Source organism: Papio anubis, chromosome 12, assembly GCF_008728515.1.
Source record: "Papio anubis isolate 15944 chromosome 12, Panubis1.0, whole genome shotgun sequence".
NCBI lineage: Eukaryota > Metazoa > Chordata > Mammalia > Primates > Cercopithecidae > Papio > Papio anubis.
This window is the reverse complement of record NC_044987.1, coordinates 7101757-7173845: the sequence shown is the minus strand read 5'-3', so window position 1 is coordinate 7173845 and position 72089 is coordinate 7101757.

Sequence of the window (72089 nt, the reverse complement as noted above, 5' to 3'; positions counted from 1 at the left end):
TCTCTGGGAGGCTCTTCACCTTGTGTGTGGGTGGGGCTCTTCCCCACTTGCACGTCTACAACTTTATCTCCTAATCCACCATCACCTCCCCAGAAATAAGGACCTTTCATTTTTCTCTCCATGATGTCCGGCTTTGTTTGACATAATGTTGAAATAATTTTCTCACTTACTTCTAATCCTTTCAAATAAGCCAGCTAATGTAAGACTCCAAGAATTGGCAACTGGGATAATTTGCTATGTCATGTTTCAATACATTAATAATCTAATTTTATACCTAGTTAAATTGAAAGCAGGCTGAATTCAGTGTCATCTTAATTACAGTCATTCTCACTCTTAAATATCCATGTTTTGTCCTAATTATCAAGTATTTTAATATGAATAAACAGATAATGCCATGGACTCTCATCTTCTTTTACAGTTAAGGTTGCAACGGCTCTTCCTGAATGGCCCTAGTAGGTCAACCTCTGTCTGAGGAATTCTCTTCACAGTGATGTATTTTCTAAGACTTTTATTGTCTTGGTAACTTGCTGAGACCTTGGCTCTTAACCTTAGTGCCCTAGTTACAATGAGGATCACCTGAAATTGTAAAGTGAGTTGAGATATTTGAGTAAGAGGTGCCTAAGTGCCTTGGGAGGGGCCCTATAAAACTGAATTCAGCCCAGAATCTAGATAAGGGGCTGGTAAATCACTTAGGATGATAAAAGAGCTGTCTGGGGACTTCCCAGCCCTGTCTTCCTGAATTAATTAATTACACTCTTGTGTCATTTCCTGGCACCTGAGATCTTTAAGGACTTAGAGTTGAAATCTAGTAATACCGCAGAGGCTAGTTTGAATTTTTCTCTTTTGCCCTGATACCTTCTGAATTGGTAATTGTGAATAGTAATAGCTTCTTTTAATTGAATGCCTACTATTTGCAGAGATTTTGCATGTCGTATCCCTAATTCTCATAAAAATTCTTTAAAGTGAGTCTTAGTCCCTTTATGGAAAAAGAAACCAAAAACCATAAAAATAATGCAAAGTTCCCGTAATTTCGTGACTGATAAGCCACAAAGTTACAATTCAAACCTAGAAGCCTTGCCTTTTCCTCAGTTCTCAACTCAGCCCAAATCTCCATCTAGCAGCATCCCCTGCAGAAATCAAAACTGACTGTGCTCATGGAGAGGGCTCCCAGCTTCCCTGTCAGCCCTTGTGAGGGCTCCTGGTGGCAGGTGCAACAAAGAGATGGAGGCTGTAGGTAATTTGCAAAAGCAGCCCCTGTTGTAGGTGATGATGCTCATCTCCATGCAAACCACCCCAGCTCAGAAGAGCATCTTCCTCAGGCAGCTGAACCGATGGGGAGCCACTCACCCCTCTGGCTTCTGAATGCAAGGGGCAACCATACAGTATTTTAGAACAGAGTAGGCCAACTTTGTCTGCAAAGGCCCAGGTAGGAAATATTTTTGGCTTTATGGACTATACTATCTCTCTCGCAGCTATTCAATTCTGCCGATGTGGAGAAAGCAGACAACAATGTATCTGTGACTCTGTTGCAAAAAAACCTTCATTTATAGACGCCGACGTTTGAACTTCATGTAATTTTCATTGTCATAACATATTGTTCTTTTGATTTTTCCCCCCAATGATTTTCAATGTAAAACCCATTCTTAGCTCTCAGCCATTCTTAGCAGGTAGTGGGCCAGATTTGGCCTGCAGGCTGTAGTTTGCTCACCCCTGCTTTAGAAAGTCAATTCATTTTTAACTTGCAATTTCAAATAACAACTGAACATTTTTTAGTGGCTCTTGAATACGAGGGACTATGCTGTACAGTTGAATTTTCTGGGTTAGGATCTTTAATTATAAAATAATTTCCACATAAAAAGTATATACCTGACATATGCAAAAGATGTAACATAATGTTAAAAATGAACAAATGTGTAACTGACACCAGCTTACAAAGAATAAACTGTAGATATCATTGTAGCCACTGGACCTTCCTCCATGCTGTGCTCTCCTTTATCCCCAACAAGAGGTAAACTTTGTGTCTCTAAGGATTTAATGTATTTTCTTTGGTGGCATCAATAATACAGTACAGAAAAATAAAGCATATTCCTAGTTTAACACTTAATTATAAAACTAATACTTATTTTTATTTCTTTTGTTTGCACCTCTCTTTCATTGTATTCCTCTGTGAACACAATCTCATTTTCCTGGATTTAGTCATAGCTGTTTCCTGCTTCTCTTTTAAAATCTTATTCCATCTGTTTATGTATCCCTTACAAAATTATGTGTATACGTTTTTATGTAGAAAATTATATATGTATTTGGCTTGCATTTTGCAAACCATATGATTGGAATCATATTATATGTATTATTTTGAGCCAGGCTTCTCTCACGGACTCCATGGAACCCTAAGATGTTTTAGTTTTTGGCAGTTTGGTGGTATCTCACTGTGGTTTAATAGTACTTTATTGTGGTTTATTTGCATTTCTTTGATCACTAATGAGATTAAACACTTTTTCCAAATGCTTATTAATCATTTGGATTTCTGCTTTTGTGAAGTGCCCATTCACAGCTTTTATTTCACTTCGTATTTTCTGTATTTTCCCCTATTCTGTATACATGCCCTTTGCCAGTTGTATACATTACAGAGTCTTCTACTTTGTCTATTTTTTTGTTGTTGTTCACTTTCTTTGTGGTATCTTTTGATGAGCAGAAGGTATTCTTTCCTATCTTAGGATAATGGAGACTTTCTCCTGTATTATCATTTAAGATCTTTATAATTTTAATGTTTATATTAACTGCTTTAATGTACCTGGAAATTTCTTTTATATATGATGTGAGATAGTGCTTCACTTTCTTCTTCCGTTCCTCCCTTCTTTCCTTCCTTTCTTCCTTTGATGAGGCTACCCAGTTGTTTTAGAAACATTTTTTAAAAAGTGTATCCTTTCCTACTGATCTTAAATACCAACTCTATCAGAAAGTAGGTCATTTTCTGGGCTTTCTGTTCTGTTCCATTCATTTATTTGTCTACTTTTCCACCAATACCATGCTATCTTTTTTTTTTTTTTTTTTTTTTTTTGAGATGGAGTCTTGCTCTGTCACCCAGGCTGGAATGCAGTGGCACCATTTTGGTTCACTTCAGCCTCCACCTCCAGGGTTCAAGTGATTCTCCTGCCTCAGCCTCCCAAGTAGCTGGAATTACAGGCACCTGCCACCATGCCCTGCTCTTTTTTGTACTTTTAGTAGAGATGGGGTTTCACCGTGTTGGCCGGGCTGGCCTCGAACTCTTGACCTCAGGTGATTTGCATGCCTCAGCCTCCCAAAGTGCTGGGATTACAGATGTAAGCCACCATGCCTGGGCGAATTTTTTCTTACAAGTTTTCATATTTCTTTCTCTGTATAGATTTATTAGTAATACTTTATATATTTTGTCATTTCTTTATACAATATACTAAAATTTCATCTTCAAACTAACTCTTATGTAGGAATATAATAAATTTCTTCATACTAATTTTGTTTGTAGCAATTTTATTTTGCTTTTTTATTATACTTTTTTATCTGCAGGTACTCGTGCATTTTCTATCTGCACATTCATTTCATTTACAAATAATGAGAGGTTTGTTCTTTCTGATCTATCCTTATACCAGTTTTGGGGAGTGTCATATTTAATTGTTGGTAACACCACCAGTAAAATGTCAAATGGCAGTAGTGATCATATTAAATTAAAAGATCATATTAAGTTTTTCTCTGACATCAAAAGGAAAACTTTTTGTAGTAGGCAGATTTCTAAGATGGTCACAGTGATCCCTGCCATCTGGAATTTACACTCTTGTGTAATCTCCTGTCCTTTAATGCAGGTTGACCTGCTAACCAGCTTCTCACCAATAGAATATGGCAAATTTAAAATAATGTAACTTTCATGATTAGGCTAGAAGAGATTGTGACTCTTTTCTTGCTCTTAATTGAGATACAATGTACATACTATACAATTCACCAATTTACAGTGTATGATTCAATGACTTTTAACATATTGACAGAGTTGTGCAACCGTCACCACAATCTAATTATGGAACATTTTTATCCCCTCTAAAGAAAACCTCTACCCACTAGCAGTAACTACATATGTGCCCCTTCCACCCCAGTCCGAGGCAACCACCAGTCTACCTTCTGTCTTTATAAATTTGCCTATGAAATTATACAACATGTAGTGGTTCATGACTGGTTTAATTCAATTAGCAGAATGTTTTCAAGGTTCATCCAGTTGTAGCATGTAGCTGTACTTGATTTATTTGTATTGCTGAACAATATTCACTGGGATGAAATACCACATTTTGTTTACATATTCATGAATTGATGGACATATGGGTTATTTCCACGTTTAGTAAATTCTATGAACATTTTTGTAAGCATATTTGTGTGTATATTTTTATTTTTCTCAGGTATATACTTATGAGTAAAATACCTGGGTCATATGGTATCTATATGTTTAACATTTTGAAAAATTGCCAAATACATCCAACAGCAATAGATGAGGATTCAAATTTTTCCATATCCTTACAAACACTTGTTTTTGCCTGCCTTTTTAAGTAGCCATATCAATGGTTGTAAAGTGGTATCTCATTGAGGTTTTGATTTGCATTTCCCTAATTACCAATAATTTTAGAATTGTTTTATATGCTTTTTGGCCATTGGCTTATACGTTTTGTAGAAATGTCTATGCAAATCATTTGTCCATTTTAAAGTCGGATAATCTGTTTTTTTTTAATAATCCTTGAGTTGTAAGAATCTTTTACATATATGAACACAAGTCCCTCATCAGAAATATAACTTATAAATATTTTCTCTAGTTCTGTGGGTTGTCTTTTCACATTATTGATAATATCATTTGCAGAACAAGTGTTTTTAATTTTTATGCAGTCCAGTCCAATTTATCTATTTTTTCTTTCATTTGCCGTGCTTTTGGTGTCTTATTAAGACTATCACCTAACCCAAGGAAATGAATGCTTTCTTCTAATAGTTTTAGGTCTTAAGTCCTTCTATTCATTTGAAATTAATTTCTGTATATATTGTGAGTTAAGGATACATGTCCATTGTTTTCTGTGGATTTACAGTTTTCTCAGTACCATTGGTTGGAGATACTATTCATTCCACCATTGTGGAAAATTAATTGTACATGTAGCAGTCTATTTCTGGATTCTCAATTCTATTTCACTGATCTATATGTCTATCTTTTTGCTAGTCGCCACAATGTCGGATTACTATAGCTTTGTAGTAAACTCTGAAATTAGGAAGTATGAGTCTTTGAACTTTGTTATTTTCCAAAATTGTTTTGGATATTCTGGATTCCTTGCATTCTCATACAAATGATAGGATCAGTTTGTCAATTTCTGCAAAGAAGGCTGTTAGACTTTAATAGGCATTACATTAAAACCACAATTCAATTTGGGAATTATGGTCATCTGTTTTTTATTTTACTTTAAGTTCTGGGATACACGTGCACAACATACAAGTTTGTTACATAGGTATACATGTGCCATGGTGGTTTGCTGCACCCATCAATCCATCGTCTACATTAGGTATTTCTCCTAATGTTATCCCTCTTCTGGCCCCACACCCCCCTACAGCCTTTTGGTTTTTTTTAATAGAAGTGTTTACAGCTATAAGTTTCCTGGTGAACACTATTTTAGCAGCATTTTATATACTTTTGGTATGTTGTAAATATGTTTTTCTTTATCTCAAAGTATTTTCTAATTACATTTGCAAAATTTTCTTTAACTCATTGCTTATTTAGGAGTGTGGTGTTTACCTTCTATATATTTGTCAATTTCCCAGATATCTCACTGCTACTGATTTCTAATTTAATCCATTTCATTTCACTGTGATCAGAAAATATACTATAAATTTAATTCTTTTAAATTTATTGAGGCTTCTATTTTTGGTCTAGCGTGTAGTCTAAACTGGATAATGTTCTCTGTATGCTTAAAAAGAATGCGTGTTCTGCTGCTTTGATGTGGAGAGTTGTGTAGACTTCTATTCAGTCTGGTTTGTTTATAGTGTTGTTCATTTTTTTCCATTTCATTGTTTATCTTATGCCTCATTGCTCTATCCATTCTTGAAATTGAGGTTTTAACGTCCCCAACTATTATTGTTAAATTTTGTTAATAAATGCATTTATGTTAATAATGTTAATATTATTAATGAATTAACTCTTATTACCATAAAAGGCCCTCCTTTATGTCTAAAAGTTTTTGGCTTACAGTTTATTTTGCTCCCCCCATCTGCTAGCTACTGTATTTGTTTTTTTAATAATTTATTTTTCTCATTATTGTGCTTTTCATTTGTTTGTATTTTTGATTCTGAATTGTGTCTCTTGTATACAGTTGGATTTTTTTAAGGAATGTATTGATTGATCAATTGATACATAATAATTATGCATGTTTGTGGGGTGTATGTGATATTTTGATACATGCATAATTATCAAAGCAGGTTATGTAGGGTATCCATCACCTTACATTTATTTTTGTGTGTGTGCTAGGAGCATTTCAAATCTCGTCTAGCTATTGTGAAATACACATTATTGTTAACTATAGTCACCCTACCGTGCTATCCAATATTAGAACTTATTCCTTCTAATTGTATGTTTGTGCCCATTCACCAACCTTTCTTTATTCTGCCTCTCACCCTTCACACATTCTGGTAACTATCATTCTATTTTCAACTTCCATTAGAAAAACTATTTAGCTCCCACATATGAGTAAGAACATGCAATATTTTTCTTTTTGTGCCTGTCTTATTTCATGTAACATAATGACTTCCAGTCCCCTCCATGTTGCTGTATTGACATGATTTCATTCTTCCTTATGGTTGAATAGAATTTCATTGTGTATATATACCACATTTTCTTTATCCATTTGTTCACTGGTGGACACTTAGGTTAATTCTATACCTTGGCTATTGTGAATATTACTGCAATAAACATAGGGTGCAGATATTCCTTCAAATCTCAATTTTCTTTTCTTTAAATAAATACTCAAGAGTGGGATTGTACATCAAACGTTAGCTCAATTTATAGTTTTTAAAGAAATCTGCAAACCGTTTTCCCATAATGGCTGTACTAATTTACATTCCCAACAAAAGTGTGTAAGAGCTTCCTGTTCTCCACATTCTCATCAGCATTTGTTATTTCTTGTCTTATTGATAATAGCCATCCTAATTGAGGAGAAATGTTATCTCATTTTGGTCTTGATTTTCATTTCCCCAATTATTAGCATATCAAATATGGAGCATTTTCATTTCCCTGATGATAAGCTTAAATATTGAGCATTTTTAAATATATCTTTTAGGCATTTGTATCTCTTCTTTTGAAAAATGTCTGCTTAGATTATTTGCTCACTTTTCAGTGGGATTATTAATTTTTTTCTATTGAGTTGTTTGAATTTCTTGCATATTCTGGATATTTGTTTTTTGTTGGATGGATAGCTCACAAATATTTTATCCCCTCCTATCGGTTATATCTTCAAACTACTGATTTTTTTTTTTTTTTTGGCTATGCTGAAATGTTTTAATATAGTCGAATTTGTCTATTTTTTGTTTCTGTTGCCTGTGTTTTTGAAGTCTAGCCATAAAATCTTTGTGTAGAACAATGTCTTAAGGTGTTTTCCCTGTTTTCTTTTAGTAGTTTTAAAATTTCAGGTCTTAACCTTAAATCTGTAATCCATCATGGATAGATTTTTGTATATTTTGAGAGATAGGAGTCTAGTTTCATTTTTCTGCATGTAAATATCCAGTTTTCCCAGCACCATTTTTTGAAGAGGGTGTCCTTTCCTCAATTTAGGTTCTTGGCAACATTGTTGAAAATCAGTTGGATGTAAATCATAGCTGTGCTTATGGGTTCTCTATTGTGTTCCAATGGTCTATATACGTATGTTTTTATATCAATACTGTGCTGTTTTTATTTCTATAACTTTGTAATATATTTTGAAGTTAGGTAATGTGATGCCTTTACCTTTGTTCTTTTTCCTTTGTATTTCCTTGGCTATTCAAGGTCTTTTGTGGTTTCATACAAATTTTAGGATTATTTTTTCTATTTCTGTGATGACTGTCATTGGTATTTTGATTGGAATTGCATTGAATTTGTAGACTGTTTTGGGTAGTATGGTCATTTTAACAACTTTATTTCTGTTTTTGTTTTTAGTCCAATATGACAATGTCAGAATTTTGATTGAATTATTTAATTCATTTACATTTAATTTTGCTGTTGATATGGTTTGATTTACCTCTGGCTTTTATATTTTGTTTTTTAATAAGTTATATGCCTTTTTGTTCCTTTGATCCTCCATTATTGCCATCTTTTGTATTAATTGGCTATTTTCTAGTGTAACATTTTAATTCCTTTAATGAGTTTTAGATTATTTTTGAGTCATTTTCTTAACAATTTACTTCAAACTTTCAGAATTAATCTTAATTTATCATAATCAATTTAATATTTATAAATATGCCCTACAAATTCTACTTCTATATAGCTCCATTCTTTCTCCTTTGTTCTATTTTATCTATATATACATATACATATATTTGTTCTAATATTTTTATACATATTAGGTGTAGAAATGTTACAAACACAATCCTTTCTTTAATTATTATTGTATACAATCTTATGTATCTTTTTAAAAGGCTGAGCAAATAGAAGAGATCAAGTAAAATTTATATAATTTATTACATTAGTCTTTTTTTATTCTTTTTGATCCTCTTCATTTCCTCCTGTAGACTTATTCCAGTACAACTTTGTTCCCACCCACCTCCTTTATGCTGATATTATTGAACATAGTACCTTCCTATATACCATAGTCCCAACAATAGAGAGCAATGCAATATATTGTTTTTTAAATCAGTCAGCCATAGAAAGAGAAATGAATGAGGATTTATATTGTCTTTAGTAATTATCTACATAAGTATTTGCTGTAACTATTTGTTTTATTATGTGCATTTGAATTACTCTCTGGCATCAATTTACTTTCAGTTTGAAGAATGTTTTTCATCATTTTTGTAAGGCAGGTCTAGTACCAATGAGTTCTCTTAGTTTTAGTTTACCTAAGGGGAGTCTTTATCTCACCATAACTTTAAAAAGATAATTTTGCTAAACATAAAATTCTTGGTGGACAAGTGTTTTACTTTCAGTATTTTGACTATGTCAACCCAGTGCCTTGTGGCCTTAGTTATTTCTGGTGAGAAATTAGCTATTAATCTTGTTGGAGTTCTCATTGTACATAATGTGTCATGTTTTTCTCTTATACCATTTAAGACATTCTCTATAACTTTGGTTTTTATCATTTGACTATAATGTGTGGATGTGGATGTGAATTTCTTTGCAGTTATCCTGATTGAAGTTATTTGAGATTTTTGAATGTGTAAGTTAGTTTTTAAAAATCAAATCTGGGTAGTTTTATCTGTTGTATTTTTCAAATATGTTTTCTGTCACTTTTTGTCTTTTACTACTGAAACTCCTGTTATATGTCTGTTGATGTATATTTAACCCACATTTCAATAGGGCTCCTTTATTTTTTAAATATAGAGTTTATTTGTTAGATAAGTTCGAGGTTCATGATAATATTCAAGAGAAAGTGCAGATGATTTCATATATCTCTTTCCCCTACCACACACATAGCCTTTTTCATCATCAGCATCATGTACCAAAGTGGTACATTTGTTATAATTCATAAACCTACATCAACATATTACTATCACCTAAAGTTCATAGTTTACATTAGGGTTCATTCCTATTTTACATTTTATGGGATTTGACAAGAGTATGTAGCATGTGGCTACAATTATAGTATTATCCCGAATAATATCACTGCGCTAAAAATTCTCTGGCTCCACTCATTCATCCCTTTCTCCCAACTAATGCCTGGCAACAACTGATATTTTTACTATCTCCACGGTTTTGCCATTTTTACTATCTCCAGTTGGAGACATACAATGTGTAGTCTTTTCAGATTGGCTTATTTCACTTAGTAATATGAAGTTAACATTTCTCCAGTTTTTTCACAGCCTGACAGCTCATTTATTTTTAGCACCAGGTAATAATCCACAGTCTGAATGTACCAAAGTTTATCCATTCACCTACTCAAGGCCACCTTGGTTGCTTCCAAGTTTTGACAATTATGAATAAAACTGCTATGGATATCTCAGTGCAAGTTTCTTTGTGGTCATAAGTTTTCAACTCATTTGTGCAGATGCCAGGGATCATGATTGCTGGGTCTTATGGTAAGAGCATGTTTGGTTTTGTTCCTGTACCATTTTGCATTCCCACTAGCAATGAATGAGAATTCCTGTTGCTCCACATTCTCGTCAGCGTTTGTTGTCAGTGTTTTGGATTTGAGGCATTCCACCATTAGCAGAATGGCAGAAGAATCCTTATGTTTAATGATATCTTATTGTTTTAATTTGAAATTTTTAAAATGACATATTATGTTAAACATCTTTTTATATGCTTATTTTCCATAAATATATCTTCTTTGGTAAAGTGTTTGTTGAGCTCTCTTGCCCATTTTTTCAATTGGGGTGTTTATTTCCTTATTGTAGAGTTTTAAGGATTTATATAGATATAACCTCTTAAATATATTTTAGATAACAAATTTATATTTTAGATAACAAATATTTTAGATAATGTATATTTTAGATAACAAATATTTTAGATAACAATTATTTCTATGAGCTATGTCTTTTGCAAATGTTTTCTCCCAGTCTGTGACTTGCCTTCTTACTCACTTGGCAGTGTCCTTTACAGAGAAGAACTGTAGGTTTTATAAAATCCAATTTATTAATTATTTCTTTCATGGATTATGTCTAAAATATCATTGCTATCCCCTAGGTCATCTTGATCTCGCCTATGCTCTTTTCTAAGAATTACATAGTTTTGCATTTAACTCATATATCTATAATCCATTTTGAGTTATTTTTTGGGAAGGTTATAAGGTTTGTGTCTAGATTTATTTATTTATTTATTTATTTATTTAGCAGGTGGATGTCCAGTTGTTCCAAATAATTTGTTGAGAAGACTATTATTTTTCTATTAATTGCTTTTGTTTCTTTTTCAAAGATCAGTTGACTGTATTTGTATGGGTATACTTTTGAATTCTCTATTCTGTTCCACTGATCTATAATCTATGTTTTTTTTTTTTTTTACCAGTATCACACTTTCTTGATTACTATAACTTTATAGTAAGTCTTGAAGTCAAGTAGTAATAGTCTTCCAAATTTGTCCTTTTTGTTACCATTGTGTTGACTTTTCTGTGATTTTGCCTCTCCATATAAACTATAAAAGCACTTTGTCAATATAACAAAATAACACTGGAGTTTTTATATGAATTGTATTAAATCTATAGATCAATTTGGGAAAAACCAGTAGCTTCACATTGTGAGTCTTCCTATCAATGATCATAAAACATCTCTCCAATTATTTAATTACTTGATTTCTTTTTCAAGGCTCTGTTAAATTTTTTGTTATTTTTATTTTTGTTTTTAAATTGTATAATATCTACGGCTTTATTTTTGAGTTTACTGACGATTTTTTCTGTCAGCTCAAATCTATTCACCTCTCTAGTGAGTTGTTTCATTTTGAATATAGCCTTTTTCAACTGCAGAATTTCCATTTGGTTCTTTTTAATAATTTCATCTTTACAGATATTTTACATTTGATGATTCATTGTTGGCATATTTCTTTAATTCTGTATGTACAGAGTCTTTTAGTTCTTTTTTTTTCTTTGAGACAGGGTGTTGCTGTTACTCAAGCTGGAGTGCAATGGCACAATCACAGCTCACTGCAGCCTTGAACTCCTGGGCTCAAGTAATCCTCCCACCTCAGCTTCCTGAGCAGCTAGGACTACAGGCATGTGCCACCATACTCAGCTCACTTTTGCATGTTTTATAGAGGCAGGATCTCATTATGTTGCCCAGGCTGGTTTCAAATTCCTGGCCTCAAGCAATTCTCCTGCCTCAGTCTCCCAAAGTGCTGGGATTACAGGCCTGAGCCACGGTGCTCAACTGATTTCTTTAGTTCTTTGAATATATTTATAATAACCAATTTAAAGTCTTTATCTCCCAATGTTTATCATTCATGTCCCTTCAAAGGCATTTTCTTTGCCTACCAGTTTTCTCTCTGTATGCATTATACTTTTCTGTTTCTTTGCATATCTCAGTTTTTGGTGAAAACTGGATATTTTAAATAATATATCGTGGCAAATATGTATGCTGATTCTCACACCTCTCCTTCTGGTATATTACTGTTGTTTTGGTTTGGCCATTTTTTAGTTTGTTTAGTGATTTGGTTAGTTATTTCTTTTAATTCTGTTTCCCCTTTTCCTGTAGTGTGCAGTCTCTGGTTCCTATAGTCAGATTTCCCTCCTTTGTTTTATCTTACTCTGGATACCAAGCGGATGCCTCTGGTTCAATTATTGTTCAAAGGCTGTGTTTAAGCTTCCTTAGCATATTATATTTCTACCCTTTGTCATTGACTATGTGGGAGACTTGGAGATTGCTTTCACAGTTCAGGGTGTTTACATTTTTTGCCACATGTTCAACCAGCAACTCATAGTTTTAAGTTCTTTCTCTACTCACTTCTGAAGTGGCACAACGTAATACAGTCACATAATCTTCCCTACTATCAAGAGTCAGTGTTATCTTATGTTTATGCCTGGCTTCCTAGGTATCTCCTCCGAGTCAGAGTAGCTTACGGTCCAGTGAGTGTTTGGTCAGAAGCTGTGTTTAGGCTTCTTATGCCAGTTAAGCATCCACTCCATGTAAGTTTGCCCCATCTCCTTCTCTGATTGCTTCTGAGTGAATTCAGTCTTCCTGAATCTCAGAGTTGACTAAAATCCCAAGGGCTCTTCTTGATTATCTTTTTCCATGGTCCTCCTTATTAAACTCCTGGATGCTTTGCCATTTTGTTCAAATGATACCAGCCTCTTCTTAAATGCCCTCCACAAGTTCTCCATTGTTGCTACAATGCTCTTTGGCTTGGAATCCTCCATACTCTGTTCCAAATACTGTCAGTCCTGAGCTGAGTTCTTCATCCTTCCGGGCTCCCTTCCTGGTGGGCAGACCCTCAGCAGCACTGCATCACAGTTGGGGTGAGTATTTGTCTTCCCCAGAGTGACACCCATACTCTGTGAGTGGGCATTGGATGGGGATGACAACAGTGCCTATCTTTTCATCTTGATCCTCCTGGCATGGAATTTCCCCTACGAATTAGCTGGGTTTACGGTGATTCAAACCTGCGTATTCCTGGCCTGCAGCACGTATCTGAAAGCATCCTCTCTGAGTAGGATCTGTTTGGGAGAAAGGAAATTGGCCTTCTCTAAATGTCCACTCAGAATAGAGCTTCATTGACATGAGGCTGGAGCGGGGCAAACACTGGGAGCCTCTTCCATCTGAGGTTGAACCATATCTTCAGACTGGGAGCTGGGGAAAGAGGGAGCCTCCATGTTCTTGGCCACACTTTCCTGAAGCAGGGACTCAGGATAGAGCTTCCACAACACAGAGCTGAGTAGGGAGTGGGGCAATGTGTCATGGCTCAGTAACACTGACTATCACTGTCTTACTGAGATTTAGTAGATTTTCTCAATTGAAAGTTCTTCATTTGCTGCTTGCTGATCTTAAGACAGTTCCAGAAATGTTTGGAATGATTGTTTCTGTTTTTTTGTTTTTTAATAATTTTCAGTTTAGGGTTTTTTTTTGGTTGTTTTATGCTGGGGAGATGGTTTGCTGAGTTTCTTATTCTGCTATTCTGGAAGTCCTGCCTCTTTGCTAATAGTTTTTAATTTAAACTTAATCAAATATTTTATCTGCATCTATTAAGATAATCATAACTTGGCTTATTTTTCTAATGTATTATTGGAACTGGCAAGCTGTAGTGCATAGGCTAAATCTGGCCTGGTGCTTGTTTTATAAAATAATATTTGTTGGAACACAGACACAGCCATTCATCTATTGATTGTCTGTGGCACTTTCATGTTACTACGGCAGAGGTGACTAGATGCAGCAGAGACCATGTGGCCCTCAAAGCCACCAACTTTTACTATATGGCTCTTTAAAAAAAAGTTTGTTGACCAGGTGCAGTGGCTCACGACTGTAATCCCAGCACTTTGGGAGGCCGAGGAGGGTGAATCACGAGGACAGGAGTTTGAGACCAGCCTGACCAACATGGTGAAACCCCGTCTCTACTAAAAATACAAAAATTAGCTGGTGTGGTGGTGCATGCCTGTACTCCCAGCTACTCAGGAGGCTGAGGCAGGGTAATCGCTTGAACCTAGGAGGCAGAGGCTGCCGTGAGTCGAGATCGCACCACTGCACTCCAGCCTGGGTGACAGAGCGAGACTCTCTCAAAAAAAAAAAAAGGAAAAAAAAAGTTTGTTGACCATTTATTTATTCACATAACAAACTACATTTTCTGAACATACGATAAGCTTGTTTTCCCAAAATAAATTAAAGTTTGCTATAGTTTACGGACATATATATTCTGTGAGTGCATATGTATATGTGTGTGTACCTACACACACAGAAAGAAGGGGAAGGAAGGGAGGGAAGGAGAGTGAGTGTAGGCATGCATGTGTGCAAGCAGAATTTGGGTTGGTATATATTTCATGTGAATTTTTACATCTGTACACATGAGTAAGTTAACCCACCATTTTTTAAACTGCCCCTATGGAGTTTTCATATAAGGATAATGAAATCCTCCTATTAGAAAGCATTCTGTCTCTTTCTCTTCTTTGAGATATTTTACATTTTATAAAGTGTATTTCTTTTCTTTGAGTTATTTTACATTTATATAAAGTTAGTATTTTTCTTGTTTAACTGTGGCCTGCATTTTATTGATAAAGCTATTTGGGTCTGGAAGTTTATTTGCAGTGAAAGTTTCAGTAGAGATAAAATTTCTGTAATGTTTATAGAGCGATTTAGATTTTTCTGTCCCTTATTGAGTCACGTTTGATAAATTATCTTTTTTTCTAGGAATTTCTAGATCTCTTTCTCAGTCTTAAAATATTCTAAACACTTTTATAACACCTTAAAATACTCTGACTACAATTTGTATGGAATGTCCTTTTTATTTCTGGTGTCGTGACTGTTCTGTATTTACTTGAACATTTTTTTCCAGAAGCTTGTCGATGTCATTATTTTTTTAAATAAACAATGTATGGCCTTCATTTTTCTGTTTCTGTTTATTTTATGTCTTATTATCTTCTGCTCCTAGCTTTATTATTTTCTTCCTTCTGTGACTTCTTAGGGGATTATTTTGTGTTTATGTTTCTGACTTCTTGAGGTGAATCAGTTGATTACAAGATATTGATCAGAGTTATACAGTAACCCAGTTACCCAATTATTGCAAGTTTTATATATAAAATATTATATTAGCAGAGAGGCAGGACTTCCAGAATAGTATAGTAAGGAATTCTGCAAGCCATCTCCCCAGCAAAAAAAAGAAAAAATATGTATATATATATTTATGTTTGTATATATAATTATTTTGTTTTCTAAATAAAATATTATTTTGAAAAAGCAAGCATTGGGCCAGATTAATACATCTTAAAAATAAACCAAATCATGATTATCTTAATAGATGCAGATAAAACATTTGATAAAATTTAAGATGAAAACTTAATATAAGAGCAGAGGACTGTCCCTCAAAATGTCCCTTAATTATAATGGCCACATCAAGCATACAAAACCTTCATCAATTGCTCCTACCATTGCTAACAAAGAGACAGTGAAACTGGGTCAGCTATTGGCTAGACTTCAGGCAACACAGTCACTCTGGGATTGACTGTTCCCGCAGTTACCTTGACTGGTATAATTCTCCCACATGGGAGGTGATATATAATATATTTATATATATATATTTTTATATATATATATAACCTTGATGAGCCATATATAACCTAATATATATTAATATAATCTTGATGAGATATATTATAATCAAATATATATAAAACAGATTATATGTATATATAAATACAACCTTCATGTACTATACATACATACATAATACATATGTATGTATGTTTTCTGTTTTTTATTTTTAAAATATATGTATATGGTATATCAAGATGATGATCAGTGCTGTACGGTGACTATATAGAGCTAATCATCTTGTTTTCAATGGATATTTACCTTGTAACTATGCCTTCCATTTACTTAGCAAATGTCACATATTTTATATTATTTTATTTATAAATATTTTTGAATTTATATTTACTTTTTATCATTGTATAAGATTGTAATTTATAACTACACACAGAAATAATAAGGGTATAGCTCAATGCACTTTCACATCAGTGACCATTCTTAGCATCCAGGATCTATCTAAGGACATATATGACAACCACCCTTAACTTCTTTGTTATTTCCTTCCCATAGTCATTACTCCTCCCATCCAAAACAAAGAAACAAGCGAAAAACTCTACATTCTTGATTTCTAACATTAGTTTTCTTTATTTTTAATTTTTAAATATTTTAATTTTTATGTTTCAGTGCTCTATATAAATTTCTATGTGTTCATCTACCTATTCAACTATTTCTCTATTTCAAAAATAAATTATGTAGAGTTACTTGAAAGTCTTTTCTGCTAACCTTAAAATGCGGCTACCTTGTGAACCAACTTCTATTTTATCTTTTTTTCTCTCATTATCAATTATATGGTCCTGTCGATCCATATGCCTGGTAATTTCATTTTAAGTGTTGAATACTGTGTTTTAAAAATGTAGAGATTCCAAAAGATATTATTTTTATGAAAAATAGTTTACCATTTTCTCTGCTAGGCATATAGAGAAGGAAGGTGAGTATCTTAATCTAATAAGGGAATAATCTCGGAAAATGCTGGTTTGCAGCGCTAGTAATACTCAATCTTCCTCTGGTTTGGCTCTGTTTCTAAGTAAGCTCTCCAGAGCTTTCAATTGCAGAGTTTAGAGAGTTTCGTGTTTCCCATTTCTAGATCGAGGAATATTCCTACTATCAATGACAATAAATCACTTATAAAGAATAACTTCTTGCCTATATCTTTGTCCTAGTGTTATGGGATTAGGTCCAAATTTTAGAATTTGAAATATTCCTTTTCCCCAAAGATCATATGACTGTATTCTTCCTCTTATTACTTTTCCTGAAAGCTAAAGTGACCATTCTAATTTTATTTGCACTACTAGTGATACTTATTTCTTTATATGCAAAAGTATGGTTGTCATAGAAACAATGCTTACAAGCATTAATAAACCTGGGCTTCAGCTTTTTGCAGCTTTGTTAGCCTGGTAACAAGTATTGCCATCTTGTCATTGCAGCGCAGTCACTGATGATCTGGTATGCAACAGGCAGTCAAGAAAAATTATTCCAAGGGTGATCCTCTGATCCTGAGATCACACGTATATTTATAATTCCTGACTCCACCAACACCAGTATTTTGCTAAGTTAGCTTTAAGGTTCCAGAAAAATGAAAGACTGTCCCTTAAAATGTCCCTTAATTATAATGGTGACATTGAGCATATAAAACCTTCATCAATTGCTCCTACAATTGCTAATAATCAAAGAGGCAATGAGACAGTGGTTATTGGCTAGACTGCAGGCAACACTGCAACTCTGGGATTGACCGTTGCCGTAGTTACCTTACTGGTATAATTCTCCCACATGGGGGGTGAGATTAAAGTATCCAAAGAATAGCTGGAAATAGGGGGAAAAGTCATGTCTGGTTTTTACTTTTTCTGGGAAGTTTTCTAATATCTTAGAGCTGAGTGGGTATGCCGCTTATGGGTTTATAACGACAGGTTGGCAAAATTGTTTGTGTACTTTTTTAAAGTGTTTGTGTATGCGAGTGTTTTAAGCTTTTGAAACAGGTTTTACAAAGTATTATCCTATATATATACATGTCAAGGCCAGGGAAAATTCTTAGTCTGCAACCACTCAGGTTCATAGGAAAATGATTGTGATTATTATTCCTGAAAACAAAATTAGTTTGCGAGAAAACACAACTTGTTTTCTCTTTATTAAGAGCCCAATGCTCTTAATAAAGTTTCCAAGTTTTATTGACAGCCTCCTCACCAAACGCATTTTTTGAGCGTGGGTGTGCACACACACATATACACATATATGCTGCACACACAAGCACACTTCCCTCATCTCTGATACTTTCCATCTGTCTGCAAGAATGAATCCTTCCAATCATTTTTAAAACTATTCTGTTTTTGTGAAGCTTTGAGCTTGTACCCAGTGAAAGCTTGGCAGGAAGCATACGTTTCTTGCTCAAGTTCCTGAACACGACAGCTGTGCTTCTCTCACACAACTTGGGAAAATGTTCCCAGCCTTAATCAACTGGCACAAGGCAGTAGAGGGGCTAAATACAGTCTGTGTCACAGAGCACCCATAAATGTGTCAGTTTTTCTCTTCTTCCAGATATCTATACTGCATCTTTTTATATATAAAAAAATTAGCCCCTCTTTTTTCAGCCTGTGGCACTTCTCTATCTGAGGTGATGCCTATTTTTACAACACACACTGCAGCGTCTTTTCTCCTTGGCTATGTAGCAACTCATAGTAAGTTAAGGAGAATTAGTATCCACTTTCCTCCCATATCATCCATATTAAACCTAAGAGGTAAAAGCAAAATCTTGCTTTCATTCTAGGGTACCTCACAAATTCTCTGCAGTATTGGCACAACATGTACCCTTTGAATCACACTAACAATAATAAAAGTAATTGCATGTAAACTTTAATGATTATTTGCAAAATATAAGGCATCACACCAAGCTCTCTACACCCCTCATCATCACGAGTCGTTGTATATATTATTCTCACCATGAATTTATTAAATGGGTATTATTATATCTATAGGTGAGAAAACTGAGGCTGCCTTGGTCACACATTTAAATATTTACTTTACAATGATATTCTATTTTTGGCTCTACTATGAGAGCTTGATCAACTCTGTATGGATAGAATTTCCTAATAAAATAGTGCCGTAACTTGGCCATCTACCTGGGGAAGCTTATAGTGATAAAACCTGACCTATTTAGAAACTATCCCCGCCTTAGATGGAACAGAACTTGATGACAGATACTTCTATTTGACTGCTGTTACTGGAGTCCACCTCTACTCTTTGAAAACCAGTCAACACTTCTTGAGTCTTTGTTTTTTTGTATGTAACATGGCGATTAAAATCTCTGCCTTACATTGTTTCTCTAAAGCATAAATTATATAATGTTTATAGAAGTGGTATATTCTTTTTTATTTTTGTGTGTACAGCTCATATATCTGCATATTCAAACATAAATATATATTTTGAGGAGAGACTGACTATATCTGAAGCTTTACACTGTTTTCACATGTAGGAGATACGTCCAAGAGAATTTGAAAACCACACTGTACATGCTAATAATTTCAGCTTATGACATTAGTCTTCCAGGGGAGGAAATCCAGGTGGCCTGGAATATTTATGGTTTACTACAGTGTTTAACATACATTGTGATAGGGGTCTTCAGCATTATAATCTTTATTTTTATTGTCATCATTCGTATCATCATCAAAGAATTCATGATAAGTTGACATTGACCTGTCAATGTCAGAGGCTTCTTGAGAAACTGTTGAAAATAAATAAATACATACATACATACATACATGAGAAAGCCACTGTAGACAGCAAAGATTCATGTGGTAACATCTGTTGTTCTTTTGCTATTTAAGCCTGGTTTTCTATTTAAAGGCAGTTTGGTTGTTACTTGGCTCCTTATCCTACATAGCTCTTGTTGCTCTTGCTGTAAACTCCTGGCTTTGACTATTAAGGGTCCTTTAGTTCATCATTTTTTTCTTACTTGTATCTGGTCATTGTACCTTAGATAATCACTTAGGATCTAATACAGGATTTCTAATTATAAGACAGCTGTCTGGAATCAAAGATGCTCTCATTAATATTTCTTTGAAAATATTACTAAAGACTCGTGCATTTGTTTATCAAATAAACAAACCCAATCCCATGATAATTTATCATTTTGTAGTTAGAATATTTTTTCCTTCATGTTCTCCCATTCATTATTTGCAATGACTGTAATTTCAATACGTGTATAGTCCATTGATTGCGGTCATTGTGTAGAGGCCCAAAACCATAGCATCAGTGAAATGAGAACCTGAGAATCCTGACCTGTATCAGTATTTCTGGGTATATGGTCTCAAGATGCTAAGATCCAAGAAGGTGATGAAAGGTTGAAAAATCTGAGGAAAAACATCTCTGAGTTCAAAATGCAGCTTTTTGTCTTTCTTACGTTCTCCCTACCTTAGTATATGATGTGGCTATTGTCATAGTGAAAGGAGATTAAAACTAAAAGGAAATGGTTAAACATTATGGTGGAAATAGTTATCATTACGAGCCATGTTCTGAATGCTCATTTTGAAGTTTAGTTGAAAAAAATCCGTTGATTTAACTTCCATGAAATCCAGGGAGGCAACATGAAAGTGAAAAAAAAAAAAAGATTAAGCTTAAGCCAGACTGATCTTTATGATCTTGTCCTTGTTGAAGTTAATCTGAGTCCCACAAGAGGTGAAGGTAGTCCTGGAGTGGATGGCAGCTTACATAAAAGGGCTGTGAGATGTCAGATGGGCTCTGCCTTCTCAGGCACCGCGGTCTGCATTCTGATGTTGGCTTCCGGTTTAGAAGACAAAAATATCCCTCAATTTTGCCCCACTGCCCCTTTTCTTGGCCAGTCTGGGCTGATGATGTGGAGACATTACTGACAGGGAATCAGGTGGTGATCACACATAGTGAAATAAATGAATGAAATAAATTTCCACACCTTTTGGGTTTAAGTTCTTCCCCCCTTGACCTTTGAGATTTATCAAATGAGACAAAGATTGTGGCTCTTTGACATTCACTGCATATTTATTGGTACCTATTATGGATCAGATGTTTTTCTAGGGAACCCAGAGTACTAAGATGATAGGTAGAGGTAATGGATTACCATATATAACGTACACAGACTGCTGATTTTGAGGGAAAATGACGGTAGTTAAGAAAAAAATGTTTTTTCCTCTGGGGATAAGCTAGGAGGTTGCTATGCATGAGGAAAAATTCAGGTACATTAGATCACTAGGCAATTATTCCAAAGAAACAATATAATTTCACCACGAGTATGAAATGAATTGTGGTAAAATTGCATACTTTCACTTATTAAGCTATGGACATTTATGGAGGAAGATAAATTTGTATTTTAATAAGATTAATCCTTAAAAATAATGATGCAATATGAAGTAAAAATGTTAACTTGGCAAATGTTCTTAGAATCATTAAAATGTGTTGTTAAAATTTAAAATTTCTTCAGTTTGGGTTTAGCAAGGGCAGGCTGTGCATACTTAATCATTTCAAATTTCCTTCTAACACGCTATACTTCCAATCAGTAATTTAATCAAACATGTAGAATAGAAGAAATTGGTGGAGAGAGGGGGTGAAGGTACCATACTATTCGGTAAAATGTTTAGAGAAGCATTAGCTGTAACTTAAATCTTGAATATAATTCTAACTCTAAAACTGTTATTTGGCAGAAATGTTAAACTGACTTGGCCCGTCCATTTGAGAAGACTACTTTGTCAATATTAAATTTCAGGATATCTTCCTTGTATCATCCAATTTTGGGGGGCAAAGAGAGATAACATTTTTATGTTTATCCTATATCCTAGAACTTCATCAGTATAAGTTTTTGCCAAAAATTGACTTTAACTCCCAGTCATTCAGCATTCACCCAAATTATATTTTCCGATTGCCTCTAATTTTCAAGGCTTTTTTGAATGTGAAATTGTTTGAAAAGCTTAACGACTATAGAGACCCTAGGGGTCACTATATTTAAAAATCTAGCCGGTGCAAGAATTCTCTCAACTGAGTGTCAGGCAAGAGAATTAGCACATCTCATGATGGCTTCTTTATGTCACATAACATGCCATTCCATTTTGAATAGTTCTATTTGTGTGATGACTTCCATAGGCAGGGCTGAGTTCTGTCTCCCCATAATTTTCACCCCTCGGTCCTTGTTCTGCCTTTGGATCTCAGAGACTATTTCTATGCTTTCTCACTATTGAAAATGTTTGAGACAATCTAGAGTACTTGTTTATGATACTATAACATCCAAGTTCTTGAAAAACCTTGTTAGGCAACTAGTTCAAGATCCAGTGTATAGTAGATTTTAAAGTACTAGACAACGAGGGACACTCTCTGTGCCCCAGAGCCTGCTGAATTTATTCAAATTGTCCATGCCTGAGCGTATTCACCCTGCCTCGTGGTTTCTTTCTGTGGAAGCCACAACGAAGCCTCCTAGCCATCATTTTCCCCTCGCTCTCTGCCTCATTATCAACCCCAGTGCTTCCCATGAGGCTACCGGTAGCATCGTCCACTCCCTTCTCTTGGGATCTGTGACAATAACAATTTTTTTTTCAATGGCAACCATCTTCATCGTTGACCTGGGCAAACATGTACAATAATAAAACCTATGTTTGAAAACGGTTCCCTCATCTGAGGTACTTTTAGGCACTAAGGAAAGGGAAAGGCTGAGGAATCCATTTGAAATAGCAAACCCTCTTGCTAAGGATTGGCATTGCTGGGCTAGAATCAATTCAGGCTAAAACAGCTGGTTCGTAATTCTCCTTCAATCATGTGATCCTTGCTCCCTGGGTTAAAATGCTCATTTCAGGAAAGGGCCGTCTCTTCATATATCTCGTAGAGGTGGTTGCCTGTATAGGGTGATTAAAAGTTTTCCCCCTAAGAGAATGTCTCAGATGGATCTTTCACAGTTACATCTCCATCAACCTGAGAGGGTCCTCACCGAAGTTAGCTCTTTGGCTTAGACGGTAAGCACGTTGTCTCTACACATGCATGTTAAAAGTACCTTTGATGTCTGTACCTGGAGCTCGTTTCAGTCATTCATATATTTGCTCATTTATTCAACAAATATTTATTAAACCATTATGTACACAAAGAAACCATGATAGGTTTTAGGGATACCAGCGAGACTCCGTCTCAAAAAAAAAAAAAAAAAATACAATCTCACTGGGAATTAAGAAAGAACAAATTAAAACCACGATATACAATTTTATACCAATCAGACTGACAAATATTTCAAAGTCTGGCAGAATCAACCGTTGATGAGAATGTGCTAGAGGTCTCTAAATGCCTACCTAATTAACTACAAACTTCTAAACTACCATTCAAAGGTCATCACAGTTCTCCCAACTAAATGCCCCTCTATTAACCTGCCATAAATATATGTCACAGTACAGAGGATAACTTGGTGTTCTTAGCACAATCTTCATTTCAAGTTGTGCTTTTTCCCCACTCTCTGTCAATCATGATCCAACCCACTGTTCAAACCTATTCAATGTCATATTGTCAATCAAGCCCTTTTTTGTTTTAGCTTCCAACATTCTATTGTTAGTACTGTAATAATGATGGCAACTAATATACACTGAGCATTTACTAGGCAACAGGAACTGTGAAGCTTTATGTCATTGATATTCACAACATATCTATGAGTTGGTACTATTATTCCTATGTTCTGAGAAAGAAAACCAAAGTGTAGAAAGGTTTAGTAACATAATAAAGATTATAGAGCTGGTAAGCGGTGATGGCACATTGCAAACAAAAATATTCAGACTCTAAGATGTTTTATTGACAACCCATTGAAGCTTCATCTTATAGATGAAGTAACTGAGGTTTGGATATGTAACATTGTTACCCCATATAATTTTTTTTCTTCGACATTTATTTTAAATTCCAAGGTACATATGCAGGATGTGCAGGTTTGTTACATCGATAAATGTGTGCCACGGTGGTTTGATGCACAGATTGTCCCATCACCTAGGTATTAAGCCTGGCATTTTATGATTCCAAACCACATGCTCAAATTCTCCCGTCATAATGGACATCGTAGGATGTTTATACTTCTCATAAAAGCTACCCTTGCTCTACCATCTAATAGAGTGATTTGCATAATGATCATATCTTTACCTGGTAGTGGTAAGCTCTTTGCTCTCTGGGACTGTATTTAACTCAGGATGGTCAACTCCGTCTTCTCACAGTGTAAGTTCAATAAATATTTGACAGATATAATGGGACAAGTCACGCAATGACTCTAACTCTCTACTGTCTCACTTGATAAATGAGGAAAATAAAAACTGCCTTACTGTCTCAAAGGGATATTGAAGGACCTGGTAAAATTATGTGCATGAGCATGTTATAAGAAGAACATTGTACCGTGCAACGGTACATCATTACAGAAATAACTGCAATGGAGGTTTAATTTGCATCACCTTTCAAGTAATCTTTATCAATTACACCTGGCAGGATAAGTTTCAAAGCTCTCAACAAGGGGTTTTGCATTCTAGACTTTGTAAATCTGGAGAAGTCATTGACATCAAAAATGTTGCTTGCGGGTAAAATATTAAAGTATTCCTTGAGATCTGGTGATGAACTGAACTCAATTACATGCAGCTGTAGGAAACCTGCTCCCTACATCTGTGTGAATTAACAGTTACTCAGAAACTAATTGTGAGCACTACTTACTTTACATTTCTGCAAATGTGTGTGTGTGTGTATGTGTGTGTGTGTGTATATATATATATATAAAACAGAAGCCTTCCTTAAGAATTGATGAGCATTTCAGGAAAAAGCAAGCAGAATAAATAAAAATAAAAATACTATCAGGAAAGAAAAAAATGCTATCAGCTACGTTTCCTGTGCATTGCTTTCTCCTGTCCACTCAGGCATTTGTGGAAAGGAAGCCAATGCTTTTGCTAATGTCTCACTTGGTGCTTGCAATAGTCATCTCTTCAGTTTCAAGCCCGCTATTCAACTTCACAACTTGGTATTGGGTAACTAATTCAATATGTGTCAAGGACATCCTGAAAGGCACAAGGGAAGAAGAAGGCATACCACATTCCTACACAGCACTTATAGAATAGTTGAGTTATGGCACCTGTATATGAAACTGAAAACAATAATCAATAATGTACTTTAAAAATCATCCATAATGGAAAACATTGATACAATTTAGTATAATAAAAATTAAAACTTCAGAATGGAAACAACTATTATAAACAAATGACAGACTAGAAAAAAATTTAAGTAGCACACATGACAAAGGAAAATTTCTAGAATTTCAAAAGCCTTCAAAATTGAGTAGAAAAAAAGACAGACAGGCTAAAAGAAAAATGGGCAAAGAAAATGTGCAGGGAGTCCACATGAAAACAAGTGAAAATGAAAATAATAAGTAGATCTATGTAAGAGGACTATTTTTACAATTCTGTAAGTACCTTCCTCCCTTGCTTCTTGGTGCAAACTTCCTATCTCACTCTTACTCTCTTTTTCTTGTTCTCTCTCTCATGCTCCGAATATGTATCAATTCATAGCCAATCAATTTACTTACTATCTGTATAGTGTTACCTCTCCAGTGACGATGAGCAAGGGAATCTCAACAAGTCCTCTTATAGCATCCCTGTCTCTAACTTTCAAGCTAAGCTTCCATCATGGCCTACCTTCCATGTAACACACACATTTTTTTTTTTTTTTTTTTTTTTTTGACAGAGTTTCACTCTTTTTGCCCAGGCTAGAGTGCAATGGCACGATCTCTTCTCACCGCAACCTCTACCTCCTGGGTTCAAGCAATTCTCCTCCCTCAGCCTCCCAAGTAGCTGGGATTGCAGGCATGTGCCACCATGATCGATTAATTCCCATGTATCGTATTTTTTTAAGCCCATGAGATCATGATCTACAGTGGAAAAACTACTTAATTAAGAGAAATTGAAGTGACAGTTTTATATTTTATTTTATTTCATTTTATTTTGTGATAAATCCACTTAACATGAAATCTGTATTCTTAATAATTTTTAACAATACTGGACAATACAGTATTGTTAACCATAGGCAAAATATTGTATAGTAGATCTCTAGAACTTATCCATCCCACATAACTGAAACTTCATACTTGTTGATTAGCAATTCCCCATTCGGTTCTCCCTGGCAACCACAAATCTACTTTCTGCATGAGTTTGACTATTTTGGATACCTCATATAAGCGGAATCATGCCGTATTTATCGTTCTGCGACTGGCTTATTTTACTTAGCATAATGTCCTCAAGGTTCGTGTTGTCACATATTGCAGGATTTTCTTCTTTCTTTTTTTCTTTTTTTTTTTTTTTTGAGACGGAGTCTCGCTCTGTCGCCCAGGCTGGAGTGCAGTGGCCGAATCTCAGCTCACTGCAAGCTCCGCCTCCCGGGTTTACGCCATTCTCCTGCCTCAGCCTCCCGAGTAGCTGGGACTACAGGCGCCCGCCACCTCGCCCGGCTAGTTTTTTGTATTTTTTAGTAGAGACGGGGTTTCACCGTGTCAGCCAGGATGGTCTCGATCTCCTGACCTCGTGATCCGCCCGTCTCAGCCTCCCAAAGTGCTGGGATTACAGGCTTGAGCCACCGCGCCCAGCCGATTTTCTTCTTTCTTAAGGCTGAATAAAATTTAATTGTATGTATAAGCCACATATTCTTTACCCACTCACCCACTGATGAACATTTAGTTTGGTTACACATCTTGGTCTTGTGAATATTGCTGCAGTGAATGGGGAAGTGTTAATCTCTTCAAGATACTGATTTCATGCAAATCAAAATCACGGTGAGATACCATCTCATACCAGTCAGGATAGCTGTTATTAAAAAGTCAAAAAATGACTGATTTTGGCAAAGTTGTGGAGAAAAAAGAACACTTATATACTGTTGAAGGGAGTGTAAATTAGTTCAACCATTGTGGAAGACAATGTGGTGATTCCTCAGAGACCTAAAGACAGAAATATCATTTGACCCAGTAATCTCATTACTGAATATATACCCCAAAGAGATATAAATCATTTTATTATAAAGACACATGCATGCATATGTTCATTGCAGCACTATTAACAATAGCAAAGACATGGAATCAACCTAAATGGCAATCAATGATAGACCAGATTAAAAAAACAAAAAAACAAAAAAAATGTGTTATATATACACCATGAAATACTATGAAGCCATAAAAAAGAAAAAGATCATTTGCAGGGATATGGACAGAGCTGGAGGCCATCATTTTTAACAAACTAATGCAGGACCAGAAAACCAAATACCACATGTTCTCACTCATAAGTGGGAGCTAAATGATGAGAACACATGGACACACAGAGGGGAACAACACACACTGGGGCTTATCAGAGGGTGGAAGGAGGGAGAGGGTCAGGAGAATAACTAATGGGTACTGGGCTTAATACCTGGGTGATTAAATAATTTGTATGACAAACCCCAGTGACACAAGTTGACTTATGTAACAAACTTGCACATATACCACTGAACTAACTTAAAAGTTAAAAAATATGCTGATTTCAGTTCTTTTACATAAATATTCAGAAGTAGGATTGCTGGATCAAATAGTAGTTTTATTTTTAATATTTTGAGGAACGTTCATACTATTTTCCAAAGTGGCGGCAACATTTTGTATTCCTACCGTGTACAAGGGTTCTAATTTCTTTACATCATTGTCAATATGTTGTCTTTTGTTTTTGATAATAGACGACCTTATAGATATGAGATCTCTCATTGTGATTTTGATTTGCAGTTATGTCATGACTGGTAATGTTGAGCACCTTTTCATGTATCTGTTAGATATTTGTATGTCTTTGGAGCAATGCCTATTTAAGTCCTCTGCCCATATGTTAGTTGAGTTTTTAGTATTTTTGCTATTGAATGTAAGAGTTGTTTTTATTTTGGAAAACTATCCCTTATCAGATACACGGTGGTTTGAAAATATTTTCTCCCATTCTGTATGTTGTCTTTTCACTCTGTTGACTGTGTATTTTATTGTGCAGAAGCTTTTGAATTGGATGTGGTTCCATTTATCTATTTTTGCTTTTGTTGCCTACTGTTTTGATGTCATATCTGAAAAATCATTGCCAAGACCAATGTCATAAAACTTTTTCTCTCTTTTTCTTCTAGGAGTTTTACAGCTTTAGGTCTTACATTTTGAGTCTTTAATCTATTTTGTGTTGATTTTGATGTATGATGTAAATGAGGTCTAATTTCTTTCTTTTGCACTTAGATATACAATTTTCCTGTAAACATTTGTTGAAGAGACTATCCTTTTCACATTGTGTAGTTTTGACATACTTATTGAAGGTCAGTTTACTGTATACATGTGCAAGGATTTACTTCTGGGCCCTCTATTTGTTCCATCCATTGGTCAATTTATCTGCCTTTATATGAATACCAAATTGTTTAAGTGGTTGTGGCTTTGGAATATCTTTTGAAATCACAAAGTGTGGCATGCCCAGCTTTATTCTTTTTTCTCAAGGTATTTGATTGTTTCAGATCATTTGTGGTTAAATAAAAATTTTAGAATGCCTATTTTTATTTCTGTACAAAATACCACTGGGATTCTGTTAGGAATTACATTGAATCTGTGGATTGCTTTAAATAGTATAGACAGTTTAACAATTTAAGACTTTCAATTCAATAACATGGGATGGAATATCTTTCCATTTGTTTTTGTCTTCTTTAATGTCTTTCATTAATGCTTTGTAGTCGTTAGTGTACAAGTCTTTTACTTTCTTAGTTAAATTTATTCCTAAGTACTTTATTCTTTTTAATGTTATTATATAAAAGTGATTTTCTTCCTAATTTTCTTTTCAGATAGTTTGTTGTCAGCATACAAAAATGCAACTGATTTTTGTGTGTTAATTTTGTATTCTGAAATTTTACTGAATTTACTTATTAGTTCCAACAGGTTTTTGGGGGGAATCTTTAGGGTTTTCTATAAAAATCATATAATCTGCAAAGACAGACTATTTTAGCTCTTCCTTTCTGATTTGAATTCCTTTTATTTCCTTTTCTTGCCAAATTGCTCTAGCCAAAACTTTCACTACTTTGTTGACCAGACATGGTGAAAGTGGATATCCTTGCCTTGCTCTTGAGCTTAGAGGAAAAGCTTTGTTTATCACCATTGATTATGACACTAGCTATGAAATGTTCACATATGGCCTATATTATGTTGATGTAATTTTTATCATGAGATGATGAGAATTTTTATTATGAGAATTTTTATCATGAAAGTGTTTTGAATTTTGTCAAGCGTTTGTTTCTGCATCTATGCAGGAATACCCTGTTTTATTTCAGTTCTTCGAGGTGTTACGTTAGATTGTTTACTCCAGAGCTTTCTGTTTTTGTAATATAGGCATTTATTGTTATAAACGTTCTTGTTAATAATGTGTTTACTACATCTCATAAAATCTGATTTATGTTTTCACTTCCCTCAAGATATTTTCTAATTTTTATTTTTATTTTTCCTTTGACATATTGGTTGTTTAAAAGTACATTATTTAATTTCCATTTATTTGTTAATTTTTCAGTTTTCTTTCTTTCTCTTTTTTTTGAGATGGAGTCTTGCTCTGTCGCCCAGGCTGGAGTTCAGTGGCACCATCTCAGCTCACTGCAAGCTCCACCTCCCGAGTTCATGCCATTCTCTGGTCTCAGCCTCCCGAGTAGCTGGGACTACAGGCGCCCACCACCATGCCAGGCTAATTTTTTGTATTTTCCAGAGATGGGGTTTCACCATGTTAGCCAGGATGGTCTCGATCTCCTGACCTCCTGATCCTCCTGCCTTGGCCTCCCAAAGTGCTGGGATTACAGGCGTGGGACTGCACCCGGCTCAGTTTTCTTTCTACTGTTGATTTCTTGTCCTGTTCCAATGTGGTCAGAAAAGATACTTGATAAAATGTTCAGTCTTATATTTGTGGAAACTTGTTTTGTTACCTAACATGTAATCTGTCCTGGAAAATGTTGACTATGTGCTTAAGAAGAATATATATTTTGTTGCTGTTGGGTGGAATGTTCTGTTAGGTCTTTTAGGTCCATTTGGTTTGTAGTGTAGTTCAAGTCTGCTCTTTCCTTATTGATTTTCTGTGTGATTATTCTATTCATTACTGAAAGTGGGGGATTAAAATCTCCCCGCATTGTTGTATTGCCATTTTTCTTTTTCTCTTCTGTTAAGGTTTGCTTCATATATTTATGTTCTATGATGATAGGTGCATATATATTTGTAATTATTGTATATTTCTGATTATTTGATCCTTTTATCATTACAGTGTTTTATTTGTCTCCTGTGATGATTTTCAAGTTAAACTATTTTGTCTTATATGAAGAGTCCCCTTCTTGTGTCCAAGTGATTTCATTGTTTAATTCCCACCTATGAGTGAGAACATGTGGTGTTTGGTTTTCTGTTCTTGTGATAGTTTGCTGAGAATGATGGCTTCCAGCTGCATCCATGTCCCTACAAAGGACACGAACTCATCCTTTTTTATGGCTTCATAGTATTCCATGGTGTATATGTGCCACATTTTCTTAATCCAGTCTATCATTGATGGACATTTGGATTGGTTCCAAGTCTTTGCTATTGTGAATAGTGCCGCAATAAACATCCGTGTGCGTGTGTCTTTATAGCAGCATGATTTATATTTAATCTACCAAGTTTTATACTTTTATAGGCTGGGGCTTTTGGCCTACTCACTTTGTGCCAAGCCAAGGGAGGCACTGTGGTGAGTTCCCATGCACTCTTTCAAATTGTCATCCTTGGTCTCCGTCACCCTCAGGGATCCAGCATATGCTAGGTTCTGTCAGTGTTCCAGGACAAGCAAGACAGAAGTCAGTTCCTCATGCGGTACCCAGAAAATTTGGGACTTTTGATGCATGGCCCAATTATTTTCCTTCCCAGAGAGAAGATGGGAACTAGTGTTTTGGGCCTGCTTACTCTGTACTGAGTCAGAGTGAAGAGCTGTGGCATGACCTCCTCCTAGTTCAGACCATCATCTTTGTTCTCTGTAGTCCCTAAGGGTCTAGCATATGCCAGATCATGGGTGACAGGTTTTGAAGGGTAACCAATATTGAAAAATCTGGATGGTGATAGTGTGATGTCAGTGGTGAAAGCTATGTTGAAGCGAGTGTTAATATGCCTTCTTATAATCACACATCATGAACTTAATTTTAATCCAGCAATCAATTTTAAGTGCAATGTATCATATTTACTGTGCTATTGAGAATCTTTTTTAAACATCATTTAACAAAAGATGAGGTTAGAATAAGTTATTTGGGAAAATAGAAAGGACCATCCACATCCACATAATCCTGTTTCTTTTTCCATAGCAATACAAGGAAAGAAAAAGAAAGATGATCCAACATCAGGGAAGACATCTGCTAAAGCGGATAAGTCAAGACAAAGCTTCACATTTTCACATTTCCCTCAAATAATCATTTTTCTTCATTCTGAGGAAAGCGTATTTGATTTGCACAGGGCTATCTGGGAAACGGCAATGATTAATACTAAACGTACTTGGTCCTACAGCTGCCTTGCTCACAAGGAAGCAAAGGAAGAATGTCAGTTCTTGCTAGACAATCAGAGGGCACAGTGACTGTAAAATTAGTGTCAGAGTGGGCCCTGGTACCATTAAAATTTAGAACGAGGCAAGAACAGACTGTGTCATTTTCCTAGTCATAAGCTCTCGGTTTGAGCTGATCAATTCCATACAAGAAAGAAAGTGTCACAGAGTTAAGCCTAAAATTCAACTGTTAGTGCAATTTTCTCTTACTAAATTTAATACTGGGTATATTGTGATTGAGAACAAATTTACATTTGCTTTGTCCTTTCAATGGAAAGGTGAAGTCTCCTCTGTGACCAAAGCTATGAACCCACAATACAATCAAGGGCTTTAGAGTTCTCAACCATGCAGCCTTTGCTGTCTTTGACACTTGAGTATTTTTCCTTTACTTCTTTATTTCCTGCTTAAAAAAATGGTTTAAAAATTTCTTGGACCTTCAGATTAAGTTTCTGAGAATCTAAAGATTTTTAACATTATTAAATTGTCTATTATAGTAAACTTAAAACTCACAATAAATCACTTTTCCTTGAAATACCAAAGCTAATTTGCGTAATTAATTTTATGACAGAAATTTTTGCATTGCTTTTATTAAATTTTCAATAGACACACACAAATCTTTAAATATATTTTTACAGAGTAAAGCGTATAAACATAATTAACTCCAAGATACCTACCAGTTCATCTAAGATAAAGCTAATGCTTTTGAAATTTGCTGCTTCCTGGTTCCCAATTCCTTGCCTCTTCTCTTAGAGCTATCACTTAAAACTTGAGTTTATGATTTTCTTGCGTGTGTGTGTGTGTGTGTGTGTGCATTTATCATATATGTATGCTTAATCAGAAAATTGTTTGACGGGAGGTTTTTAATGGCATAAATGGAAAGAGGCATTTTTACTTACACTCTAATGATTTGCTTTTTTTCACTTAACTTTCTCTGGCTGCAATTTATCCGTGTTCATGCACATGGATAGCTGGAACTCATTCACTTACCTTGCTGTATAGTATAGTATTCCATTGAATAAATAGAACACAATTTCTATATTATTCTCTTGTTAATAGACTTTTGAATTATTTATAGATTTTTTGCTATTGAAATTACTGATATCTCCTTTGCCTGTGTATAAAGCTTTTCCCAGCTACCCCTTGTCCCTTCCTCCAAACTTATTTCTTTAGGCTTACCAACCACTCCCACTTCTCAAACTGTTGTTTTATCTCCTTGTTTCTGAACATGCTACTCTCTTAGACTTAAAAGGCCCTTTTCTACCCAATCTTCCTTGTGAACTCCAGTCTCTTCAATTTGGGTTATTGAATTTGACCACCTTAAACTCCCTTTGGATCCTGAAGTGAGTTCCATTAAAATTCTTATCATACTGTAAGTAATGGCCACTACACAGAAGATAAGCTTCTTGAAAAGAAAAACTACATATTTTATCTTTGTATTACTAGAACCAAGGCAACAAGAAAGAGCTGAATATTCAATATTTCTGACTCTATGTTGTTTCCACCACACTGCCTAACTTTATGCATCTAAAAATGTCTCTTTAACATTGATACACACCTCACATATTCCATTATGCCCTTTGAATAAGTGATTTCCTATTTGTAGTCCATGGAATGCTTACCCCACCTGCTCTCCCTTGTTACTTCAAAAAGAAAAAAAAAATCCCACTGGAATTAATGGGGATTATAGCACTGATTTCAATAACACACACATTAATGCACACAGTCGGTACAAACACAGATGAAAACACCTCCTAGATAATATACTAAACCTGCCATGGATGCCAAGGTCCTACTTTGGAAAACATTACATTCAATGGACTCAAAATTCAGTGTGGTCCCTCGCAGAAGGCTCACACATTGAAATGGTTTTCGTAAACTGACATGTTATCAATAAGAAATTTGGTAATTTCCTTTTGTTGGAAGTTTCAGATTTTGCAAAGTCAATATACAGTATAAAATTGCAATTATTATTTTTGCCATTTATATGAATGGTCTATGCTTAGTTTCTAGGTTAACATTGGTCATGCTTAATATATCTCTTTGAAATTTTTTAATGAAAATATTTCATAGAAATAAATTATTTTTAAAAAGCTTTTGTAATCTTGCTCCTTCTAATGCAAAATTATTTTTAATGAAAGAATTGTAAGCTAAAATTAAGAACAAATCATATATCAATGCTTAGATAATTTTTTATTAGCTGCCATATTGATGGGGGTTGCCCAAGCATATGCCCTTGTACCACTAGCCAGCTGAAACTCATTTTCACCAAATATAGCCCAGAGAGTACCCAAGAAGTTGGAGAAACCATACCACTTTCCCATCTTTATACCCCTAAATCCAGAATGCAGGGATCTCACAGGGAGGCAAACAAACCACCAAATTCCATCCATAGAACGCATGCTGTGGGCAAGATGGGCAGAAACTCAACCTCTGTGTTCTCATCAATGGATCTCTTTCTGCATGTGTTGATACACAGCATACCAAAAAAATGGGGGTGGGAGGAAAGGGAGGCAGTGCTATTCCCATGGTGGGATCTTTTATGATTTGAGGTAAAGCGTTAAAGGCAAGGACAGCAAGAGAAAAATAGCTCTAAGGGCATGCCTCCTGGGAACAGTGGTTTTTATATTTCACATGATACCAATGTCACAATAGGCTTTTGATTCTCTCACTTAGAAGACATAGTAGTAGTAAGAGAAGTAGTGGTAGATTCACTCCAAGTGAATTATGCTAACTGTAATTTATCAAGGGATTGTGTCTTTAAATATATTTTATATTTAAAATAAAAATATATATTTTTTTGTATCTAGATCTGATAGCCATTTGGTGCTAGCATCTAAGAGGCTATTGGAAGAAGCTACAGACGCTAACTAATCCTCTATCCCCATTTACAATGTTTTGGAAAATGCCAAGCTTGAATAGATATTTCACTTTTCTATAATAACTAAGCAGAGAAAAGTAAAAATAGTCTAGGATTTAGGAAAACACATTACAGTGTAAGGGCAGACAGTGCATAGCCCAGAAAACCCAAAAGAACATATTTCAGGAAAACGGATCTAAAAGATGCAATATCAATGAAAAGAAAATAAAACTCTTACTTCAAGTGTGTAGTAAAACAGATTTTGACCTCTGTAGAGTGTGAAAGGGAAATATAGTAAGAGAATTCACTCAGATGAAAATGTTGGCTCAAGGAAAGTGATGAAACAAAAGACTATAAGGGAAATTGTTAAATGATAGTAGAAATATACTTATTTTAAGCAAATCAGCTATGCACAGGACACACCAGTGGTTCCTCCATAAAATGCAGGGTAAACATATGAACAAAAAGTAGAATATTATAAATACAGTGGCAAGAGAGAGGAGATGCAATTTAATGATTAGAAGTATTTGTGAAAAAAATAATCCACAAAGAAATAGAAAGAGAGGCAATTATCAAGGAGGACATAGAAAGAATTCCAAAACCAAAACAACAACAACAACAACAAAAAAAACAAACAAAAAAAAAACAAGCTACAATTAGAAGAGAAATGCTGCTTGTGCAAAGTTAATCAAAGAAGTCTCATCTAGATATTTCTTAGCTTTTCCTTTATAATTTTAATGATAGAAGTTTAGAATCCTGTATGGAATTGCATAACATAATTTTTAAAAACTAAACAAAACACACTAACTTCAGACTTCTCATAATACCAAGTTTCTGCAAGACCTATGTCAATCCCTAAATACTTAGATAAAGCGGCTAATAATCTGAAAATTGTATATCCAGCCAAAGTCTCCTTGGTGTGCAATGGTAATATTCAAATGTGCATATTTTCTAAGAAAGTTTCTTAAATAATTACCTTCTCTGAATGAACAAGATTCATTTGATATCAATGTTAAATATAAACTACTACCAATTTAGTATCAAATTTTATGTATAAATAACATAAATTTGAATGAGGAAACTTCACAAGGATCTGAAGTTATTTATTTGTCATACATAAAGAAAAATCTATTATTTTGGTTTTGTGGTTGATCATTGAGAAATGCCAGTAATTGTTATTTGATAAACTTTAATGCATTAAAGTCATAAAGAAAATGGAGAAAAATTTTGATTTTGTAACATTTAAAACAAATGAAACCCCAAAATCTTCTGTTTATCCAAAGTGCTAAAAACTGAGTATAGCAGCAAGCATCTATGAGGAAAAATCTTTGAACAATGTATGAAGGACAATGCTAATTTTTTAAATTTGTGAAAGCTCATATTTTTAAGAAGAAAAATAGTAACGACAGGATAGCCAAATGTGCAAAGCACATAGTCAGAGAGTTCATAAGAAAGAAAATCATGGATAGAATCTACACTGTTAGGCAACTTTGTAAGGAAAATATTATTTACTAAATAAAGATTATTTTGTTTGATTTTTGTCTGATTGATATTCTATTATCTTTAACATCATTCTAATCAAACACTAACTTCAAATCAAAACGTATGAATTTATGTTTTCTCAAATGTTTAATATGTTTATAAATTAAGGCACTAAAATTTTTAGATGACTGACATACCAGATTATCTTATATATTTTATCAAAGGCATATCTTAAAGAGCAGAAACATGATACAGTTACAAAATTCAGTACTGCTCATACAATGAATTGTTTATCAAAACACAAAGATTACAATTTGTACTGTCTTATCTCCAATCTGATTCTCATTATGTTTCTAATTCTATTTCTCAGTTTTAATTTATTCCTGGGATTTTTATTCTTCTCACATAACTTAAAGAGGAATGTTTAACATTTCAAACCAGCTAAAGGTTTGCTAATTGGTTAATGTTTCACTATTCAAGGCCATACTGAATACTGGGGTGATTCTGCTCAAGCCTGTTATTCAGTGTGCTATTTCACTCTTATTTTGTTCTCATCTATCAAAATGTAAATATAATGTTTTTGTTAAAAAGTTACTAATAAGAGAAAAACATGTGGTTTCAAGGATTCCACTGAACACTATCTGGGAGACTGAGCCCAAACAAAAAGACAAACATGCACAAAACATGATATTAGAAAAAAGAAAAAGAGAGCAAGCTATCTCATTGACAAATAATGTGCTTCCTTAAGTAGAAAAATTGAAAAGACTCTACAAGAAAACTCTTAGAAACATTAATAGATTGCTAGATATAATATCAACATAAATCAATAATTTTTCTATATACCTGTAATATACAATTGCAGAATATTAAGAAAAAATTCTAATAATCATAGCAAGAAAAACTATAAGGGAGCATGATGTAAAGCTAAAATAATGTATATGATGTTTAAGATGAAAATTAGAAAAAGCTAAAATAATGTATATGATGTTTAAGATGAAAATTAGAAAATATTATTGAAGATAATAAAAGAGACTTGAGAGATATACTATGTCTAGAGAGTCATAGATAATTCAATGTCATGAAGACACCAATTTTTTTCAAAATAATCTGTAAATTTAGTTAATTTATAGTAAAGTTCAGTGTGTGGTTTACTGTTGTGGACTTTGAAAAGTTAATTCTAAAATTTACATAGAAGAGTAAGGGCTAAACATAGTCAAGGCACTTTTGAGGGAAAAAATCAGACTTGTTATATTATAAATTAATATTTTAGTATTTTTATTAATTGAAACAGTGTCTCATTGATGCGGGGATCAATAAATAGAAACTATGTCATGTAGAAAATCACGTATATATGCAAAAACTTGACAAACAAATACATATTATTATTATTTTGAGATAGGGGTCTCACTATTTTGCCCAGGCTGGTCTTGAACTCCTGGTGTAGAGCGATCCTTCCACCCCAGCCTCCCCAAAGACATAAATTGTTGATCAATGAGGGGCTAGAGTGTAAGTAATGCTGGGCCAATTGATTATCTATTTGTAAAAAAAAATATTAAGTAGCCCCCTACTTCATATCTACACCAAAATAAATTTCAGGTGAATTAAAGAGATATGTTAGAAGGAAAACTTAAAACATTTTAAAAAAATCGGTTTACTATAAAAACTTATAGCCTTTGAAGAAGAACAAATTAATTTAATTTCTTAAACAAATTGCAAAAAGAATACATCTTACTAAACGAAATGGAATATTTTGTGTATATGAAACTTTAAAACTTCTGTACAGAAAAGATACACTAAGGAAGCAAAACAAACAAACAAAAAAGCCAAGTCACTATCTAGAACACATTTGAAATGTATATAGCCAATAAAAAATTCATAGAAAGAATATGAATATGTAATACACAAATCACAAATAAAAGGCCAAAATAAAAGAGATCAAAACATGTGTATGAGCAAAACAGAAAAGAAGAATCTCAAAAGGCCAATAAAAATGTGGAAAACTAGCTTAAAATTATGAAAAAAAAATTCCTTCACAAGAGAAATTAAAAATATCAACTATTTAGAAATAAACTTAATTGTTCATTATTATAAATAAGCAGTTCTTAATAAAGTACAAAAATTTAACATCTGATTCACAGAATTAGAAATAGTAATGGCTATAAATCACATAAAATGGGTTGGTATCAGTTGAATAAATGAAAAAAGAAAATCCACAATCTGATATTCTTTTCCCTATCAAATTTGGAGAAAATTGAAGTATATCCACTGTTGGTGAGGTTGAAGTTATTCAGACACTCACATGCCTCTCAAAAATGCATCAATAGTAAAAATATTTTGGGAAAATATATAGCCAAGAATGTACTAATATTTCAAATTTCATATCTATGAGCCTAGGAAATATATTTCCACTTCTCTATCCCAAATAAATAAATAAATAAATAAATAAATAAATAATCTGTCAAGACAAAATGTCTCCAACAACCTTGTAACAATGACAAAAATAAATAAAAACCTGCAATAAATGGAGAAAAAAAAATTTTTTAAATCTGCACAATGAACTAATATTAGGTATCAAAATGTTCAGTGTAACATCAATCCAAAATTAGGATGCAAAACTATGTTATAGTGTGGTTATATATATGTGAGGAAAAATATTAAAAACTTACAAACAACTGTTTATTTCTTATAGTGCACTTGTGAGTTTTCTTTGTCATTTTGTATATGCTCCTAATCTTTCAATCTTCCCATTATGCATGGGTTATTACACCTATGATTTAAAACAACAACAACTTGTTTGTATTCAAGCAATTTACATTTTAATCCTGTCATTAAATTATCGACTAATCCTGATATCAACACTCTATACTTCTATTATCTTCATCTATATATATATATATTTATATCTATCAGTAAATATAACGTAAATTTACAAAATATATTTACAAAAAACTTGTGTTTGTTTTTAACATTTTAATTTTTAATTTGTTGTTTATAGAAAGAAAGCTATATCCTCCTTTTTGGAGGAACTGAGAACTTTCAGATGTCCGTTAGGTTAAAATTGGACTTCACAATTGTTTTGTACAATTCAAATAACTTTAAAATGTTCATGAAGAGAAACGTTTCTTTAAGAAACTATTCAACTTGGTAGAAAGTTTGTTGTTAATAAACTCTAGAAGTTAAATAGAGTGTGAAATAATTCTATTTTTAAAATGTTGCTCTATGTGAAATCTAAAGGGATTTGTCATGGACAGAGAATGATTGACACTTTGGTAGCTAAGGAAGCTAAAATAAATTTTCTCTGATTGGGAAAGAGAAATTCGTAAACCCTATTCCATTCATTCATTCATTCATTCATTCATTCATCCAAGTTATGGACAGAAATGGGCATCATCTCTGAATTCTGAACATCCATAATGGAGTTAGTCCTCTAATCATGTAAACATAAAACTCAGGGTCTTGCACCGTGGGAGATACAGAGACAAAGAAATTGGGATTTGTTGGGAAATGAATGAATTTGAAAGGGATGGAAGTAATGCCTCTTGGTCGTAAAGCATTTTAGGGGTGGCTAGTGGTGAGGGATAAAGGAAAAATTGACAATGACAATTTTCAACAAAAACAAAAATCCCTCGTTCAATTTCCACATGAATTGGAGACCCTGGAAAAACAGCAAGTATATTATTTGAATTTCTGAAATGTATATAAGGAGCAGTTCATAGTTAGGACACCTGATGACTAGGTTTTATTTGCTGGGATGGATCAGAATTTGTTGAAGTTTTTTTGTTGTTTGTTTTTGATTTTGTGTATGTGTGTGTGGTTGTGTACATGGTATGTGTTCCTTTTCTCTTCCTTCTCTCCCCCTTGCCCTCTTGTTCTCTTCTTCCTCTTCTCCTTCCCTTTCTCCTCCTCCTCTTCCTCTTTTTCCTCCCCCTCCTCCTCCTCCTCTTCCATTGTTTTTCTTCTGAGATTTGCTATTTAAAGCTTGTGAAAGCATGTGGTAAGGAAGAAAGAAAAAAACATATCATACATATGTCACTTAACAGGGCTAGTGTTGCCAAGGTTGGAGTGCAGTGGCTATTCACAGCCTGAACATTGCTCACTGCAGCCTACAACTCCTGGGCCCAAATGATCCTCCTGCTTCAGTCTCCCGAGTAGCTAGGACTACAGACTAGAAAGGTATATCCCGTATGGGTCTTGAAGGAGACCAAAATTAGCATTTGTTTGTCCTTAGAGAGAGACTGTTAAACAATGTGTCCTGAATAGAGAAGGCAACACAATTCTGTCTCACATTCTAATTTGAGAGATGAGCAGAGTGTTGACGTGCTTGAAGGGACATACACAGCTGTGGTTGTCCAAGACTTTTTGTGTTGACTTGGGCAACTATATGCTTATTAACTGCTGTATGCACTGTATAGCATTTTCTGTCAGTTACAATTTCAAATGTAATTCTCTTCATCCATCCCTTTGGCCCCATGTCCTTCCAGCCTCTTCCTCTCTGTATTCCTCCTCCCCTGTCTCCTTCTTATAGCTATATCTAAGGTAAAGGACTCTATCCTCTATTTCTGACATAACCAGGAATGCTAGAAAAGGTATTTATGCATCTGTGGTGGTGATTTGGAGACTAAATACTTTCCTGGGGCCACTTAGGTAAACATGCGTAGACACAAGTGGAACAAGAGTAAGACTTAAACGTTAATTAATTCATTAAATGGCTTAATGAAAAGGTACAATATATAACCTACTGCTCTAGTGGCCTGGAGGGTGCAGAAATACAAACAAAAAAAAAACAAAAAACAAAACACGCAAACAAACAAAAAAACAAACAAAAAAACTGTTCTCCTTGCCCTTAAGAAATGAATATAATAATGAAAATGAAAAATATATATATAATTGTTACATGCGTATCATTCTACATAGTAATTAGGCAAAAATTGTAAACAGTAGATATCAATGACAGTAATTAACATTGCTCTTACATAAACAAACATACAATTACAGCTTAAAAAACAAATCTTTCCTAATATAAATCAGCATCAGTATTCACCACTTTTTTTTTTCAGTTGCTATCTACATGTGGAGTAATTCTTTCATCATTCTTATGTGCATTGTCATTCTGACTCCTCATCTATATGGACAGAGGCCCTGGATCTAAGACCTCAACAGCCACAAGTCCTTATTTTATCTCTCTTGCAACCACCAGCTATAGCAAAGAATTTTGGATTTTGTTGGTGTACTGCTGTTTAAGAGGTGATCTTGGGGAACACATTCGGGATCCTCTGTTTATCATGCTTACAGTTTCTTAGATTCTGTGGCACTGAGATTACAAAGCTGTCTATAGTTATGCTGGAAGTGATGGTGCGATCTAGCTCCACAGATGGGTCAGAAGAAGAGACAAGCAGGAGGCAAAAATTAGAAAAGGGCTTTGCATAATTGATGTCTCCAAATTTTGTGATAGAGTAAGCCTAAGAATGTTATGGTCAACTCAAGAGTGGTTAAGAGACTGATAAGAAAGAAATCTATGAGAGAAACTTAGGAAATTTAGGAACTGGCACAAAGTAGAGGTTTGCAAAATTTAGTGTACTTGGCCGGGTGCAGTGGCTCACACCTGTAATCCTAGCACTTTGAGAGGCCAAGGTGGGCAGATGACCTGAGGTCAGGGGTTCAAGACCAGCCTGGCTGTGAAACCCCATCTCTAGTAAAAATACACAAATTAGCCGGGCATGGTGTTGGGAGCCTGTGATCCCAGCTACTCAGGAGGCTGAGGCAGGAGAATCGCTTGAACCTGGGAGGTGAAGGTTGCAGTGAGCTGAGATCGCACCACTCCACTCCAGCCTGGGCAACAGAGTGAGACTCTGTCTCAAAAAAAAATAAAAATAGTATACTTAATAATCACCTAATAATCTTATGAAAATTCTGATTCCTGACCTCCTCCCCAGGAAATATGCCCCATTCAAGGGGCCTGGTCATTCCAATGCAAGCTCCAATGTCTTTGGGGAGTACTGGTTGAGAGGCAGATAATGGCAGGCTCATCTCTCAGCTGTCATTGAGTTTGGGTGGTGGTGGGTAGGCTCAGCTCCCAAGCCTGCAAGAGAAAGCAGCTCCTAATTCAACTTGTGTTACCTTTCCTTTAATAGTTCCCAAGAACATGTAATCTTTAAGTGGCCACAGCCAGTTTGACTTCATTACTCTTCTGCAAGAAGACACTGGGACATGTAGAGAGGAGTGAGCATGGACCATATTTTTTATTTCTTCTCTACTCACTCTTACCCACTGCACAAAAAGGCTTTTAGAAATTTATGCCTAGATGGGATTTACATATGCAAAATATTGATTTATGATTTTAAGGTTAAAATCAATTTCTTCCAATTCTCCATGGTCTGCTGATGCATGGAGTTCCATTAAGAAGGAAATAGTTTTTAATTCTATTTTCCATTTCTATAATTAAGGTTAAAAAGCTTCAAATGCAACTACCTATTGAAGGGATTTATACTCAAAAGTTATTTAATATAAATGTGATTCATATTAGAGTCTTTCCTGTTCATAGCAACTAATATAAGGGAAGGGGTGGGGTCAGTCTCAGGAAGAAAAGAGAGTCAGAGACCGGTCACACTGAAGACAAAAAATACTTCACAATTTTTTCTATTTTTTTTCTTTCTTTTCTTTTTTTCTGACATGGAGTCTCGCTCTGTCACCAGGCTGGAGTGCAGCAGTGAGATCTCGGCTCACTGTAACCTCTGCTTCCCAGGTTCAAGCGATTCTCCTGCCTCAGGCTCCCGAGTAGCTGAGACTACAGGCACCCGCCACCACGCCCAGCTAATTTTTGTATTTTTAGTAGAGACGGGGTTTCATCATACTGGTCAGGATGACCGTGATCTCTTGACCTCGTGATCCTCCCACCTTGGCCTCCCAAAGTGCTGAGATTACAAGTGTGAGCCACCGTGCCAAGCCCATAATTTTTTCTTAAAGCAACACAAGGCAGATGCTACTACACTGAAGAAGTAGGAGGAGTTGCATTTGGAATGAAGTAGGACACATAGTTGTTTTTGTTCTCATTAGAGCATGAAGGGACGCTTCAGCTGGATCTGTGATCACAAATGCCCAAGGTATTAGAGCAATTCTGATCCTAGTTAAGGCCAAATAAACAAGCTGATAGAAAGACTCCAAGCCTGAAACATAGGAACAAGCCAGAAATAGTTTTCCCAAGCAATAGGGTTTCTGCAAATTATAGTGGCACCCAAACAAGTGAACCTCTTAGAAGCTCTGCCAACCATGGAGCAGAAAAACAGGGGAAGGTGAACTCGCAAGATATTTGGGGATAACTCCAAAATTTCTATTAAGATCCATTTTGATGGTTATGTTTAGTAAGCCAGTTTGCACCGAGTTGTTTTTTTAATAGCCTTATTTACATTACATTTGTTTTGTCATATGTTACTATAAATTTGATTGTTAAATGTAGAATAATGCCATATTTCCCGGATTTCAAAACATAATTGATTTTCTCATGAATCATCAATTTCATAACAGCTCTTAGGGGATGTAGAGCAAAAATAACCTACCACATGAAACGTACATATAGATGTATGCATGTGTGAAAAACACAAAGTGCATTTAAGAGAAGTTATTGTATTTCTCCGTATCATTCCGATCGTGCCAGCTTCCCTCTCTCTGTCTTCTACGTTCAGCTGTACAGTTACACAAAGCCCCAGAGGTCACACGATGATGGGATGGCACCTGCCAGAATGGCAGGCAAATAGGATAGGAGATATTCAGAAGACACTTTTGTGTCAGCTTCCCATTTCCAAACCTATTAAACAAGGGCAGCCTTCAGTGCTGCCTGAGTGTACGCCATTATGAAAATCCCATACAGAGGAGGAATATATCTTCGGGTTCTAAACTGAAAAAATAGAGGCCTTTCAAAACAAGCTATTTAGGAACTATGTTCCTTCTTCATTCACAGCCCTCACTAGAAACTCTGAAAGAACAATATATAGTTGACTTGTCCAAGGCAAAAAGGGGTTGCTTGCAAGGCCTGCCTGCATCTGTCAACACAAAAATATTTGCCCACGTACAGATGAAATATAGCTCAGTCAGACAGTGTCCGGGTTTGCCATTTGGGGAAGCGTACCTGTGTTCTAAGATTAACTGGGAATCTGAAACACTCTGTTAAAGATTTACTATTAATCCTTAAGAAATGTAGGGATTTTGCTGCCTGTAGTAAGACCACGGTGCTTTTTTTTCTCCCTCGATTCTAAGTGCTGTGATGATTGAAATGGTGAAGTTCCTTCGGAATAGGGCAAGTTGCCTCCCTCCATCTACTGTTGGGGAGCTCAGACCAGCCCTGAGCTTCCCATTTCAAGGACAGGAATTTCCAGAGGGACTAGTTAGTTGGCTTCCGTTACGGGTCTTTCCATTTTGTGAGGTGGTGTCTCTATTTTAGTTCAGGATTTTCCCCTTCAATTCTGAGTAAAGGTAATAGCTCACTGGCTTCCCTTTAGTACGTGTTTCCAAAAATCATGCATGGCAGTGGTAGTAGGGACAGAAACATTGCAAACCACACAAAGTAGCTGGAAGAATGTTCCATCTACTTTTTTGACTTCATACATTTCACTATTGAGCGTATAAATTTTAAATTAAATATCAAATTCATCTGTAATGGTTAGCATCATTACAAATGGCTCCTATATTGAAAAATATTACCAGTTTATAGAGTAAAGTAAGATTATAAGATGCTTTAAGAAGTAAATTTGCAACACTTGTGTTTGTTCCTTTAAGATGCATTACTCTGTGACCCTTGCTAGGATTTCAGACACCTGGAAAAGCCCCAAAAAGTAACACAGCCTTTACAATAGTAACAAATAGTGGAAATCGGTGGACTGGGACAGAAATCAATCCAGAGAATTCATATCTTCTCTCTTCTCCATGATGTGCAGGGCAGAGGATACTTTAACCTGGAGCAACATTAAAATCAGATGCACGCCTGTAATCCCAGCACTTTGGGAGGCCGAGGCGGGCAGATCACAAGGGCGGGAGATCGAGACCATCCTGGCTAACACGGTGAAACCCCGTCTCTACTAAAAAATACAAAAAATTAGCCAGGTGTGGTGGCAGGCGCCTGTAGTCCCAGCTAATCGGGAGACTGAGGCAGTAGAATGGCGTGAACCCGGGAGGCGGAGCTTGTAGTGAGCTGAGATCGTGCCACTGCACTCCAGTCTGGGCAACAGAGCGAGACTCCGTCTCAAAAAAAAAAAAAAAAAAAATCAGATGCAGACCCTTATCATGGCAGAGGCTGGCGAGCCCTCTCCTAATTGATGAAGGAGCTTATTGGGCAGGAGCCATGCATAGAAGGGATGATTTTCTTTGTAAAAACTCTTCAGCCATAAAAAGGAATGAGTTCACTGGGAGTTGAACAATGAGAACACACGGACACAGGGAGGGGAACATCGCACACCGGGGCCTGTAGGGGCGTGAGGGGAAGGAGAGGGAGAGCATTAGGACAAATACCTAATGTCATGCAGGGCTTAAAACTTAGATGATGGTGGATAGGTGCAGCAAACCACCATGGCACGTGGATACTTACGTAACAAACCTGCACATTCTGCACATGCATCCCAGAACTTAAAAGTAAAATAATAATTGAAAAAAAAAAAACCCTCCACAATTCCTCATCAATGTGTGAGGAAGCAGAGGGGCTCATCAGGAAATCAGATATAGAATTCATTTCTTGGACCAAAAATTAGAAGGAAAAAATATTAAACCAAGGATCGCCCTGTTTTTGTTGCCACTACTCATACACACACACACACACATACATGCACACTAACACACACTTCTGAGAATGGACGACATTTCACAGTTGAAGAGTGTGTGGTTGCCGAGCTGCTTGGTAGTTAGCTCCATATTCATGAGCTTCTGCAGGGGCAACCCAGATGGCCAAATGATAGCCAAGTTTTTTGTTCCTTGGCCTCAGCTTTTACTTACAGACAATAATCTTGTTTTATTTAATAGTTATTTATGTATTTAATGATTCATTTGTTCATTCAATAGTGATTCATTGAGCATCTAGTATTTGCCAGACAGCCTCCTAGTTGATGGGCATACAATTATTCTGCTTTCAAGAAGATATAATCTTGAATAGAAAATATAATACTAGTCTATGTTATTAAGAAGAAAATACCAAGTGACTTACAAGAAGTACAGAGAAGTTGCTATGAAAGCTCTGAGAATGAGAAGGAGGGAAGGTCTTTATGCTGTATGCTATTAGAACAAAGAATAGGAAGGAGATATGTTATCAGGTTTTTAAGAAGTAGGATGACGTATGGGCATAGTTCAAGCATATACACATCCATATAAAATCTGAGTCACTTACAAGGGCAATGATGATAGAAGAGACGTAGCCAAAGACAAGAATGTTATAGTCGCTTGACAATGGTCTTGCTTTCTGGCAGGTCGAAAAATGTGAACTGAACACTAAGAAATAAATTAAAAGAGGTATCAATCATATTGCATTTTGGGAAAAGTAACACAGATCAATACACAAAGAATATGTTTTTTAAATGTACATTTGTTTGAAAAATCATCCTACTTTTCTGGATGATTTAGGAGAACACTGGGTGAACATAATCTCTGACATCTCACAATAATCATTCCTTTATCTTTAACATCAGCCTGATCGGTAGGCTCATTCTTAACCCAGGCACCTCATATTGAATCATCTATCATGTGTCTCATGGTACCTGTGCTTAAATGTGTTTATTTATTTTTCCCTAAACAAGTTCTAACTTAGTACACTTCCGGTGTGCTAAATACCATTCTGAGCTCTGGGATTTAGGGGTAAAAAAGAGACAGAAGAGTCTCTTTCCTGAAGGAATATTTTCAATTTGCAAATAAACATCTAATTGATTAATCTAATTGATACACTAATTGATAAACACATTACAATATAACTTCAGACAGTGAGTATTATTTTTTTTAAATGACAGGATAAAAGCATTTATGAGGGCTGTTTTGAATGGGGGGCTACAGAAGTACTCTCTGAGTGAATATAATTTGAGGAAGTCTCTGAATGAAGTGAGGAATCAAGTCATGTAAAGATTTGAAGGCGGGAGTGGATATTTTCTGCAGAGGAGCTAGCAAATATAAAGGAGATAATATAGGGCCGGGGAGATCATGATTTTAGGATTATAGTATATGTATGAAGGAAAGCTATTGGAGGATTCTTTGCTGTTTTGACCATCAAAGGAGTATTCCAGTTGCTGTGTGAAGAATAAACTGTAGCAGGACAAAAGTAGAAGTACTTTGGAAAACCCTTAATGCTGGCTCTCAATATGACACAATTGTAAAGGATATGAAAAGTATTCTTCTTGTGTTCAGGAAATGTTCTGAAGCTTCAACTAACAAGACTTGTTCATGGGTTGGAATATGGGCCAGGAGGGAAAGAGAAATTGTACGGTTTTTTTGGGCCTAAGCAACTAGGTGAATGTAGAAAGTGTTTACTGAAACAGAGGAAGCTAGAAGTGAAATCAACCAAAGGGCAGGGTGTGGTTGTGAGAACTGTTTTTGATAAATTAAGTTTCTGGTAAGAAGTGGATATATACCTGGAGCTTTAGGGAGAAGTTGGAGATAGAGACATATCTGAGAGTAACTTAAAGCCATGGGTCAGGATGAGATTACTCGGGAAGAGCATTTAGTGGAGAAAAAGAGAGCAAGGAACAAACTTGAGAAATACCAATGTCTTTGAGGTCGGTAGGAGAGGGAGGAGGCAGAAAAGAAGACAGAGGAAAAAGAGCAATGTGATAAGATAGCACCTTCTCTACGTGGAGAAGCCTAGAAGACAGGTAAAGAAAGTGTTATAAGAAAGAACATCTGCTGTGATCAATGTTGCTGAGAGGCCAAGGAAGATGAGAATTGAAAATTGACCATTTGGTGTTATAATCTAGACGTAGTTGGTGACCTTGACAAAAGATGGAGTGACATTGACAGAATGGCAGGGAATAAAGTGGAGTAGGCTCAAAAAGAGACATTTAGGGTGAGGAAGTGCAAATAGTGAGTATAAACCACTCTTCTAAGAGCTTTGCTATTAGGAGAATAAAGTTTCCAGGTGGTAAGTGGAGGGGTGGGTGTGTTCTCCCAGTTGGACTATATCACTGCATAAGACAGTGTGCTGCTGGGAATGACCACAAGCATGCTAGGGAGTGCCAACTTGATGATGCATGAGAGAGAGGATATGACTGCAAGAGCAAAGGACTTGAAGAGTCTCAAGGAGATAAAGGTACAATGCTCAAGTGGTGGGTTTGGCTTTTTGTGGGAGCAGAGATGGTGCAGTCACTGCAACAGGAAGGAAGGTGGAGTATGGTCCCAATGGAAGGGAGGTTGGTGGACTGGGTGGTGGGAAAACGAAGTCCTTGTCTTATTCGATGTTTAATTGAAGGATATACTGAAACATTTGCTCTAGAGAGAGCCAAGGAAGGAAATGAGCATATGCAATGTAGTCAGGAAAAATGCTCCCAGGCACATCGCAGTCCTATGTGAAACCCAGATACACAGTTCCTGGAAAACAGTGGGAGCAGATGGGACCAGCCTGACAGGCATCCTCCAGAGAGCAAGACGGAGGGATACCAGGGGAGCTCTTTTTAAGTAAAGGCTGACGTCGAGCCTGAGGCTGATTCACCATCTGCCAACAGGCTCTGCTGTGACAAATCAAAGGGCAATCTTTCCAGGTCTGTGAAGGCAAAATGCTGACTCCAGAAAGCGTGTGTATGTGCATGTGTACTTGCATCCAAGGGTCCTGTGTGGGAAAGGTACTGTGTCGTCGTGGGAAGAGAGCAAGACAGAGACTGGAGACATTCAAGTTCTAGTTCCCTCTCTTTTCCAAACTTGTGTGTGATTTTGGACAAAACCCAAAAAGTCTCCCAAACTTTTGATACTTGGCTGTAAAAAAATAAGAATAATAATAAAATAAATAAGGGGCTACCCTGCAGCAAACTCCTCCATGAAACCAGCAGTCAAGCTTCTATCTCTTTCAGGCATGTCTGAGTTTGTGGGCCGCAGTCCGGGCTTCTCCCTCTGTTCTTGACAATCACTGTGGTGATGTTTAAGGAAATAGGGTTGCTGGGCTTGTAGGGATCAGCCAAACCACAGCATGTGGAAAAGCATTGAGGGGAACAACCGTTTTGTGACAACCGTGCTAAAAACAAAACAACAAAACAGCCCAGTAGTAGAAAAAGCAAATTTCAGAGGACGTTTCTTGAAATTAGGAAAAAGGTGTGGCATGCACACAAGGAGGGCTTCCTCCCCTACTGAAAGCTGTTCTCACTACGACAAACAAAAGGATGGAAATGTGCTTCCATCACGTTCACTGGCCGTGAAACACAGGAAGAATATTCAGAAAAAATGGGAACCTGTGAGCAAGTAAAGAAAGCTTGCCTTCATACCACCAGGTTGAAGGCAAACTTGAATTGACCTGTCTTATGCTGGCATCATATTCTTTTTCTGTCACAAATTGTCTCAATTATCTAAGGATTTAAAGGGAATGGGGAGAACAGGCATGCAGAAAGCTGGCTTTGAAGATCATCTCAGCCAGAAAATAACTTTGGCTTATTTAAGACTCTACACGTACACAGCATTATTTTATTTATGTTTTGTGGTTCAGGGGTCCAAAAACTTCCTGGTACTTCTAAGTACTTGAAAGCTAAAATGATGCCAGGACAGACTAAACAGAAAACAGACTTTTAAAGTTTCTTCAGCCAGAATGTTGAGGTTTTTCTATGATAAACTATATAGAATTTAATTTTCCTCAACTACTTAGGAATTTTTCCTCTTGTTTTATTTTATTTCGTTAATTTTTTACTCTCTGTCATAAATTTCTTTTGATGCCAAATGAAATGCTGGAGAAAGATCAATAATTTTGAGCTTACAGCATTTTATTGATCTTCTTTTCTCTTTTTTAATTTTTATTTGTCCAAAGGGGGAAATAACAGAGGAAATAGGTTAACGGGGAGGAGGGGGGTGGGGGGGAATCGTGATTTTCTTTACTGTCCTTTTATCCTTTCTAAAGTGTAGTTCAAACAAACATTCTCCTGCCAAAGCAGTTAGTGATGGTGCAAATCAAAGTCTCTCCTTGCCTTGTTGGTAAAAGCAGGCATCCGACAGTTGGGTCCAAAGAACAGGCTTTCATTACAGAGGAGACCAGTGCTTTGCTAGCTTCAGAACACTCTGAGAGATAAGGGGATTTCAACTTGGACTCTTTTTTATTTTCTGTACCATTTAATTCTCAAACACATTCCAGAACATCTTAAAGAGGTTAGGATGCCATTAATGCCTTATTAAGGCGAGTCGTGTGATCTTTCTTGGAGGTGTTTAAAAGAAAAAAGAGAATTACTAAAAGAATTTTGATATAACGAATTTAGCATTTAAAACTCCTTCTATATTCCCAGAAAAGTACCAAAATATTTCACTCTTATCATAGCAAAATCCCTGGGATAGTGATCACATGACCATGTGACCAATGAAACAGACTTCTGTCTTCCTGTCCCCACTTCTGTGTACTCACCATCAATGTCTGCTTTCACTTTAGAAGTGAAAGCTCATGAGGTTTCTTTTAGAAACAGGCAGTCTAGACCTAATGGCTGGAAGCCCTGGTGCCGTGTTTTCCTGATGGTAAGCACTGGGGAGTGACCCTGTCCTGTTGGTAGGCAGTCACCAGTCGGGCTCAGATTCCTCTCATCCTGCTCTGCACTGACTTCTTCAACCAATTATGATTGCTTATTGATCACCACAGTTGCAGTCTACAGCATTAAAATTCTTCAGAGGTTCTCTCTCTGTACTCAAAGAGGTGCTAGAGTACTGGTTTCTCCCCTTTCACAAATCCAGCCTTTCTTGGAGGATTATAATGGTACCTATAAGTGGTGCCTCTCACACCAGCCTCCCAAGTAGCTAGGACTACAGCCATGTGCCACCACACCCAGCTAATTTTTCTGGTTTTGTAGAGACAGGGTCTCACTACATTGCCTAGGCTGATCTCAAACTTCTAGGATTCCCAATGTGCTGGAATAACAGGCATGAGCCACCACCTTCAACCTCTTTAGTTTCTAAAAGCACATACCACCCTAACTTTGAATCCTTCTAATAAACTCCCTTCTTGCTTAAGGAACTAGATATATATTTCCAACATTTGCAATCAAGAGTCTTAAACTAAGTAGCATAAAGTGCAAAGATAGACAAATATTTACACATGAAGGATACAGGTTCAAAAGAGGGAAGCTCACTGGATGTTGGTTTCAGAACTGGTCTGGAAGCCAATCATAGATATTCAGTGGTTGTTTGAGGAGATCTCTCACTGGCATTGAGCTGCGGGTTGGCACGAATATCAGAACATGCTTCTTTGATCTGTCTCCATGCAGTCTCATTGGGCCATCTTCATTATTGTCTTAATCTTCACCTCCTAGAAATGAAAAGGAACCTTTCTCAGTGTCCCCAAGACTTAGTGAAGTCCAGACCATACTGTGTTGACCACATTTCATTTCTTTTGTCTTTTTTCTAGAGTGTCCTATGGGAGTTCTATCTTTACCCTACTCCCACTCCCCTGGTCAAGGGACTAACTCTTCACCAATCCCATTCCAGTCAAGGTTTCTCTAGGACCTATTTTTGGCTTTTTCTGAAAGCTAGTTGTTTCCTGTGGCAAGGCTCAGCTTTCCACCAGGAGCTCTAAGTCAGTATTTATAATTAAACTCCCAAGTGACTTTGAGTCTTTAGGTGGTGGGCATAATTTTGAACTGACCTTTTCTGTTATAGCCATAGTCAAAGAGAGATGCTCCTCATCCCTCAGTAGCAGCGTAATACATCAGTTAAGAATACATAATCTAGAATGGGTTGCTTGAGTTCAAACCTTAGCCCTACTGCTTGGAAGCAGAAGAGAAGAAATGTCTCAATTTCTCTTCTGCAAAACAGGGATGATACTATAGCCCAGTAACTGGCAAATTTTTTCTAAAAGAATCAGATAATACATATTTTAAGCTTTGCAGCCAAGATGTGAAATGGAGGATATTATGTAGGTACTTATTTAACCATTTAAAAGGTAACCATTTAAAAATGTAAAAACTGTTCCTAGCTCACAAACTGTAGTAAAACAGGCAGCTATCTGGTTTCACGGGCTGTAGTTTGCTGACCTCTGAGGCTCATTTCATTAGATTATTGTGAAAATTAAATGTGTTAGTATTTTCTAAGTTAGAAGATAATCCCCAACAGATAGTAAGCATTTAGCAAGAGAACCTCCCTGCTTCCTTCTCTTGTGAATAAGATAAAATCAATTCATAACAAGTAAGAAAAACATATGATTCTCTTTGACCCGTTGTTTAAGCTTCTCCTCTTGCCTTGGAACATCATGTGTAGTGCCTAATTTTAATAGTTTTATCACAGGTTTGTGGTAACTCTAGCTCTCCTCTTTCTTTCAACAGCAATTAATTGCTCTCCTGTCTTTTTTCAAAAAAAAAAAAATCTTATTTTATATTATGTATGTGTTAGGCTACCTCAAGTCTCTTTATTTTAAAATATGGATGTGGTCATGTGGGAGACCTTTACTAAGCCTTAAAACATTCTTTCTCACATACTCGATAATCATGTCTGGGGGTATATATACCCCATCTGACTCTTGCCATTGTGAGTTGGTCATTATAACCAGAGAAATGACTAGTTTCCTGATTAGGGAGGTGCATTGTAAATGAATAGGTATTTTAAGAGAGGTCACAGATGCATTTGTCTCTTAAATCTTATTTATTTGTGTAATCTTAAATATCTAGTTTCCATGTTCCTCTGTGACAGCAATTAACTTTCAATGACAGTGGTCAATCTTACATTTTTCTTACAAATACTATTTTCCCCAACTATTTCTAGGCAGAAAAAAGTGCATCACATTATCAGACTGACCACTGGATCATTGGCAGGGGCAATTTCAAGTTATAGATATTGACCTTTTCCAAAATGAATGGTAGTTACTAGGGGTAGAAATCCATGTGCTATCTCCTTGTCAGAGTGTCAACCTCTCAGACCCCCTGCCTCCTTATTCTTAGCGGCAGGAATGCCAGGTGACTCTGAATTTCTGTAGCTGCTGCAATGTTTCAGCCATGGTTTCAACAAGCAACAACAGTGAGACTGACTTCCAGAAGAGATGTATTTTATAGGAGAAATTAAGGCTCGGAGACATGAAATGACTTAACTGTGGATGCTTTGAAATGACTGAGCGGAGATGTAAATTCAATGCTATCTGGCCATGAAGCCCAAAGGCTAAGTTATTTTCACTGTGCTATCCAGTCTCCCTCCAAAAACACTTCCTGGGGCCAAGCACTAAGCTACTGTTTTCCACGGTTAGCGCTTGAGCTCAATGATGACTCAGCTGCCATTAAGAAAACCTGAGGGTGAATAGGCAGTAACTAGAACTGGTCAAAATTGTGAATAGGGTGAAAATATGGCCTCAGTCACAGAGGATCAAAGGTCTGTCTGGGATGAGGTCAGGCTTCTGGATTTATGTGAGACAGACATGAATATAAATTTCAACTCTGTTACTTCAAAGTTTTATTAGCTAAGTTACTTCACGCCTCTGAGCTTCCATTTCCCTAAAAAATGATGATAATATCTGCCTCATAATTTTACCATAAAAATCAGTAACAGCTTATGAAAATCACTTTACACAATCCTTGGCTCTCCAATAAGTGTCCAATAAATGGTAATTTCTATTGTTAGTCCATCAATTGCCTAAGTTCAGTTGATGTCTTCATTATTGAGCCTACACGCTTTGGGATTGGACTTGGATAAGCAACTGCACTTTCCATGTTCTGGGTGAATTCTCTTCAATAAAGTCATTCTCTGGGACTCATTCTCTGGGTATGACTACTGGAAAGCTACATTTCAGCCAGGTGTTCTTTTAGCCAAGTCATTATCTTCAAGGCAAAAGAGCAGCTTGATAGGAAATGCTCCTAAAGACAGTCAGCTGAGTAAAAAAGTAAACTGTCACCATACTACGAAGACAGGTTCTTAGGTAAATCCACCACTTAGAATCCTTTTAAAGAAATCATCTCCTAATGGCCTCCTATCAGGTATTCATATGCTATGTGATTACAAATGAATTACTTCTACCTACATATTTCTGTTCTTGTTTAAAAAATCTCTATCTTGTTTCTGAGTCACCTCCCAAATTTTTTGTATTTTAGAGGTGCATTGGTATTTATACTTCTTTTTCTTTTTCTTTTTTGTGAGACAGAGTCTCGCTCTGTTGCCCAGGCTGGAGTGCAGTGGCTCGATCTCAGCTCACTGCAAGCTCTGCCTCCTGGGTTCACACCATTCTCCTACCTCAGCCTCCCGAGTAGCGCCCACCACCACACCCGGCTAAATTTTGTATTTTTTTTAGTAGAGATGGGATTTCACCATGTTGACAGGATGGTCTCGATCTCCTGACCTTGCGATCCGCCCGCCTCGGCCTCCCAAAGTGCTGGGATACGGGCATGAGCCACTGTGTCCGGCCCTATATTTCTTAAATTTTATTTTTTCTTTTTAAGACTGCTTGGATATAAAACATTATTTTGTCTTTGATTCTGTATTTGTAGTTACACTGATCATAATCATGAACAGAGGGATCTATTTATTTAACAGTTATTTATTAAGCATGTATATATATATATATGTGTGTGTGTGTGTGTGTGTGTGTGTGTATTTGTATATATGTCAGATTATGCCAGATAGGGGACCCTGGGCTGGGATACAGGTGAACAAGACAAAGACCCTGCCCTCTGAGATCATACATTCCAGTAGAACCTGTTTATGAGTCTCTAGATCCATTATATATTAACCTTTCTAAACAACTAATAAGGAGGCATAGGACCGTTTCATAATTCTATTTAAAATTATTCTAACTATATTGTAATTATTATGGATTAAGTACAATAAAATTAAAGTTAATTCATTTTTTGTGTATCTAACTATGCACAAGTCACTTGGCAACATACCAATTATGAAATGTAAACCTTACCTATAACTACTATGCATTCTAATTGGACAGAACAAACATAAACACAGGGGTAAACAACATCACAGTCAAATAATAATTTAAGCAATGCTAAGAAAACTTGTCATGGGGGTCGGCACCTCTAGAGGCTCATTACCTACAGACTTTCTGTGAATTCACGGAGTGAATAAGGAGCAGACAAGGCAATTTTTGTTTCTGCTGCTTTTTTCTTCCACTGTAAGAGCAGAAAAAAAAATCTTAGGAAATAAAGCCATCTCTTCTCCTTTCTTTGTAGAAACCTGTGATGACCTCTCTTCCAATCAGGAAAGAGTTTCCCTTGGCAACCATATCACTTATCATCCTTCCCAACACAGCTCTGTAAATAAAAGTTATTTTGAAGAGAGCAACTAAAGATTACTCTCTAGCAAACTATTTGCTTTCTCTTGCTCCAAATTAGATGGTGGCGTGGGCTCTTATTTAAAAGAAATATATTTCTGATCCATGATAAACATTTTGAGAAATAGTTTGAATAATTTAAAAACATATTTACATGAGAATTAGTGATGCCCTTTAATATGGTAACTTGAAGCCCTCAAAGACTTCTGTCTTTTAGTTTTAATCCTTTGGGTTAGATTCATCACATATAACCTCATTCTGGTTTTAGATATAATTGAGGACAAATGATGAAATCAAGCAGAATGGCATGGCCTCATAAGTCACAGTTAAATACGTATAATTAAAATGTATCTAAACAGTATGCAAAACAGTTTGAAAAGAGGAAAATAAAATATTTTATCTAAATCCAACTAACCCTTATGGGCAGAAACATGGTGAGACTGATATTATCATCAGTATAGTCTTGAATCTGGTCTAATTTATATTTTAAAATATCAGTTGTAACATATAGAGTGGTTTAATGATTTTTAAGAACACAGTGTTTTACTTTTAACATCATGTACTATTTATTCCACACCAACGGGATGCAGAATTATATTTGATAACCACTACCTTGGGCTGTATTGTAGAACTCATCTATGAAAAAAACACTGCATCAGCTAGCTTTTGCTGGAGATATCTTGCTGAATGAAGGTCGCTCTAGGGCTACCTGAAATGCTGCTGGGTTTGCCTTCTTTTCCCAGTGAATGGAAGAAAGGGTCCTGGCAGGTATTTTAAGAATGTGTGAACAACTCCTTTCATTTCTGTATTTCCTTTACTTTCCACTTTCTCAGAGCTGCACCGTGATAAATGTTCCCCTTGCTTCTTGAAGAGCTGAATATGCAACAGTTATTACATGGAATGAAAATGTAAGAAAATATTTCTGCTCAATGCTGGAGTGTTTGAGGAGTTGCAAAATGAATGGAATTTTTATGCGTCTCGGTAAATGACTTTGCTTGCAATTAAAACAAAGCTGAGAAGTCATGTCTCCCTGGGGTGAGAACCTCCTTCCTTTCCAGAGAGGCTCACTGTGGGGCAGACAAGCCTTTGGGGTTCCGTAAGTGACTGTATTTCTTTATTAATCTACAACAAATCATTAACCAACTCACAATCCCAGTCCCTTAAAATAGTAACCGGTGTTTTTTTTGTTTGTTTGTTTGTTTTTTTTGCTTCACTACAATGTCATTATTCAATCTAACACCTTTCTCAGCTGATTACAATGTCAGATTGCTTTTACCATCCCTTTCACCTGAAAAAGAAGGTGATATTGGAAACAAATTGTTTATGCAAATTAGAAGCTGTCACCACTCTTACTGCTACAATAGATACTTCTGTGGAACTTTAGGGGCAGGAGATCAAGGAGTTGAGACCCACTGAATCTTTCCTTGTGGCAGTTGGGACATGTCTGGAAAGCAGAGCTACAGGCCTCTTGCTGACATTGTATGATTCCTGAGAGAATTACTTTGGATCTTTCTGCCAAATCTATTTCACCATATAATAATAGGTCCTACTCGTGTTTCATGCTTCCAGTATTTCTTTCATCAGTTCCACCTTTGGGTTCCCATGAGAGGTTTTCATTTATTCATTAAATCAGCAAATATTATTGAGCTCCTGTTATGTGTCAGATACAGTGCAAAGAGCTGGGGATATCATGGTAACCGAAGTAAATATATCTGATCCACAAAAACCTTCCATTTAATGAAAGTAAGCAATATATATCAAATTTTATGTAAAATTATAACTGTGATTCATGCTTATAAAAGAGGCTTAAAACGGTGCTTTAGAAGTGTTTTGTTAATAGATGAATAGATCAGTGCAACAGAATAGAGAACACAGAAATAGACACACATACATATAGTCAACTGATCTTTGACAAAGGAGCAAAGGCAATTCAATAGAGAAAAGATAATCTTTTCAACAAATGGTGCTGGAACAACTGGACATCCACATGCAAAAAAAAAAAAAAAAAATCTAGACGCAGACCTCATACCCTTCACAAAAATTAACTCTGTGATGTTTAATTTTATGTGTCAACTTTACTGAGCTAAGGGATGCCCAGATAAGTGGGAAAACATTATTTCTGAGTATGTCTGTGAGGATGTTCCAGAAGAGATTGAGTTGATAGACTAAGCATAGAAGATTGCCCTCACCAACGTGGACAGATATCATCCAACTCTTTGACAACCCAAATAGAATAAAAAAGCAGGCAAGAGTGAATTTGCTCTATCTCTGTTTGAGCTGGGACATCCATCTTCTTCTGCCTTCAGACATTGGCACTCCTTGTTCCCAGGCCTTCAGACCTATACTGGGATTTACACTACTGCCACACTCCCTCCCTGCCCCATTCTCAGGTCTTTGGACTCAATTATGTCCCTGGCTTTCCTTATTCTTCAGCTTGTAGATAGGAGCTTGTGGAACTTGCCAGTCTCCATAATCATGTGAGCCAATGCTTATAATAAAGCCCCTCATATATATACATCTATAACTATATCTAAATTTAATCTGTATCTATCTATCTCCTCTCAGTGTTGGTTCTCTGAAGAAACCTACTTAATAGAAATACGAAGTATATCATAAACCTCAATGTAAACTGTAGAACTACAAAACTCCTAGAACTAACATTGGAGAGAATCTAAGTGACCTTCAGCATGGCAATAATTTTCTATATACAATACCAAAGCCTTGATTCATAAAATAAATAATTGATAAGTTGGATTTCATTAGAACTAAAAAGTTATGTTATTTTAAGACATAGTGAAAGAATAAGAAGAAAAGACACAGAGTGGGAGAAAATATTTTGCAAAAGACACATCTCATAAAGGACTTTTATTATATAAAATATAGAAAGTACTCTTAAAATGCAACAGTAAGAAAATGAATCACCCAACTAAAAAATGGGCAAAAGACCTGAACAGAAACCACACCAAAGAAAATATACACATGGCAATAAGCACGTGAAAAGATGCTTAACATTATATATCATTAGGAGATTGAAAATTAGAACACGTGTAAGGCACCACTGCACACCTATTAGACTGACCAAAATACAAACACTGAAAACAACAACTACTAGCAAGGTATGTAGAACAACAGAAATTCTCATTTCCTACTGGTGGGGATACAAAATGGTATAGCCACTTTGGAAGACAGTTTAGCAGTTTCTTACAAAATTAAACACATTCTTACCATATGACCCAACAATTGCAGTCCCAGGTATTGATCTAAATGAGTTGAAAACTTAGGTCTACACAGAAATGTGCACTTGAATGTTTTAGGTGCTTTCTACATAACCAAAAACTTAGAAGCAACCAAAGTGTTATTCAGTAGGTAAATGGATAAATCAATCATGGTACATTCAGACTGCAGATCATTATCCAACCCTAAAAATAAATGAGCTTTCAGGTCATGAGGAAAACTGGAGAAACTTTTATTAAGTGCATATTACTAAGTGAAAGAAGCCAATCTGGAAAGACTGTGTAGTATACAAACCCAGGTATATGTCATTCTGGAGAAGGTAAAACCATGGAGAAAGTAAAAAGGTCAGTTGTTGCCAAGAGTTGGAGTGGAGGGAAGAATGAATGGAGCAACACAGAGTATTTTTAGGGCAGTAAAACTGTTCTGTTTGATAGTATAATGGTAGATACATGTCATTATACATTTGTCAAAACTCATAAAATGCACAGCACGAAGAGTACAACAAGAGTATAAAATACGAACTTCAGGTGATAATGGTGTGTCAATGTAAGTGTATCGATCTTAGCAAATGTTTTACTCTGATACAGAATGTTGAAAGTGGGAGAAGCTGTGGTGGTGGGTAGTGGGTATATAAGAACTCTGTGTATTTTCTGCTCAATTTTTCCACGAACCCAAGACTGCTCTAAAAATAAATTATATTAAGAAATGTTTTTGTTACTAAAAAGAGGTATACACAATAGCATAGGTGTGTACAATCAGGAAAAACTTTCAGAATTGTGGAATAAGGACCTCTGAAAAGTCTCTTCTTCAGAAAGCAACAAAAATACTGGCGAATATTATCAAACTCAACTTTGTTAGAACTGTGAAGATTAACAAAGGCATATAACAATCTGAACAATATTTATCCAAGAAAAATTATTGACTCTCAGTAAGAACAGCAAATTTTGTTGTGTTTTAACTTGACTAATTATCATTCTCTTTTCCCATTCTGTAGTTCCCTTGAAAATTTATAGTATTAATAGTAGCCTCATAACTATGGTAGCTATGAAAATCAGCAGCCTAGGAGCTGTAGGAACAGGAAGGACATACTTGGAGCTCTCAAAATTTTTATCTCCCATGAATTACCACTATTTTACCTGCTTATAAATTCCATTGAAAATTTAATACACAAGAACTGCCTTTACTTGACCTGATTTGGAACTTACTCTGTGTTAATGACCTTATTTTTGAGCATGTGTCAAGAACAATCAGTGGTAATTATTTAACATTGCATCTGCCTGAGGCTATAATACAAGTTCACAAAACAAAAGGTTTACCAAAAATCTGAAAAGATAAACCTGTGAGATAAGGTATTAATTAGCGTTTAAAAGCTGGGAATCTACACAAAAAGAATGTGCACGTGCAGATATTACGAGTTTCCATAAAAGACCTGAGAAAACTCTTAATTTCTCATCTCTGGCTGATTTTGGGGCCCCAAGCAGGCAGGGATTTAAGATGAAGATGGAATTACAAAGTGCCTACCGAAGTATTGAAGGTGTGCGCTAACACACAGAGTCCCTTGGCAAGGGATGGAAGACTTATTGGCTCAAGAAATATTAGGAGATATTTGTTTAGTTATTAACTAAGCACTAAGCTAAACAAGCAAAAATTCCTGATATAAATTCTACCTCATCAGTAAAAACAATAAATGTAAATGGACTAAACATTCTAATCAAAAGGCAGAATGACAGAATGGATTTTTTAAAAATCCAACTATATGCTTTCTACTTTCTACTTTATATTCCAAGACAAAAATATATTGAAAACAAGAGGATGGAAAAAGATATGTCATGCAAACAGCAATCAGAGAGCTTGGTGGCTATACTAATATCGAACAAAATAGACTTTAAGACAAATTATTACTGGAAACAAAGAAGAACATTACCCAATAATAAACATGTCAATCTATGTATTAGTTTGTTTTCATGCTGCCAATAAGGACATACCTGAGACTGGGTAATTTATAAAGAAAAAGAGGTTTAATGAACTCACCATTCCACATAGCTGGGGAGGTCTCACAATCATAGAGAAAAACAAAGGAAGACCAAAGGCTTGTCTTACATGGCAGCAGGCAAGAGAGAGTGTGCAGGGAAACTGCCCTATGTAAGACAATCAGATCTTATGAGATTTTTCACTATCACTGGAACAGCACAGGAAAAACCTGCCCCATGATTCAATTACCTTCTACCAGCGCCCCCCCCCCGCCAACAACACATGGGGATTATGGAAACTACAATTCAAGATGAGATTTGGGTGGGGACACAGCCAAACCATGCCAATCTGTAAGGAAGACATAATAATTGTAAATATATATGCATCTAACAACAAAGTCCCAGATACAAGAAACTTGGAATGATAGAAATAAAAGTAGCAATAGGTGGTTAAATAATAACAGTTACAGACTCTAATTTCCCATTCTCAGTAATAGGTAGAATAATGAGGCAGAAAATCAATGAGGAAATGGAAGACTTGAACAGCACTATAAAAAACTAGACCTAAAAGACATCTAAAACAATCCACTCAACAACAGTAAAATACACATTTTCCTCAAGTGCACACAAAACATGCTTCAGGGTAGACTAGATGTTAGGCCACAAAATAAACTCTAATAAATTTGAAATGATTAAATTATACAATGTTCTCTGACTACAATGGATTAAAATTAAAAATATTAACAAAAGGAAATTAGGAAGATATACAAATATACAAAATCAAACAACACATTATTAAATAAGCAATGAATCAAATAAAAAATTATAGCAAAATTAGAAAATACTTTGAGATGAATGAAAATGAAAACACATATAACAGCATCATAAGAGATGCTGCTAAAGCAGTGTTTATAGGGACATTTATAGCTGCAACTGCCTATGCTAAAAATGAAGAAATATCTCAAATTAATAAACTAAATGTTTACTCTAATTCTCTAGAGAAAAAAACATCAAATTAAACCTAAGCAAGTTGAAGGAAAGAAATATTAAATATGAGAGTAAAAATAAACAAAATAGAGAATAAAAAATAATGGAGTAACATAAATGAAATACATAGTTATTTTCTTTGAAAAGATCAACACAACCAATGAAACTTTAGCTAGAGTGACAAAATGGTAGAAGGCTCAAATTACTAAAGTAAAGTGGGAGGGTTCCTTCTAATAATCTTATAGAAAGAAAAAAGTATAAAGAAAATACTATCAACAATTGCCTGCCAACAAATCAGATAATGTGGATATATACATACAAAAAGACACAGGTAAATAGAAACACACTAGTAAATCTACAATAAGTAAAGAAGTTAAACTAGAAATCAGAAATTTCCTATGAAAAATAGGTCAGGCTTAGATATTAAATTGTTGCAAAGTTAATTGTGGTTTTTGCCATGGCTTTTAGTTGCAAAACCTAACTACTTTTGCACCAACCTAACAGCTTTACTGGTAAATTCTAGTAGAGTTTTAAATAAGAATTAACATCAATACTTCACAAACTCTTCCAAAAATTAGAAGAGAGACTCCCCAGCTGATTCTGTGAAACCAATATTACCCGATTCCAAAACCAGACGGCTAACACAAGTAAGAAAAACCAGACTATTACCCCTGATGAACATAAAGTGATACATGCTACAACATGGATGAACTTTGACAACCTCATGCTAAGTGAAAGAAGCCACTCACCAAAGGCCATATGTTTGTGTAGCTCCTTTTATCTGAAATGTTAAGAATAGGCAAATCCATGGAGACAAAAAGTAGATTAATGATTGCTATGGGCTGAAGGGAGGGGACAATGGGGAGTGATTGTTAATGAGTAGGGTGTTTCTTGGGATTAATGAAAACACTCCAAAATTAAATAGTGTTGATGACTGCACAACTCTGTGTATTTACTAAATACTGAATTGTATGTTTTAGAAAGATGCATTTTATGATCTGTGAATTATATCTCAATAAGGCTGTTAAATGTTTTATAGTGTGTATCATCAAGGGATTTGACTAGAGTCAGTAACCATCCTGATTTACCTGAAATATAGGTGTTTCCTAAGACTTGGGGCTTCTAGCAGTAAAACTGGGAAGATCCCAGGCAAACAGGATGGGTTGGTCACTCTGACCCAAGAGAGGAATGTTTGAATTTAGATTTCAAGGACAGGAAGGAAATTAGTAGATGAAGTTAGGGAGAGAACTGCATTTACCAAGGCCTTGTGGGAAGAGAGAGGAATAGTTTAAGGGACTGAAAGAAGAAATAATGACTGAGGGCTGAGTAAGCCAAGGCTGGAGGAAGACAGTAGGGTTCAGACTCATATAGGGGATAGTGAAGACTCTAAGAATTTACATATCTGGCTCCCTAGCTATTATATAGTCTCCATGGGAACATAGATGGGGGTCTTCTTTGGTGTCTGGGTAGTGCCTTGCACCAGGGAGACACACAGCCGATGCCTGGAGACTCTGTAGTAAGTCCAATATCTGGGTTTCTGGCCTGTGGCTCATGATGTACAAATAGATGTTCTGCTATTTCCAGCTTCCTGGCTCTGTTTTCATTTTTTTTTTTTTTCTTTTTCTGCTTTGCCTGTTACCTGTCAGCTGCAATGACTAGATTCAACTTCACAGAGCTGAGAGAGCCCAGACGGGTGCTACTCAAAAGTGAGGACACCAAACGGATGACTGTGTTCTCAAAGGAGGAAAGTGACAACCAGAGCTAAGAGTTTTTGGCTTCTAATTAAGTAACTTATGCCTGAGACTGGCAACAGCTTATCTGTTTCCTGCACCTCCCTTCCATTAACATATGCTTGCCTCGCCTGTCTTTTCCTGCCTGTCAGGGTGGCAGCACCTTGTGTTGTCAGGAGGCCAAAAGCAGCTCCTTGGTAGCAAGTTGAGAAGATCCATATGTCAGTGGAAACATAAGAGAGACAGACAGGGAAAAGACCAGAAAGACAGAGAGGAGCAGAGGCAGGTAAAGGAACTGAAATTAAGGGAAAGAGGGAGAGTGAAGGGGAGAGAATGCAAGAAATTCTGGGGTGTTCACAGTACAAGGTGAAAGAGGCCAATGGAAATAAGTCATGAGGAATGGAAAAAGCTACAAAAACACTCAGGAAAGATGAGACGTGCAAAGAGAATAGCTATCTCTCTAGTTAGAAGAATGTCTCAAATCTTTGCCCCTGTTGAGCTCCAAATACAGGCAGCCCAATCACTAAAATGTTCATGAGTTCACTAGGCAGTCTTGGAAACTGCTGATGAGCCCTGCATCAGAGCAACCAAACACAAATTCCACTCTTCTCCCTTAAAACAGTGCCTTCAATGCTGCTTTCTTTCTCTCTGTCCAATTATCCTATTTGCACTCAAAAGGAATGTTGTACTTGAAGGCGTATTAGAAAATATTTATTTAGAATGCTATTTACCATATTGTGCCAAGGTGACAAGGGTAGGTAATAAATAGAGGACACTTTCTTTAGAAAAGAAAAATGAAAATTTAAGTGGTAGCATCAAAGGCAACATTTCTATTTCCAAACATTAGGAAATAACCTTATAATGAGGAGTCATAGAGAGAACTAAAGATGCTGCTGTTACTACATATCCATCTTCAAAACCCTATTGTTCTAGCTGAAAGGGAGAGTGCAGGAGATGGAGGGAGTCAGTAAATTAGAAGAAAGGAGAAAAGTATAAATAAGTTATGCTCCCTTAAAGGCACATAGGCGAGATGAAATTCATATTTTAAAAGGAGATCTTTCTGCTGTTATTAAAAGTTAAAGAACTTTGCAAAGCAGCTAAATTACTTTGTACCATTTATTCTCTTAGCTTACTTTCTCTGTTTCAATTTGTAGCATGAGACAAGAGAGGAGGGGAGGGGTCAGCTTTCCTTTGATTTTTGCTTGTCTTATCAAGTTCCTTGTATTTGTTTTCTACCCTTGTGTATTTTCATCTACACTCACACATTCTCTTTAGGGGTAGATGACATTTTCTTAATTTTCTTTTTATTGCAAAATCTAGACAAAATGTACAATAACCTCTTTAAGAAAGACTAAAAGCAACAGGCCATTTAGTTTTACCCCACTGTTCATTGCGATTCTGCTCTGCCTTATGCACTTCTGCTAGGCACTTTTGGGCTATCTCATTTAGGGGTTTGTTTGTTTGTTTGTTTGGCTTTTGAGATGGAGTCTCGCTCTGTTGCCCAGGTGGGAGTGCAGTGGCACAATCTTGGCTCACTGCAACTTCTGCCTCCTGGGTTCAAGTGATTCTCCTGCCTCAGCCTCCCAAGTAGCTGGGACTACAGGCATGCACCACCACACCCAGTTAATTTTTTGTAATTTTAGTGGAGACGGGGTTTCACCAGGTTGGCCAGGATGGTCTCAATCTCTTGACCTCATGATCTGCCCACCTCAGCCTCCCAAAGTGCTGGGATTACAAGCGTGAGCCATTGCACCCGGCCTAGAAAGGGCCCTTTGTCATTCAGGTTCTCTCTCTCTTTTTTTTTTTTTTTCCTATCATGGACTTCTGTTGAAGATGAATTACCTCCCAGCCCTTGCAATCACGTGCTACCCTATTCTAACCTCTTTTGAAAGGACCTTAAAACCTGACACTATTAAGAGCAGTAATTTTCAGCTTGGTCCTCAAAATGGCAGCATCAGCAACTGCTGGGAACTTGTTAGAAACGCATGTTTTCAGGCCTCGTCTTAGACTCATTGACGCAAAACTCTGGGGGTAGCGCTAGCAGTCTGAGATTTTTCCTCATGCTGAAGTCTGAAACAATGGCTCAAAGCAAGCTTTCAGTAATACTTTATTCTTTTTTTTTTTTTTTTTTTTTTTTGAGACGGAGTTTTATTCTTGCTGCCCAGGCTGGAGTGCAACGGCATGATCTCGGCTCATCGCAGCCTCTGCCTCCCAGGTTCAAGCGATTCTCCTGCCTCAGCCTCCCAAGTAGCTGGGATTACAGGCATGCACCGCCACACCCAGATAATTTTGTATTTTTAGGAGAGACGGGGTTTCTCCATACTGGTCAGGCTGGTCTCAAACTCCTTACCTCAGGTGATCCACCTACCTCGGCCTCCCAAAGTGCTGGGATTATAGGCGTGAGCCACTGCACCCAGCCATATTTTAGTCTTAATATAGAAATTGAATTTAAAATATCCCAATAAATTCAGAAAGTGGGGGCAAAGGGAGAAGCAACATAAAGGATGAAATGAGGTGGCTTCATTTAGGCTTACCAATTTTTACACAGTCTCATAAAGGACCCATGAGAAAAGCCAAGGAAACCAACCCATTTAACATATTTTTGAGAAACAGCTTAACCTATTTGGGAACTATGACCCACTCCAACAGGGACGACTAGCAGACAGATGTATTAACTTCATGATTTGTAAAATTTCACGGCTCTCATTTGCTTAATATTAATTAATTCAACCTTCCTTCTTTTCCACAGTTTCCAAAGCCGTATAACTTTTGTCCCCTCAATTAAGATGCAGAATCTCTGTCCTTGCAGCACCTTGACCATTGATAGAATGCTAGATCCTGAAGTTCGCACTGCATGCCGTGACTAGACTACAGAAAATTGTGTTCACTTAAAATAAATGTATTATATTATGCATTACTTAGAATTTAACTGAGGTTATTTTATGAAAGAACACTATATTTTATTTGTGTGAAATAACTTGATATGGTTTTCCAGATCAGCAAGGAGAGCAGATATTATGGTTTCTCATAACTGGACTGAAAAAAAACATAGAGCCATGGGAAGGAAAGTAATAAATTTTGCCCAGCAGTACAGAGTGTTACTTACACTTAGGATGTTAACATCTCTGACTTTTTATGTGCCTACGTTCTGATGAGCTGTTATTTCTTCTTCTCAGTCCTTTGCTCCCAAGTAAGAATCAACTACACACCAATAGTGAGAAGGTGCTGGAAGGCCTATTTCATAGGCTTCCTCAGGGGTATCGCACTGCCCAACCAGTCCTCTCTTTGCAGACTAGCCTTGCAGACCAAGAACTCATGAGACTCGAGGGGCTCGGGCAAGGGAAAGGAAGCTGCATCTGTGCTGTGATCACTGTGCTTCAGGGCCACACAGCAGGAAGAGGGCTGACAGCAAGTTTTATTCTCTCTGTCTCCTCTATTCCCACAAGCAATGACTCTTGCTTACAGATTTTGCCTCACCCGTTATGGCCCAAGAGCTGTCAGCGGTAGTTAGTTAGTTACAAATTAGAATCTCAGTGGTGGTGCACCTGTGAATTGAATTTTTGGGAAACGGTACTGCATTTGGACATCCCAATGGCGTGAAAGTGTTTCTTTGCTAATCAATGTACTGTCTGTCTCTACATTTCCCTGGGGCTTCCCCTTCATATTTGTTTCCCATGGCTTCCTATACTCTATTAATGTATAAGACTCTTAGAAAAGATGGGTAAGGAAATTGTGTTAGCACAGGTGTGACAGGTGGGGTTTTCTGGGAAGCAGGGATCAGCACACAGGACTTTAATCAGGGAGGACTCGTGGGACCAACACCTGTGGAAGGCAGGGGAGGAGGCAGGATGGAGTGGAAGGGAAAGTTGAGCTGGGATGCAGTCCCAGTGACTTTCTCGGTTGTGATCCCGTCCATAGTTCTGGTATCTGGAAGGCCCTTCAAAATCACACCTCAGTGGAACAAAGGGGAGGCAGAGTTAGATGTTAATCAACCAGTCATTGTGTTTGGCTGTCTAGAAGGAGATGTCACTTTAGAAAAGGAGGGGTTTTTTTTTTTAGCCAAGTTGAGGCATTTCCAAAAGAGGGCTTGCAGGCAAAGCCCTTCTGGAAGCATTTCTAGCAGGTGAGGGTATATGTTATTTCTGATGAGGGACTTACAACAACAGGTGAGAAAGTCCCTTCAGAAGAGCACCTGAGGCATAGTCAATGTGTTAGAGTTCATAATACCTTGAACGAGATTCCCATAGGAAGGCCGCACTGATAATTGGCTTACCTACTGCTAAAGACTTGCAGGTAATACCTGAAAAGAACCTGAGGCAAGGCACGGTGGCTCACGTCTGTAATCCCAGCACTTTGGGAGGCTGAGGAGGGCAGATCACCTGAGGTCAGCAATTTGAGACCAGCCTGGCCCACATGGCGAAACCCCATCTCTACTAAAAATACCAGGCATGGTAGCGGACACTTGTAAACCCAGCTACTTGGGAGGCTGAGGCAGGAGAGTCACTTGAACTAGGGAAGCAGAGGTTGCAGTGAACCGAGATCATGCCACTGCACTCCAGCCTTCATCTCGAAAAAAAAAGAATCTGAAGCTGATTATGTATGGTAACTAAAAGATTGATTTTTTTATGTCCATTTGAAGTTGGTAGTTGAGAGACCAAAAATCCAAAATGTCTGAAGGACAACAGGCTTGTGGAATTTTGTAATTTTTTTTTATTTCTGTAATCCTGTTTCTGCAATTTCTCCCTTAATGGAGACCTTCCCTACATGAAAATACAGCCACTTCTGGCATGGTTTAATGGTGTTCAGTGAGGCTACTGATAATAATCATTAGAGTTCTGTTTATAACTGAGAAACATACTATTCACATAATCTAAGAATTTCAAGTGGTGCTAAGGAAGGCTGAAGAATTGTAGTTTTCATACCAACAAGGAAATTTGACACTTAGTATAGTTGTTTTAGTACCATACAAGTGGGAATCCTCCAAACATCGTGACACTATGGGGCTAACAGAAGTTAAAAAATAAAAAATTACCAAGCTGCCATTGATTGCATCATAGCCGCATAAAAGAAAATAATAATATAATTATATATAGGCTTTGCTACTCCAAAATCTTGATGGGTAATGATTTTATGAGATAAGAGCCATACGAATCAAGAGAATATCCACAGGGCCAAGAACACTGAGCTTATCATCAGGCAGCTCTAGTTTTGAAGCCTTAGCTCTACTTCTTATTTTAGTGGCCTTTCATGATTACTCCTGTGAGCTTATTTTCTCATCTGAAAACACAGAGATTAAAATTTCACTAACCCCATATAATTGTTTTGAGAATTCAATGTAATAATGCCTGTGGCTTTTAGCACAGTACCTGGCACATAGTGATAATTCAATACATATTAGTTATTATTGTTATTATTACCCAAGAGCTTTGGATTTCTGTATACGGCTAAATTCTACAGGCCAATAGGCCTGAATAAATGACTAATAAAGGTGGAGTTGGGGTTCCTCTTGAGCCTTAGACCTCTGAGACTTCTCTATGTTCCCAAGAAGTTCTAAACTTTAGTTATTTTTGCATTTGAACTGTTACTTTAAATAATACCAGTTTGTATCAGCTAGAGTAGAAAGACTAGAGTTGTGTCCTTTGGGGAGATGACCTACATCTCAAGTAACCCATTTCTGTTTATTTTTTGTTATTCACATTACTGATATGGAGCTCATGGGATAAACTGTCTTAGGCTTCATTACCAAGGAAATTATATCAACAATAACTACCCGGAATGGCTGTGCCTATTGGCTTTCGTATTCCTGCATCTATTCTTCCCTCTCTCGCCACCCAAAGCAATAATGAGATTTCACACCTGGGTTCTGCTTAAACATCTATGGCTGGTAAAATGGACAGCAATCTCCTATCTTGGGCATTTGCAAGCTAATGTTATACCAGAACAGACTGTACAGAGATCAGATATTTTGGCCCAACTAAGTATTAATTCAGGCAAGGAGAAATCTCCAAGCATCCAAGTCAGTGTTGAGTTGCTTGAGAAGGCAGTCAGTAGAAACTTGATAACTAATTTGGATGAATAGTTGAAGCTAAATAAGACACATTACTAAAACCTCATTCCCATTTCTTAGATCATAATATTTGATATATTTTTGAAGCACACGCAAATCATCAGAACCTTTCAATCTTTAAGATTCCGTTTCATAGATTATTTATGAACATCTTATTGCAGAATCCCATTTATACCTCCATTAGATTTCTAGCTAGGCGATTGTACAGTTCACACTACATATGTCGTACAAAATTTTACTGTGTATAAGTAAATGTATCCCCCTTTCCCATATGTCCATTAGGCACTTCCTGGTTTGGAAGAAGTGCCTCTCATCAAAGGGGAGAGAAGGCAGTGGAGTCAGTTAGGGATGGAAAGAAGCTGGCAGTATTTCGTCCCAAGAAATTACAAATGTCAAACAGAAGGCAATATCTAGGAAAAATAATAACTTAATGATCATGAACTTGTTGCCAACTGTGGCTGAGATTCTGATAGGTGCTGAAAGTAGAATAACAAATGCCACTGACGTGGTGCCAGTCCCTGTGGTACTGGCTGCACTTATTCCCAAGGCTTACTCATTGTCCTATAATATCTAAGAGGTTGTGATAGAAATCATCTCTTGCTCTTATGCATTCAATGACAGCATGTGATTTTTCTACATATGGTTTAAGTTTACTTTCGTGTGAGATACACACGTGGCTCTTACCTGCCTAACTTAGCATCGGATATCTGATCTGGAGACTGTAACTGGAACATGAACTCATATGAGATCTAACTATCCTAACATCTGTGATTTTGTTTCTTTGGTTCTCATTTTCAAGGCGGGATCTAATGAGAAGGGCCCAGAATTGTTTGAGCAAGATGAGGGCCTTTGCATAAGTATACAACTTCAAAAGGATAGATTTGGAGGACAACACACATCTGAGTGTGTAAGTTCTGAAGAATTTGTCCAAAAGCATGTTATGTAGTATGTTCATGATCCCCTGTTAAAAAATTAGCCAGGAAATTGTAACTAGCTTTTTAGGAAACTTGCACTCCTTTTCAATGAGGCAACTAGCAGAATAGTACCCTTGATACACAGTATATGTGCCCAATGGAAGTATACATATCTGCAAACCTGATTATTCTTGTAACGTGTATCATTTCTATAAATATATTCCATCATTAATACTCTGCATCTGCCTATCACTAGCTGTTAAGATAGATTAATTATACTGCATTTTCACTGGAGTTAACACTGTGTGCATGTCCCTCAAGCAACCTCAGAGACAAAACCTGTCCAGCTTAGGATGCTGTCTCCCCTAGGAGATACAACACACACTCTTATTTCAATGTTGAGACTAGTTTCCATTGAATTCCCAGTGAGGCCTCATGTGATCCTGCCTAATGATGCTGACGGGAAGTGACCCAATTCCGAAGCTCTGAACATCATTCCCTTGAGAATGAGGTTCCCATCTCAAGTTCGGCTGGGGAAGTGGGACCAAGGTGCAGAGCTAACTTAAAGTTAGTTACCCCATATCTTCCTCTATCATGAAAGAGAATTCATATTAGACAAATTTAGATTATTGACTTTGGGTTCCCAACTGATTCCAGGCCTTATTTTAAGACATGAGCTTAAATCACATGCTTCGTTTATTGACCTGCTTCTCTAAGGTCACTGACTGACATCAAACCATGAGGCAGCACGCAAAATAAGACAGCCTACTTTAATGGACAATGCAGGGTTACCTGATAGATTTCAACACATAATACGTTGAGTTTCCACTATTTCCTTTTTTGCTGTTGTTTTGTTTTTTTGAGACAGAGTCTTGCTCTGTCGCCTAGGCTGGAGTGCAGTGGCTCAATCTTGGCTCACTGCAACCTCTACCTCCCAGGTTCAAGAAGCTCTCCTGCCTCAAGCCCCCCAAGTAGTTAGCACACACAACGATGCCCAGCTAATTTTTGTATTTTTAGTAGAGACGGGGTTTCACCATGTTGGCCAGGGTGATCTCAAACTCCTGACCTCAAGTGATCTGCCTGCCTTGCTCTCCCAAAGTGCTGGATTTACAGACGTGAGCCACCATACCTGGCCCATTATTTTCAACAGGCTATGTTATTAAGCTTGTAAGAAACAGAATTATAAATGAGACTGACCATTACCCTCAAGAACCCCATGGTTTAGAGGAAGACATAGATAATATGCACTCAAATAATCATAATGGAAGTCAGAACATGATAAATACTAAAACACAATGGGGTGCACATACATTTCTGAAATCAATTTCCTCTCCTCTATTTGTATTGTCATCCTCCTAATTCATAGATAGGCTTTCCCTCTCTTGTCTGGAGTATCAGTAGCCTTCACACTCACCTGCTTGCCTCCAGTCTTACTCTAAATCACTTCCACGTAGCTATAGGAGTATTTGTCCTTAGAAAGCATGTGAATATGGTCCCATCACCTCCATGCTGAGAATCCTCAGTGACTCCTCATCGCCTACAGGATACAACCTGAACTCCTTTGAGAGGCTTGTCAGGCTTTTCATCCTGATCTGACTCCTACCATCTTATTCAGCTTCATTTTCCTCGGTTACTGCTCCACTCCAGTCATACCAAATTACTCATACCCTTCCCTCACACCTTTTCGCAATCCTCTGCTTAGATTGCTTTTCTTGCTCACTTTGGTCATTTGAACTTCATGTCATCATTTAAGCTCTGCTCCAACAGTACTGTGCCCATTATTCCAGGACCAAAATCAGGTGCATATAGAAATTTGTGCTTGCCTCTGTCATGGTCCTCAGCATCCTACGCTGTAATTGCTAGCTTGCAAGTAGAAGTTGGAAGGCAGTGGCACCAATGTCTTTGAGGAGATGAGCCTGTCTTACTTGCTTTTGTGTGCTGGATGCATAACAGGTACTCGAAATAGTTTGTTGAATGAATGACTGACACGAAGTGCAGGAGAAAAGGTAATCATCACTCCCCGAAATATTC